A 72,089-nucleotide genomic window follows, 5' to 3' on the forward strand; every position below is an offset into this window, starting at 1 on the left:
ATTGATTTGTAGTGATTAATCAGTAATGTCAAGGAAGACATTACAGGGTGACGATGATATTCTTTATTAGAGGCCTTCCTCTAATGATAATTTCTCCATTAAATCTACTTATGAGCTATTAGGATTCAAAAGGACCAAAATCATTATGATATCTGATCTAAGATGTGGAAGTAGCCTACATATGAAAAAAAATTAAATTTTTCTTTTGAAAAACAGCTTAGGATAAGCTCCAAGCCAATTACACACATACTAATGGAAATAGCCCCAACAATATATTTTCCCTCTTGGTTATGTGTTAACTCCCCTGTCTCTTCTATTCATATCTTACAAGACTGTAAGGAAGCTCATGATCTTTGGGGAAAAAAATTAGTAGCAACAACCTAAGACTCCAATCTAAAATCAACCATTTGAGCACAAGAGATATTAGATATGAAGCTAAATGGAGCTATTTTAAACCTGGATGGTTTGGATTCAATATTGATAATCCAATCAACATCAATGGTACTGTTGCTTATGGAGGCATGATTAAGGGTGACAAGAGTAATTGGATCCAATGATTTTTCATATATCTTGGCTATCACCCAGCACAGCAGCTGAGCTCATGTGGATTTTGGAGGGTCTAAATCTTTGTTGGAATGCTAAGCTCTCTAAATTCAAGGTCTACTCTAATTCTATAGAAGCTTTATTGCTCATCAAGTATAACTACTCCAATAGATACCCACTCTTAAAAATTATCAAGAAAACTATAGACCTCACTATAAAGGATTGTGTGATTACATTTGACCGCAAGTATAGAGAAGTTAATAGACGCACCAATCTACTTGCTTACCATACATCTCGGGATAACTTCAATATTAAGATTTTTGACTATCTGTCAATTGACTGTATAAACCTTATGGTGTTAGATATGATATGATTTCTATCATTTTGCATGGTTTTTTCTTGGCTTTATATTGAAAAAAAATGATAAAATGCAATGCTATAAAAATTATATCAACTAATGAGTTGGATGAGACAATGATTTACATTTCAATAGTAGAATTGTAGTTAAATTAGTTATAAATAAATTAATATATTTTTAAATAATACATGTTTAAAATAAAAATTAAATAATAATCATTAGTAATAAAATTAATATTTAAATTAAAAAATAATACATAGAAATAAGAAAATCAGTTTCCATCAATACTCTCCTTTTTTTATAACCAAGATATATATATATATATATATTTATCTCATAATTTATAATTTATATTTTTGAATATTTATATATCCATCAATACTCCGATTTAATGTTTTATGCTTGGATCCTTATAATTTGAAAGAGAAAAGGTCTCCATCATACCAAGCAAAAAGGTTGAATTGGATATTCAAAGTAGAGATGATGCAAAATTGATGACTTTGAAAATGTAAGCGCTTAGCGATAATTGGTGGAACACTTCTTTTTTCCATTTTCATGCGTTTATTTAAAATTCAATAATATAAATTAGATTTGAATTTCTTTTCTACAAACAAAAAATAGATTTAATATTATCAAGTTTAATTGAGTTGTAGCCCAACGTGTGATTCCCCATTTTCCCTTTTCTTTTCAACATAATATGTGATATTTAATATTATTGGAGTATTATCAGACCTAAACCAGAGTAGCTCGCCGCATTTTTTTTTTTTTTTTGCATGTATGAATTCAGAAACAAGATTTCATGCTTAAATGGTTATAATATATGACCAATGCCTATTATTTAATATATTTTACTCCCTCTTATCTCAAAATATAAAATACTTTTGAAGAGATTAAAAAAAAGTAAAATTATAAAATATATTTAATAAATTTTATTAATATGTGATTTTTTTTAAAAGTTCCTTATAAATTAGGATGGGAGTATTTATGAGATTCAGCTCATTAAACTTATTTAAAAGAAATTACTCCCTCCATTCCTATGTCTTTTTAATTGAATTTTGCATATCAATAAAAGGTTGTTATTTAGTTGAAACCACATTAGATCATAATAATTTTTTAATTTTGCCCCTAATAATTTCAATTAATATTATGGTGGTGGTGGGTGAAGCATGTGATTAATATTTCTTCTCTTTTTTAAAGACAAGAACAAAATTATTTGATTACTCAAAAATATCATGGCATCTCTTATATTTAAGGACACAATAAGTTTTTAAAAAATACTCTATATATACATGGATGGAGGAAGGGGGTGGTACATTCTAATACTATCATATCATAATAGTTAGAGCCCTAATTTGGGACGAACTTGATAAACCAACTTGGATAAGCTCGAAAAAAATTAAAGGATCAAGCTTGAGAGTTTAAAAATTTTCTTTACTTTGTACTCATTTAGGCCTCCCAAATAAACTCGAAAAAATCTAATCCAAACCCGACCTTGAGTTAACTTAGCTAGATACCCAAATTTTTTATTATTGATAAAATAAAAATAGAACTAGATAAAAATTGAAAATATTATTTTTTAAAATAAAAATTGAAATTGACTAAAAATAGAAAATAATAAAAGAAATAATAATAAACAATTCAAGTACTGAGGCATCCTAAAAACCAGAGATGATGAGGTCAGGTATGACTACATGAATTTTTTATGTTGTCAAGCATTTTAAATATAACCTGAACAAATCTAGCTCAAATTGAACTCAACATGAATAAGATTGACCTGCTTAAATTAATGACTCTAATAATACTTGAGGGGAAAAAGGGAGAATTTAAAAACACACATAATTGCACTTTAGGTTTGAAAAAGTCTAATATTGCTTTGAAGGCCTTGGAGCCTTTATTGCAATTTTTCTTCAGATTAAAAGTATATTTTTGCCCTTTGTTTGATTTAAATTCAGAAAACTTATGCAAAACCATGCATAACACAAAATCCATTATGCATAAAACAACACTCACATATGCTCAACTAAAAGTCTATGCTTTTTAATATTTCAGTAGTTTAGGCTTAATAAAATGGACAAGTTAGGCAGACAATGTACAACACGATTTCCACTATGCGCAAGACAATGCTCATGTATGCTTAACTAAAAGTCCATGCCTTTCTAGTATTTCAATAGTCTAGGTTCAACAAAATAGACAAGTTAGATAGACAATGCATAATATGACATCTATTATGCATAATATAATATTCACGTATGTTCAATTAAAAGTTCATGCCTTTTCATGAAATTTTAGTGGATGTTGTGTGTATAACACAATATACATTATACACAAGACAATGCATAAATACCACGAATTTCACAAACGACCTCGTCAATGATGTCAAGTACAAAGACAAATCCTTATTGAAGGCCCTAATTTTCTTCTTTAACAGGACGTGTAACATCCCAATTTAAATTTTAATAGTTAATTTGGGTTAATAAAAAAATTTAAAAAAAATTTAAAAAAAAATAAAAAAAATATTATTAAATTATTATTATAATAAAAAAAAAGGAAAAGGTTTGAAAAAAAAAAAAGAAGAAGAAGGAAGAAAACGTGCGGCCGCCTCAATAGTAACAATAGTAAAATAATAATAATAAAGAAAGAGAGAAAGAAGAGAGAGAAAAGAATAAAAAAAATGTATGGGACCCACTGAATTTTTATAAAAACTCACCTTCCTTCATTTCCTCATTCATTCCTTCGTGCGTGCTGAGGCAGAGAGAACGCGAGTCACCGGTGCGAAATATCTAAATTTTTAAGGTAAGAGTTTTTAATAGGATATTTAGGATGTGATTTTAAGCTTTTTAAGACTAAGTAAATGTTCTAAAAATTTTTCTTAGTCATCCTTCTTCTTTTGTTTCTGAGTTTGTAGTGGTAGAAAATTTAAGATCTAGAAGAGGGATGAATTTATGTTGAATAAATATGATTTTTGAGGTTGTCAGTAGTATAATAAATGTTATAGAGTATAAATTTGTTAATGATCTTTGAATTTATGGCTTATGGATTAAATTCTAAACTAGATCTGAAAATATATGTTAATTTATTGAGGTTTAGATGATTATTTGGGATGAGAAATGAATTATTATGGCTATAGGATTATGATTCTAAACTAGAAACTCAATTTTTAATTTTTGAGTATTTTATGTGCGAATTTATAAAATAAAAAGAAAATTTTGATAATAGAAATTAGTTTAGAAGTTGATTTTTAGATTATTAATGTTTATTGATAATTAAAAGAGGAGTTAAAATTATACTTAATAGTATTAACTATAGATTTGTATTAAGATTGAGATTAGGAATTATGTTATATTTTTAATTCTATTATTAGAATTATTTTATTAGTTTCAAAAATTAAAACTAATATTTATAAATAATATGTTATTTGTAGATTGTATTACTGGTGAAGATTGTGGTGAGAGAGAAATTTTAAGGAATAATTTATTGAAAAAGCCACAAGGTAACCATGCTTTTAATTTGTGATTAGTGTTACTTCATGTTAATTGGGTGATTATTGAGAAAATTATGAATTTTTTTAAAATTGTATAATTGTGCAATATTTTTATAAATTTGTTTGATTATTGTGGGAGGTGTTGGGAGACTTGCTATTGTTGTTGTATTTATGTGCCACGTGGTACGCCCCTATTGGAGCTCAATAGGTGGCTTGTAAGGGCTCGAGCTAATCTACCTTTGGCCGGGTAATTTAGCACCGAGTGAGGGCTACGGCTCGAGGTTAATGGAGGGATATAAGGATGGTTGTTTGTGTGTATTGTAATATTTCTTATATTTGTTGGAATTATATTATTTTTAATTCTCACTTAGTAAGCACACACTTAACTGTTTGTATACACTATCATAAATTGGCTTTGGTTACTGGGACTTTTGAGTCTCATTATGTGGTTAACAATTTTCAGGAGAAGAGCCAAGAGTGACACGTGGAGGAGTCCCAGAGGCTTAGTGGTATAGATCCACTGTCTCTTTTAGGTATTTAATTTATGATTTATAATGTGTTATATTGCCAATATTAGGGCTTTTTGTTTATTGTCAATTATATGAATATATAAATGTAATCATGTCTTTCAAACTATTTCTATTTTTGGTACAATTTGGATGACTGTAATTTTAATATTTGGTTTACTTTGGATTGGTTAAAATGGCATGATTATAAGGCCAAATAACTGGCTTGTGTTAAAAATTGACTAAATTGCTTATTTTATTTGTTGGGAGTATAAGGATGGATAAATGTAATTTAGTTTACTTGTTGGGAGTATAATGATGGACAAATGTGATTTAGCTTAATGGCATGTGGGAGGTAAAAATTTATCTAAAATATTATAGTGTGTGAGTTGAAGCCAATTATAAAATATTTATATCGAAATTATTGATATAAAAATGTGTTGGGTGGCTGTAACTCAACTATGATTGAGTTAAATTATTAAAAAAAATTTGGTGTGTTACAGGACGATTCAAATGTAGGCCATCAAGCGAGAAATCAATTACAGGTGGGAAAGAAGCAGCACTTTCACAGAGACAAACTAGAAGAGAAAAAGAATATATATGGTTGAGTGTGGATAAGCAAGATAATTGTTATGCGACAGTACAACTTTTTCATTTCGAGAACTCTATTTTGATATAATTTTGGAAATCTTCCATACTTGTACCCTTTTCAATTTCTAAATATGATGTGAAGAGAGAGAAAGAATTATTGTGTGTGAGACAGAGAGCGAGCGCACAAATATGAATTAGAAAGGACAAAATTGTATTTTGATCTTAATAAGAATAGCAATAAGAGCCCCAAGGCTGACAGTGTAATATTAAATTTTTCAGACTTAAAGTGCAATAATATATTTTTAAGGTCTTTAGTGTAATTTTTTTTAAAAAGGGAGAGATTAATTTTGAAAAAACTATGACCTTTCCAATCAAAATGGTTGGCTGGTCAAAAAAAAAAAATCAAAATGTTTGATAAGTCAAATTTATTTGGAAGAAGAAAACAACTTGCCAGCGACTTCAAACCATACTTGCAGACGGCAGCAGTGATGAAAGAGCGATACACGAATCCAAAGAAAAGGATAACCATGGGGCCCATACCTAGATAGTGACTATTGACTGTTCCCTACATAAATAAAAATCACATCTGAAGCGCACATGTTAAGTTCGAATGAGTATGCTATTTCCCACCAACTCCCCCACGGCCCCACCGTTATTGCAAAGAGGGAAAAGACTTTATTTAGATCGAGGGAATGTATTCCTTGTGTTTTTAAAATATAAATAAACTTTAATCAATCCATAGAATACAATTTAAAACGTTCGGTTAATCTTTATAATTATATCTGAAATTAAAGAGTGTTAATCCAAATATCATTGTACTTCATCATTTATTTATTTTTAATTTGATTACACTATCATTTAATTAGGAAAGATGTCATAAATGATTTTTGAAAATTGTTGTTTTGCTTATATATATATAAAGGAATTATATGAAATTTTTGCTGGTGTTGAAATTCCTTCTCAATTATGAACAATTTTAACCACTCACATAATTAAAGAAAGTATGTTAAACCTAATAATTATGTCCATAATTTAAAATTTTGGACTAAAATGTTCTTATGATTAATGAAACAGGTTTGTCTTGAAAAATAAACTTTGATTCCATGAGAGTCAATTTAAAAAAAGATAATAAATGTTCTTGAATTTTGCACTTTCTATTGTAGTAATATAAAACAGTGAAACATACTCCCTTTGTTTTAAGACTTCCTCTGGACTACAATACATGCCATTGACAACTGATTCATATTTTACAAAAAAAAATATTAGTTGAAACTTTATTTTTTTTAAAATGCTCACATATTTACATTTATGCTCTTGAGTTTTCCTATTAACAAGTCCATTATTTTTAAATATAAAGCATTTAAAGACAAGGAATAGAAAAAAAAAAAACAAGGGTGTCAATGGTAAAAAACATAAAATTTAATCAATACCTTATGTTTTGAATCTGTGAAGGTTTTTAAAAAGTGACTCATCTTGTACTGTAGAGGTATTGTAAAAAAAAATAGTCAACTCAAATAATTTAAAAAAGTTAGTTATATATAACAAGTATGCCTAAAAATAAAAAATAGACTAAAATATCCTTGTATTTAATCAAATATGTACGTGTTAATGTTTTGTCTCGTGAATGAAAATTAGAATTTTTAAAGGATAATTTTAAAAAATTATAATAAATAATTTTTGAAATATATAATTTTATTTATTAAAAAACAAAATACCGTATGAAAATTTCTCATATAGTCACAAACAAAAAAGGATATGGCTGTTTCTCTATAATAATAATAAAAAAAACATTTGTGGTGTTATAGGAATGATCATAATCATGCGTTATAATATTTTGAAAAAATTGCATTAAGGGACCAGTATACCACATTCGTCATGAAGAAGGATCAATACATTTTTTTTATTCCCCCTGCATCACGTGACATGTGACCGAAAGATCTTACCTACAGTAAATATAAAATAATTCACTGTTCATGAAACAGTGGATTTAACAGTTCCATGATCCACAATTATTTTTTTAATTCAATTATTTCTATATCAATATTTTACAATTGTTTTTCTATTTAACCCCTTGCGATGCACGGGATATTTTTTGGTTGAATGAGAAAAGGCGAAAGTAATTATACTTGTCATTTTTATTGGTCCAAAATAAAAAAAAATATAATGCTTGTCATTTTTCACTACCGTAATTGTTATTTTTCACACTTATTTTTGTTAAACTATTATCAAAACACCAAATTCTTCCACACTATATCTATTATTAGAAGGAAAAGAAATCAAATTCTTTTTCTTAAAGTTGAGGATAATACTTGGATTTAGGCTTAGAATGATTTGGAAAATATGGCAATCACCCACTTTGACGATCTTTATAAGGATAACATTGGTGTTAAACCCAAGCTTTTTATTGAAAAAAACTTTTCAACCCTATCTTCTATTGAACTTCAATCTCTTCATAGAGAAGTGACGAATGAAGAAATAAAGAATGCCACCTTTGGGATTGGGCCTTTTAAAGCCCTAGGTCCTGATGGTATCAACACTGGCTTCATTCATACTTACTAGGAAGATCTGAAACATAGTATTATCCAGCTTGTCAAAAAGGTCTTCAAAGAACATGATTCTATTAGGATAGTTAATGACACTTTCCTCACTCTTATTCCTAAGATTGACCATCCCATCTCTATGAAAGACCTTTGTCCTATTTTCCTTTGTAATGTAAGCTATAAAATAATCACCAAAATCCTCTCCAATCATCTAAGTGCCTGTATGAACTATCTAAAAGTGCCTGTATGAACCATCTAATTAGTGATAACTAATGTAGTTTCATACAAGGGCATCAAAGTAGTGACGATATCATTATTGCTCAAGAAGTTATCCATATCATGAGAAACAAAACGTATAAAAAATGATTCATGGCTCTTAAGATTGATCTTGAAAAGGCCTTTGACAGATTGTCCTGAAAATTCATTGATAATACTCTTGAATCCAATGGCATAAATAGATACTTCAGGAATTTGATTCAAACTGCTATCTCTACAACTTGCATGCGGATCCTTTAGAATGGACAACCTACTAAAGAGTTCACACCTACCCATGGCATTCATAAGGGGAACCCTCTTTTTCCTTATCTCTTTATCCTTTGTATTGAATGTTTAAGCCACTGCATTAACAGTAGTATTGAAAAAAAATGAATGGAGACTAATTAGATTAACTACTAACAGTCCCCCTATTATTTATTTATTTTTTATTGATGATCTTTTGCTTTTTGCAAAATATTATCTTACTCAAGCTATTATCATTCAACAATGCCTTTTTGAATTCTACAATGCCTCTGGATAGAACATAAACTCTAATAAGTCTAAGCTCTTCTGTTCAAAAAATGCCAATATCAACAGAGCTACACAATTTAGTGGCAAACTAGGGATTCCTCTCTCTGTCAATCTAGGAAAATATCTTGGAATTCCTATTATTCATGAAAAATTGTCTAAAGTCACTTTTTCCCCTCTTCTTGATAAGATGAACTCTAGCTTGGCTAACTGGAAGAGTATATATCTAAACATGGCAAGGAAATTTGTACTTATCAAATCCGTTCTTTCAGCTCATCCCAGCTATATTATGCAGACTATGCTCTTACCTAATAATGTTTTGTTAGATCTAGAAAAAATCTCTAGAAACTTTCTTTAGGATTTGACTGATAGGAATGAAAAACCTTACCTCCTATCTTAGGATAAAATTACTATGGATAAGAAAGAAGGAGGACTCAGCCTTAAGGAACTGAAGAATCAAAACATTACTTTCATCATCAAGCTTTGTTGGGGCTTAATCAATAAGCCTAATTGTCTCTAGGTTTGAATTTTGCGTGATAAGTACAAATGTGATAAATCCAAAATTCCCATGATTGTCAAACCGCACGACTGTTCTTATACTTGGAGTAGCATTTGCAAAACCTGGAATAAAGTCATACTCTATGTAGGTTGGAAAATTGGAAAAGGAAATCAAATATCTTTTTGATATGACAAATGGTCTCCACTCCCTAACCCTCTTACTAAGCATGCTTTTCCTAATGCTAATACTATTCTATATGCCTGGGGTCTCTGATTTTTGCAAAAGTATAGGAGGATGGAATTTTAATCTATTGAGTCACTATCTCCACTCTAATGTGATCAAACATATATCTCTTGTGCAACCTCCTAACCAACAGGGTGAAGAAGATCTCCTTTTTTGGAGACCTTCCTCTGATGGCAACTTCTCTATCAAATCTGCTTATAAAGCTATAGAGTCACACAAGGAGCAGCACCACTTTGACTTGTAGACTAAGATTTGAAAATGACCTACATATGAAAAATAAAATACTTTTTTTTTTGAAAAGCTGCCTTGAATCGTCTCTAACTCAACCTCGTGCATATAACTAGAAATACTGGCTAGCAACGTACTTGTCCTTTTGGTTGTAACTCTCCTGACTCTTCAATTCATATTCTATGTGACTGTCAAGAAGCTAGAGAGGTTTGAAAAAAATTAGTTAACTATACTAAACTTAACACCTTCTTCTCACTTAATGTGTAGGATTTGATAGTTTGGAATATAAAGATTGAAGCAAGTAGCTTAAAAACAAGAAGAACGCCATGGCAGAGAGTTTTTGCTCAAGCTTGCTGGAATATCTGGAAGAATAGATGTAGGAAGTTATGTTTTGAAGATGATATTGCAAACAGTGACATTGCCTTCTCTAGCACCCAACAAATTAATAATGACTGAAGGCTCCTGTGCAAAACCCTCTGCTTGAATAAGAATGATACTACTAGTGAAGTCAAATAGAGCCCATCGGAGCATGATTGAGTTAGACTCGATACTGATAGCTCAGTCAACATCAATAGAGTTGCAGCTTGGGGAGACATCATCAGAGATGACAAAGGAAATTGGATCAAAGGATTCTCCAAATTCTTTAGATATCAACCTAGCACTTCAGCTGAATTTATGGAAATTTTTGAAGGTCTCAACCTCTGCCAGAATATAAAATTAAACAAAATCAATGACCATACAGACTTCATAGAAGCTCTATCAATCATTAATAGCACATATTTGGAAATCACCCATTATCGGGTGTTATCATAAGGATCAAAGAACTTACTATGAGAGACTGGATTGTTATCTTTGGTCATGTTTACAGAGAAGCTAATAGATGTGTGGATCTCTTGGCCCACTAATCGACACGACACTTTGAAGTTACCATTTTTTATGTTCCCTCGATTGGCTGTACCAACCTTACGATTTTAGATATGACTAGAATATATTCTCTTGCATAGCTTTGCCATGGCCTTGTGATAAAAAAAACAATAATCTCATTTATTAATTTTTACCTCGATATTTGTTAGAACATTATACTCATATTCACCACACTGTTAAAACATTATGATTACTTTTCATTTTTTGTATGTATGCTCAGTGACAAACCCATAAATTTTGAACCATGGGGACATCATATATTTACACATATAAAGACGCAGTAAAAAAAAAATACATCATAATATACTATAAAAATTTGAATATACATCCTAAGTTTTCTCTCTGATTTTTTTTTCTAATGAGCTTTCTTTATGAAGTTTCATATTTTGATAATGTTAAATAATTCATTTTTAATACCATCAAAAATTTCTTTCTCTATGTAAGTAAAGAAAAAATCAATCAATTGTAATCTGTGAGCGATGACAATGCCATGAGGGAGACACAGTTGAGTTGAGTTGAATGGCAAAACTAAATCAAAACATCGACTCATGGTAGAGAATCATTTATAGAAGGGGAAAAGTAGGTTTCAATGAGAAAAAAATAAATAACCACAAATAAAATGATGAGTATAAATGTGTGATATTTTTTATATAGGGCGTGAAAATTATGAGCATAAAAAATAATAAAAAAGTCGAACAACGCAAGAAAGTAATATTATTAATTGTTGGGGGAAATTAATATTTACGAAAAGCGGACATATGATACACATATTACATATATTTACTAAGGAAATTGCAAAATTTTTGTGGGGCACCATATCACACACGAGTCCGTCCCTGTATATACTTGAAAAAAACAATGCACCCATTTGTCATTTCTTATCACCATGTTTGTTAGAATTTCACACTAATTATTTTTCACGCTCGTGCTTGTTAATAGGTTATGGATACTTGTTATTTTTTACATATATACGTGTCAAAATGATACTTTCACTTGTTATTTTCCACTACCATTTTTACTATAACATTACACTTGATATTTTTTTAGGAAGAATGATAAATAAGGACCCTATAAAAAAATTAATACTAAATAAAGACTTTTGAATTATAAATCATAATGTTTCAGTTATAAATTCTTGATGTTTTAGTTGTAAAAGATCCTTGATATTTTTCAAGGATCTTTATTTGTCATTCTCCTTATTTTTCAAATCCGTGCTTGTTAAATTGTTATTGTTATTAGGGTAAAGAGGCAAAAATACTTACAAAATAGTCAGCCGCGGGCATCCAGTATCCTAAAATGACGAAAAGGATAAAAATACTATAACATTATATGGATGGGTACAAAAATAACTAAACCATTTACTTTGATCTAACACTGTTAACTTTGACTGTTAAATGCTGATTGTGCATGCCACGTATTAGTCTTTGCTAACGTAGACTAAAAAAGAGGTAAAAATACCCACGAAATCATCGGCTAGGAGCAAAAATATCCATAGCGTTACCAGAATTGGTGCAATAGTGGCCAATACATTTAATCCCTTAAATGTTGATTGTTTAGTTGATACTTAAGTAAAAGTTGAGTATTTTTTCACTGATGTAAATAAAAAATATTCCTAGATGAAATTCTCTGAAAGTTAATCGGTTATTGTATAAATATCATGTGAGAAAATGTCATTTTAACTGAATATCAAATTAAATTGCTTTTTTTTTAGCAATGGCGAAATTTATTTTAAAAGTTTGAATCTGTCATGAATGCAATTGTTTAAGGTTGTGATAATGTTTTTAAGTTAGATATGCTTAGTCTCAATCTTTGATTTTGAACAACCTATCTCACTACGTTAAATTTAAGTTTTGCCGACAAGAAAAATAAGTGGATAGGGAGAAAAGAAGGGGGCGAGATACGTGGTGATAGAAAGAAACCATATGACATTGATTTTAAAAGATTAGTCACTATTGCACCTATTAAAGTAACATTATGGGTACTCATATAATGATCGATCAATATCCGTAAAAATTTATTTTAAAATATTTTTTATTTACATCAGCAAAAAAAAATAGTCAACTTCTGCTTAGGTGTCAACTAAACAGTCAGCATTTAAGGAATTTGATGTATTGGTCACTTTTGCATCAATTCTGGTAACGTTATGGGTATTTTTGCTCCTGGCCGATGACTTTATGGGTATTTTTACTCCTTTTTTAGTCTAGGTCAACAAAGAGTAACACATGGCATGCACAATCATATTTAATAATCAAAGTTAATGGTGTTAAATTAAAATTAACGATCTGATTACTTTTGCACCAATCCATCTAACGTTATGAGTATTTTATCCTTTTTGTCACTTTAAAATATTAGATGCCCGTGGTTGATTACTTTATGAGTATTTTTATCCATTTACCTTTGTTATTATTTTTCATATGCATGCTTGTAAAAACCATATTTTTACTAGCTGAGATTCAAAAAGGCTTATTTTCGTCTCTTCTCAGTCAATCTATTATTAGAAGTCATGTCAAGGACTTCCTGGCTAATTCAGAAAGATGTTTTGGTCCTTTTTCATAATTAAGGTGCTTCAGCGGTCTTTCAATGCGATTTTCTCAAATATTTTAATCGAATCGAAACCAATGACTGGATGACTAAATAATTCTATCAAAATAATGATAACATTGCTTTAGGAATGAAGGTTTAGTTGGGTTCGCTGCTACGAGATCCTTAGGGCCAAAACATATGCCACATTTAAAAAGTGTTTTTAGAGGTACTTATGTAGTAATAATAGTAATAGCTTATCTACCCTTACCTTTTATTATTATTATTATATCCAAAAAATGTTAATAATAGTGTACTTTAAATAAAAAAATTAATAAGTTAAGTGTAGATAATTTTTATATTTACAAATTGAAAATAAGTGACCTAAAAATTTTAAATTATATGTATTTTTATTTTCATGGATTCCAAGTTATGTGTGAATAAATTTCCAAACATGCAGAGGCGTCTGATTGCCCCAAAAGAAACATGAAGGGGTCAGAGGCGCAAACAAATCCAGTAACCATTCAGAAGACCCCACTTATTGCTCTTCGCAAAAATTTAAAGAAATAATGCACTGTTCAAAATAATAATAGTAATAGTAATAAAATAAAAAAGAAGAAAGAATGATAATAAAGTTTAAAGAAATGAATATATAATAATTAAGTCTTTAACAAAATTCAAAAAAATTAATTATAAATATTTATTCAAATAATCATAAATTCATGAATTTTAATTATAGGTAAATATTTAAATTTTAAATATAACTCTCAGTTTACAGTTAAAATTATTATGTTAAATTAATATTTATAATTTATTTTTTTAATTTTGTCAAGAAATTAACTATCATAAATTTCTTGGTTTAGGACTTTATTCTCATTCTCCCATAATGATGTCCAAAGTAATCAAAGTATTTAAAATCAAATAGATCATTAAATTGATTAGCATAATATCTCAAAAGTCGGTGGCTCAACTGAAGTCAACTTAATCATGATAAATAATAGTATAATTTATTAAAATTACACAAAAAATTATATATAACTATTAAAAGAGTACTAATTAAATAAAAAGCATCCATCTACGATTAAATAAAATAATCATGTATAAAGCACACATGATACAATAAAACAATTACTAAAGCACAAATACGACATGTTTTTTTTTTAATTCAAATCATTGTCATTTTAAACTAGCAATAAGAGGAAAAAAATATAAATCAAATCCAATCGACCCATCCAAAATTCTTGATTTATTAACCAGTTGGTAAACTGGTTCATCAATTCACACTAGTACGATTGATCAATTTGGATTGGATTTTAATAATGTGAGAGTAATTGAATCACTTTTGGCTAATGCAAGTTATCATGGCCCTACATATTGCTCTTTGTATTCCCAATTTCCCACTAATTGGCTACTTTTATGTCATATCAATCATTGTTCCGGCATTCTAAAGCCAATAATTCATAATTAGTCTATTTTTTAATCCATTTGTCTATAACACACACACACACGAAATCAAATTAACCATGGATCGTTAATCAATTATCCAAATAGAATAAACTTTTATTTCCACTCTTATCAGTAACACAATTACATAGAGAACATCGAATCCAACTGCGTATTGCTGGCCCAAAAAAAAAAATCCAGCTGCATGTAATCGAATTTAGACAAAACCCCGCGTTTATTGCTCGTAATATGTAGAAATGATTTTTTTTTAACTGATCTATTAATAATTAATAAAGTTACTAGCAGATAGTGATGCTAGTAGAAGGAGTTATGGTTGTTTAAATACGAGATCTTGAGTTTAAATTTTTGTAAATGTAAAAAAAATTTTTATTAGGACAATCACAAATTGAGCTTGGTAATATTTGAATCTAACTTTGAATGATAAATTATACTCTTTATGTTTAAAAATATATATTATTTTAATCGAATTTTACCCTATAACAAATCAATTAACTGTCTTCAAACTAGTAACATATTTTCATATTTATTTTTATTTAATTGGTTGTTTTACTTAAAAACAAATATAAAGTAATTTATTTATAAAATGAAATTTTTGGAAAAAAAACCACATTAATTATATCTTAAATACTAAAAATATTTTATATTTTTTAACATTCAATCCTTAAAAAATACTTTAAATTTTTCAGAAGGTGTAAAAATCAATAAAATTGGTTAAATTTAGTTGATATTTTAAAATTACTCCGTCTTTCCAATATTATCTTTAATTAATTAAGTTATAAAATATGATAATCCAATCTTACTCATTTCTCTTAATCCATCTCTTCAACGCAAATATCAAGAGCATTGCTGGCGAGAAATTCCATTAGTTTAATATCATACGAGACTTTTAACCAAGTTGCACTTATAATAAATTATTTAATGACATTTAAAATTATATATTTTTTATATGTTTATCTTTGTTTAATAGATTGTATCAATTTAAAAAAATTATTAACTATACCTTTAATGAAGGGATTTATAAAAAATCGTATTACTCATATCTTGAAAAAATTAAAATGTGTTAATATACTTTCTCTATCTCTATAATAGGACATCTTTTAGAAAAGTTTTTAGTTCTTAATATAAGGTATATGAAAGTTTATTTATTACCATTTTTTAATTGTATCCTTGTTGTAAATTTGATTTTATGGATCATCATATATTATGTGTATCTCTCCTCCTATTTTTAACGTGAAAAAAGTTATAAATTTTTTCATTTTAAAACATATTTAAAAAGTTATTAATTCTCACTTCTTAATTGTGATGGATAGTCTTTTGAGCCAAGACAAATGGGGCCACGGCTCTCTAATTTTTTAATTTTTTAATAAAATATAAGAATTATATATTTCCGACACTTAAATTGGCATATTATGACATCATATAATTTTTTTAATTTTACATGTAATCTTTTATATATGTATAGTGTAATTATTTTAATAGTTTGAAAATATAGGAGCTATTTAAAATTATTTTTATTTTATTGTTCTTAGAAACTATTTTTATCTATATAATAGAACATTTTCCAAAAAGGTTTTTTAGTTCTTAATATAAGCATATGAAAGTTTATTTATTATCATTTTTTAATTGTATCCTTGTTGTAAATTTAATTTTATGGATCATCATATATTACGTGCATCCCTCCTCCTATTTTTAAGATGGATAAAGTTATACATTTTGTTCATTTTAAAACATATTTGATAAGTTGTTAATTATCATTTCTTAATTCTAATGGATAGTTTTTTTTGCCAAGACAATTGGGGGCCATGGCCCTTTAACTTTTTAATTTTTTTAATAAAATATAAAGATTATATATTTTCAGCCCTTAAGTTAGTATATTATGACACTATATAAAATTTTCTTTTTAATTCTACATGTAATTTTTTTATGCATGGTAGTGAAATTATTTTTACGCATTTTTTTTGGCCAAAAGCATCTAATGATAGGGATGGGAGAAGGATTTTTTAACATGATAATATTTTTTTTTTAAAAAAAAGTGCCTTTACAATAGTGAATAGAGAGATTTGGGAATATTAATTGCTTCCTAGATTTTGCAAAACAATTATATAAAAAAAACACAACCATGCACAACTTGTAAAAATTGCCGTACAAGAGGAAATGAAGTAGAGAGTACTCTCTCTCTGTTTTTTTTTTTTCCCCGCCCGGAAGAGAGTACTCATATCAAAACTATACTGTTGGCCAAAGAAAAGTAAACAGACAAAACATATATTCTTTTTTGATAAAATAAAAGCCATATATTCTTCAATGATCCAAAAAAGAATAATTTATGCCAACTAATTCCTGTTACTTCCATTAATATATAACAAAATATCTGTAATTTTTCGGCCAAGTCTTAACAAATATTTTCCATAAAAAGTATTAGTGATTAATCTTCATTTAAATATTCTCAAGCTCAAATAATGGTAACGCTATTCATAATTCCTCACAATTTTATTATCATTTGAGGAAAAAAATCAAATTTATTTTTACAGAATTATTTTGTATTTCACATTTCCTTTGTACAAAATTATAAGAAATTTCTAACTTTCAACCTAAAAAAATTAGTTAACCTCATTAAAATACCCCAGCATTTCTGTGTCGCAACCTTCATTTAAAAGGATAACTTTTTACCAATAAATACAAAAATCTTATTAATTTCAAAAGTCCATTAACGGCATATTTGAAAAAATCTCATTGATTGCTTCTAAAAACACAAAACACTTAATATTATTATTTATGATATCTCTCAGAAAATACTCAATAATTTATTATATTATTTTTACCAATCCTCAAGCTTGGTAAAAGAGGACATAATTTATTAAAATTTCGCAATCCCAATAACACAATTTATTATTGGTAAAAAAAATAATAATAATACAATTTATGTTTTTTTTTTTACCAATGTATCACAATTAATGAAAGTGAGAGGAAGAGTTGAATTCTTGAATTGTCTGCTTGCTCTGCTTCCTGCTTCCATTTTAAGTTCCTCCAAAAAAATGTGAGACCCTCTCTCATTGAAGCACATTCCTCAAAATAACTGAATTCTCTCTCTCCCCCTCTCTCTTCCATGGCTTCCTTCTCTGCTTCTTTTGCCAAACCCACCTTGTTGTCTTCTTCTTCTTCACAGTCGAACTCAAAATCCTCTGCTCTTTCCTTCCTCTACAACACCTCTGCTTCCTCCATACCCACCACTTCCCTCAAGCTGTCTCGCCATTCTCGACGCTTCTCTCTCCTTGTCAACAATGTTTTGAGGACGCTTGACCCTTCGAAGTCCTCTGTCTTAACCCCTAACGTCGATCTTGAATCTTCCTCCTTAGATCCCAAACCCACGATCTTGGTCTCTGAGAAGCTCGGAGACTCTGGCCTTCAAGTATTGAGAGAGTTTGGGCGCGTTGAATGTTCGTACAACCTCTCGCTGAAAGAGCTCTGCTCCAAGATCGCATCCTTTGATGCTTTGATTGTTCGGAGCGGCACAAAGGTGACGAGGCAGGTGTTTGAGGCTGCGAAGGGGAAGTTGAAGGTTGTGGGTAGAGCTGGAGTGGGGATTGATAATGTGGATCTGCAAGCTGCGACGGAGTTTGGGTGTCTCGTCGTTAATGCGCCGACGGCAAATACTATTGCTGCGGCAGAGCATGGGATCGCTCTGCTCACTGCCATGGCAAGAAATGTTGCTCAGGCTGACGCCTCCATGAAAGCTGGTAAGAAATCGATTTTGGGTTATGTTTTCGTCGTTGACTTCGTTAAAGAAGCAAGCCTATTCTCTTTTTGCCACTGAAGAAAAGAGTAAATAAATAAAAGAACCCAAAAATAGAAGAGAAAACACAGAACAGAATGATACATATATAGTTCTGAACTTGTTTGCATTTTGGGGGGAATCAAAGGCTGCGATAATTAGATTTGACCATTATATTACCAATTTATCATTTGTGGATCTATCAATGGGTATGTTGAATTTCACAATAAAACTGTGTAAGTATTTGAAATTCGGCAAGATCCCATTCTATGACTTAGCTGTTGATAAAAAATTCTTTACCTTAACTGATGAGGAAATGAAACTAGAAAGTGAAAAGTCTCCGTATCGTCTTTGTAGCTCAATTTTTGGTAAATCCATTGCCGCAAAAGACCAAGAGACTAAAAACCTGGCCGGAAAAGGCGAAAAATAATTATGCTTCAAAATCTTCCTATTCAAACTATACATATATATATATAGAGATGTATTGATAGAGGATGATGACAAGATGCAAAAACTTTACAGGCAAATGGGAAAGAAGCAAATATGTTGGGGTTTCACTGGTGGGGAAGACCATAGCAATAATGGGGTTTGGAAAAGTAGGATCTGAAGTGGCTAGGCGTGCAAAGGGTTTGGGTATGAACGTGATCGCTCATGACCCATATGCTCCAGCAGACAGAGCCAGAGCAATTGGGGTTGATCTGGTATCGTTTGAGCAGGCCATAACCACTGCAGATTTTATCTCCCTCCACATGCCTCTCACCCCCACCACTAACAAGATCTTTAATGACCATACTTTCTCCAATATGAAGAAGGGAGTCCGCGTCATCAATGTCGCTAGAGGTGGAGTTATAGATGAAGATGCATTAGTCAGAGCCCTTGACAGTGGAATTGTCGCTCAGGTATGATGAAAGTGAACAACCTTTTGTTTGTTTGTTTCACCTGTTCGCTCCATTCTTTTCCTGTGTGTATCATATGGTGTCTGGGTTGTGAACTGTGTCATGTCATAAATTTTTGTTATTATATATATTGATATGATGTGGAATAGGCTGCACTTGATGTCTTCACTGAGGAGCCTCCGTCCCCAGACAGTAAGTTGATTCAACATGAGAATGTCACTGTCACGCCTCATCTTGGAGCTAGCACGAAAGAGGCACAGGTTTGTCTTAGTTTACCTTCTGACTTACAGTATTTTGCCTTCAGCTTCCTCTTTCAAAATTCTCTTCTTTAAGGTTGACCAAGTTATCTGCATCAAATTCCGGCTCCCCAGGAGGGTGTAGCCATTGAAGTAGCAGAAGCTGTACTTGGAGCATTGAAAGGAGAACTTTCTGCAACTGCTGTTAATGCTCCCTTGGTTGCTCCTGAGGTAAACAATGTGATTGATCACAGCTTATGACTTAGTATTACTATATTATTGAAGCAACTTAAACATGGGCCCTTTGTCATCAGGTGATGACTGAACTGGCTCCTTTTGTTGAGCTAGCCGAGAAACTAGGCAGGCTAGCTGTGCAATTGGTGTCTGGAGGAAGTGGAATTAAATCTGTGAAGGTGGTTTATCGATCAGCCAGAGATCCAGATAACTTGGACACAAGGCTTCTGCGAGCGATGATCACAAAAGGCATCATCGAACCAATATCAGACTCGATCATTAACCTTGTAAATGCAGATTTATAGCAAAGCAGAAGGGTCTTCGCATCAGTGAGGAAAGGGTGGTGGTTAATTCATCTCCAGAGGTCCCAGTGGACTCAATTCAGGTACTGATATCAAACGTGGAGTCGAAGCTTGCAAGTGCTGTATCTGAGACCAATGGAGTGATAAGCATTGAGGGGAAAGTGAAATCTGGGGTGCCTCATCTCATAAAGGTTGGATTATTTGATGTGGATGTGAGCTTAGAGGGGAACTTAATATTGTGTCGCCAGGTTGATCAACCTGGCATGATTGGCCAAGTTGGGAACATACTGGGTGATCAGAATGTGAATGTGAGCTTCATGAGTGTGGGAAGAACTTCAAGGGGGAAGAAGGCCATTATGGCTATTTGTGTTGACGAAGAACCAAACACTGAGACTCTTAACAAGATAGGGTCTGTGCCTGCCATTGAAGAGTTCGTCTTCCTTAATCTATAGTTCATACAACAAGGTTCAGGACACAAGGTTCTTTAGAGTGGTAGGGAAAGCATTATGTATCATAAGGTGTCTGGTTGTATGAGCTGGGAATAAAGCTTGCTGAACCACAAACAGCCCCTTTCAATGTTTTTCTCTCCTTTTTGTTCTTCTCTCTCTCTTTAAATGATCGTTGTTGTTTTGTCTTGTAAGTTGCGCTATTTTTAATGCTCAGTGAAAAGTTTCAGAGTCTAATTGCATATATTCATTTGCCAAGTAATGCTGCCAAGAAACTTGCCATTGAATTATATAGCTCGTGAAAGAAAATGATTGCATGGTAATCGTTTAAAAAAACAAAAAAAAGAAAGGCAAAGATTTATCAACAAAAAGGGTGAGATACCAGGAGTACAATGCTAAATTTTTTCAAGCGTACCGGAATATGTTTACAGGATGATATTATTGCTATGGTGATGGATACTTATAACAAAAGCTATTTACTAAAGATGACTCAAAAATTGTTTATCATCTTATTCCCATGCGTGAGAGGAGGGCAGAATCTTTCAAGGACTATAAGCCCATTAGCTTTTGAAATGTTGGGTTGTTGTGCTGTCAAAGTGAAATATAGCAAAGCTAATGATGAAGTGTTCCGGAATTTTTACGCAATATATGGGATTCTCACCCCGGCAAATAAGATTATCATAATGCATGACTGTGGTTTCATATCAAATAATTGTGAATGGTGAAATGATTGATATAATTGTTCCTGGCCAAGCCTAGGGCCCCGATAAAATGATTCTCTTTTTTCATATCTTTTAATTAGCTACCGTTGCTAAGTTCTTATCAATAATGATCTACCAAGCAGGAGCTTATAACCTAGAGCATGTTTGATATATGAAAGTGTTTTTTGTTTTTAAATGAGAAATGCATCTATCTCATTTTCTTTATATATATATTGCTTTCTGAAAAAACAATTTTTCATACGAGCATTAGAATTCGATTTCACAGGGGTTGGAGTCAAACATTGCGCCATAAATGTGCTGATGATACGATATTATTTGTTAAAGCAATCAGAGAAGACAGTATTAGAATGAAGATCCTTGCACAATATAGCTCCATGTCTGGTCAGTCAGCATATTAATTTCATTGCATAGATTCTCGTTTTTAGCCCTCTGGTTTGCGTATTGACCTTGCGATAGCCGCTTGAACTGCCGAATGCTCATCCAGGCAGATTCTCGGAGGCTACATATATCAACTTCTATGATGTCATTTTTCGAACTCGGAGATGATCTACGGAAAAAAATCTTGCCAAGTCGAACATTTTATAACATTTGGATGGTAAAAGTATTTTCTAAAGATGAAATGAAAGACATTGACATGTTTATATTATTTTTTTAAGTACATTTTTTCAATTTTTTTTTTGGAAACACTATCGTGTAACAAATATACAGTTAAGGTGTTTTTGATTAGCACAAAATCTTTTTTACACTATTTGGCCAAAAAAATAAAATTCTTTTCTACACTAGCTTCACCTTGCCCCAGAGTTGCAGGTCCCCTCTAGGACATATTCTTGACGGCCCCAAAATGTAGATCATGCTTTAACATATAGTAATAGTTACATTTTAACCAAACATTTGTTCGGTAAAGGCACACCTTTAAAAGGACTTTTGGTGTTTGAATGCGGTATCCAAACACCCACTAAGTGACATTAAATTTTTTTTTGCTTTACTTCAATATCTGTTGCAACTACCAAGGGTCATGATGAAATTCCCCTTCGCATCATCGGGGGAAAACCAAAACAAAAAACAAGAGGTGCAGGAGTATCCACTGGAAATTAGATAAGCATTATGAACTAGAAAACAAACTAGGGTTTACAAAAGCAGAAGTTTGATTAACACATAATTCTTCTACCGAGACACTGAAACATCATCAAATATATCAAAGGCTAGGTTTCAAAGGCATCTCTTTGGTTGACCTCCAAAAATAGACACCCCATACCGTTGATTCACAGTGCTGCTCCGTCATCATTTTCCACTGAACAAAGACAATACAAGGAGTTAGTAGAAAACTAGTTAGCTAAGAAGCCATCAACACACAAATGTGCAAGCAGGAAAGAGAGCATTGCTTACGTGTTCATCATCAGAGTTATGTTGTCCCCTTTTAATAAAATCCTACCTGTAAGTTTCAATTCATAAAATCATCACAGGGAAAAAGATGAAACCATTAAGAAAAATCCATGACAAAAAACAGAACCACGTCCCACTGTCTCACAACTCACCTAGGGATTTTCTGCTCTTCTTCTTAACGTTCACTTCTTCAGCATCGTCCAGAACCAAGTTCATGTATTCATCAAACCCCTGCTCAGCAAATGGAAACTAAAACTTATTTGACCTTCAATCAAAGATAATGAATAGCCACGTTTTTCAACATTTATTAGGTTTAGGACAAAGTAACAGTCCAACAAACACATGATATGCTCACACGAATGAAGTTACAACATAGAGAAAAGTCAGTTAGGGCAAGAAACCACCCAAAATCAAATTTTGATAGTTAAAGAGCTAATAGTAAGTCTGAAGCAGGGCGTTGCAAAAGTGTGGGCATTTATAAAAGGATGATTTGAAATTGCTTGAATTATTTTACCAGCAGCTGCAGCAACAAAAAGAACATATGCAAAACCTACATCCCTAATTGTACCCCATGAAGAAATTTAATTCTGGGTGGTGTGAAAGATGTCTCGTGATCTCCAAGCTAAGGTCAACAATTTTATAAACCACAGCAAACACACTGAAACCTCCAAGACAGTTTAAAGGCTTTGAATTGAGGGTTGGATTAGTAGGAAAATATGCAAATTATGAGGATAAAAAAAACCCCTGCATTCTGGTGTTTGCAACATCTGGTAGTGGAAGCAGCCTACTGTTGCAAGCGTAAAATAAAACAAACTCAGAATCTAGACTCAGCCGGGCTACAATTTCGTTCCCATGAATCATATTCCAACCCCAGAAAAGGAACCAGTTTTTATATTTCCAATTTGACAGACAAATAAAGCTTCAGAAGGAAAATCAGAACATATTATCACAAAGAAAACAGTACCAAGTAATCCTTAGAAAATATGCTAACGCGGAGTAACAGGTTTCAAATTGTGAACATCGCATACAATAGCATGATAATGAAGGCGAACTTACAATTATACGCCCTTCAATTCGCAAATCTTTCTGCTCAAAAAGCCAAATCTGAATGCGAGCTTTCTGCGACACAGAAAATCACAAAAAAAAAAAAACACAATTTACACAAATTTCTCACTTCAGCAGGTGGGGAATCTCAAACACACAGAAAACCTCAGGCCAAAGCACAAACGAGAAATAGACATGGGAATTTCACTTACACTTTGAAGAAACCTGAAGATCAGATTCTGAAGAAAGGGGAAATAAAAAAAGAGGAAATTAGCGGTGAATGAGAAACAAGAATTGAGACAATTTAGTAAACAGAAGAAAAAGAGAAAATGAACTTACGATGGGTTGGGTCATAATCCTCTGGACCTTAGTGCTAGCCATGGTTGCTGTTGCTGCTGGTTTCGGCGCTGAGAAGGTAAAAGAGTTCTTTGGGAGCGAAGTTGAAACCCTCCGGCACCACTGGCACTCAACTCGACAAAAGCCAAGCAAAAACCCTAACCAGCGAGAAACGGAGTGACTGGCTTTGCGCTCAAATTATTATTATTATTTTATTTAAAAATGCGCTCAAATAAACTTAATTTTTCCCCCTCTGTAAAAACTTAATTAAAAGATTAAAAATTTAAAAAAAATACAAAGACACCGTTTGGTTTGATCTTTTGGAGCTCCCAATCTCAGTTAGAGAAGTTAAAGCTAGTTTGAGTTTCATCAACCCATTAAAAAAAAAAAAAAGCTAGTTTGAATTTTTTTCCCCTTCTTTTTATTTTTGGAATTCATTACAATATTTAACACAGTAAAAAATTACACTAATTAAGGTCCCAAAAAAGGCAAAGGGTGTTTGGATTTTAATTGAAAAAAATTGATTAAGAAAAAATTGATTATTAGAATATAATGGTATTTGAATAAAATTTTAAGAATTGATTATGATATTAATTTTTTAAAATAGAATAAAATTTCAATTTATTTTAAATGAAGTTTTGAAAATCAAATGAAATTTGAAAAAATTGGAGTGTTTGAATAAAATTTTTTAAAACCATAATTTTAAATTTAAAATTAATTCTAAAAGGATATCCAAACATGCGCAAACCAGGAAAAGTTCAAGTAAGAAAGAGCATCACAGGCTAGAAAATACACTTTAGAGAAAATCGAAAGGAGTTGCGAAATATCCTCATGTATTATATCTCCGTTCGTTTTACTGACCCCTTGCATGTTCCTTCAAAATACTTTCTGTCTGTAACCAATAATTTCAATCAGTAAATTTTGCATATTCCAGTCTTCCACTACTCCTTTAATCCAGCTTAGAACTGCTCTTAAGAGGACGCTTAACTTTGCACGATCGTTGTGCTTATAGCTTTGAGGATTGGGAAAGGTTTTAATCAGGGAGCCACGGCATCTGACCAAACAGAACCAAGTATTTCTTCCCAAAAATTTTCTCTTCTTCATCCACAGAGTCCAACCTTGTTGGACGACTGTCAAGTTCCATGGTAAGAGAACAGTAATTTGCCTATCGTCCTGCCTTCTATGTTCTGGGTTCTGATTGTTCCTTATTGTGTTGTTAAACAGAATTTTCTCGCGGAGGACATGGATAGGGTAACCTTGTCTGGAGTGATATTTCCTTTGTTATGAATTGCATGATTTCTAGCCTACCAGATTTGATTGATCAAGGTAATAATCTTCTTAATTAGCTCAAGATTCCCATCTGCACGAAGGTCCTTTAAATTTGGATTAGCGTGAGTTGAAAAAGTCATTTATCCCCTGCCCAACACTGCTTGCAGTTGAGTGCCGGTTTGGGCAGGTGCCAGATTCGATTGTATAAACCAAAACCATGGTTTTGATAAAAATCACCCAAACTCTCCCATTTTCATATAATCGATTATTTGTACTAGAACCATGTTTTGTTATAAGCTGAAAAGAATGGCTTATTGGAATCGATTTCAACATGAGTTTCCTTTATCAGTTGCCAAAAATTTTACCTCCTAGGCACACCCCTCTAGCAAATTTCAAATATCCTTTGAGCTTTTAACTGCATTCTAGCTAGCTGCACATCATCATCCTCCCATGCATCTCTAGCGCCGACCTACCTCTTCCATCTTTGGTGAGTTTCAGATCTCCTCTCATCTCTCTATCATCCTCCAACTATCTCTGTTCTTGTCCAATCTGCTCTGATTTGCTCATATCAGCAAGTTTGCTGTCTCTCTTCTTCAATCTGATTGTATCAACGAGTCTGTTGTCTTGTCTCTCTTCTCTGATATGCTCGTCTCCCATCTATAGTTGCTTGTCCTTTGTCGTTGTTGTCGTTGTTGTTTTTTTTTTTAATAAAAAATATACTTATCATGATGAGTGTCATGGGAGTGGGTGTTGCAATCTACCACCGTGTCGCATCCCTGAAGGGTGGAGGGTTTCGAGTATCTCACCAGCTTTCATATTATCATTGATTATTGATGGGTCAAACAACATCTTATTTTGCATATATTGTTTAGTCAATAAATTCACAAAATTTATATTATTATTATTATTGAAATTAACGTTAACATATTTTATTTATTAAATGGAGTTCAGCAAATTTAATAATATTATATACAATTTTATTATTATTTGCATTTAAAAAAATGCCTTTTATAGTAATTTGTATCTCTGAAATTGATTTTGATTAAATCACCCAAATATCTTTAATTTAATCAAAATTAATTTTAGAAAATATGATCTAAATACATCATGTTTAACATAATCAATTTTAATTAAAATTTATTATGTTAATTAATTTTTTATAATTAATTATATCTAATTAAAATTTAAACACATCCTGAAACTATTTTGTTTTGGCTTGTGAGATTGCGTTTGAGTAGAAGTGAATAAAAAAATATTTTTATAAAAAAAAGTAAATATGTCTATCCCATTTTTTTAAAAAATATTCTTCATCTCTTTTTTAAAAATTACTTTTTCATACCGAAAACTTTTTAAAAGTTTTATTTGACAAATAGATATATATATATATATATATAGAGGAGGATATCATGAAAAGCTGATATGCTTTTTAATTATTTTTTTTACTTACAGATTTTTTATTTAAGACAATCACAATTAAGTATTAAATATGGATGCATCTTCTAATACAAATTTGAATTTTGGTTCGTCATTTTGTGAGAGTAGTTTTAAATTATTATATATCTAAAACTATTTTTAAATTATATATCATTCAAAAAATATTAATATGTTAAATTTACTTTTTACAAAGATATTGTTTAAACATAAATCACATTGTAGTAATTAATTTTTTTTATTGTTTATAAGTATTTTCTTATTAGAGACAATTTTGTTTGATATATAGTTGAGTATTAAATGTGAATATCTTTCCTAGCAAATAGTAAGTCCTCAGTTTACTATATTATGAGAGACTAGTCCCTTCTGTTAAACCAAATTCACATTTGTCATTGTAATAATTGATTTTTATCTCAACATTAATTTGTAAATTGTAATTAGTGAAAACTTTACTTTGTAAAATGTTAATCCTAATAATAAAAAAATTAATTTACTAGTGATGTGAACATGGTATTGTCTAGTCTAGTCATTTTGGATTGAGTTGCGTTATAGTCAAAAGCGCTTACAGAATCAAGAGAAAACATACCTATATTAGATTATAAAGTAGTTTGAACTCAAGCTTCAGTCTTTATACTTTCAGTCAACGATGGAAAACTCCCCTTGTTTGAACTCTTGCCATGTTTGTTGACATAAAAAAAATAAATATGAGAATTATTTCCCCAGCCCTATTTATAAGATATTTGGACAATTTTTTCATGTGTTTTAAGAAAATTTATTATGTTATTTTATTTGTTTTTTGCGGACTTTATTTTATTTGTAAACAAGAAATAAACTTTTCAATTATATTTTCATTAAGTAAAATAAGATATAATCATCTTGTTATTTGTGCAAATACTTTCTCAGGTTAAATGGTAATACTGTAAGATTATTTCATCCTTTTATTTTATAGCTTATAATTATAACTACTTTTGTTTTTGTTAAATACCCTCCCGTAGTCATTTTTAACTATCTCATTAGAATTTAAGAAGAGTAGTTAACTCTATATAAAAAAGAGAAAAACACAATATTTAAGAAATCATATAAAAACATTAAATCAAAATTAAATCTTCTTTTTAATACTTGTAATTTTGTATGAGTGAAATTGTACGTTGTTAATTAACAACGCTTTATACAACTTGTATTAGAGACCAAGAAATTTTTTGACAATGCATCTTATAATGGAAGCAAAAAGGAGTACTTTATATTATAAACAAGATCATAATTGCACCTTCTCCTCTCCATTTTATAGGATATTTTTTTAAACTACAAATATCAATAAAGTTAATTAAATACAATTTAAATTTTAAATTTTTTATGAACCTATAAAAATATCCTTTATTTAATAAGAGAGAGAAAAATATGTTTAAGGAGTAAAACAATGAGAAATAATATTGAGATAAATAATCACTAATAAATTCTTATTTTAAAAAATATTTTATATTTTAAAATACTAAATCACCTAAAAAATGTCTTAGGCAATGTTTGATTTAAATTTTAATTGAGGTTTGAGTGGCCCAAACCCCGGTTGGGATTGTTGAAAGCTCATTATAGGTTAAAAATTTTGTTTGGATAAAAAAATGTTGAAAAGAGCTTTTGAGGGAAAAAGCTCGTTTTGGTTGAAGCTGATTCAAGGAGCTTCTCTTCTCAACGCGCATTAGTAAACATCGATGGTAATGCATCTTTAGCTTCTTGTCAAATTTCTCTCTCCAACTGGTAAAGGGTACGGTAGATATATTATTATGATACTTAATCATCCATGACCCCTGGAAACAAATGACGCAGTGTTTTCTTGCATGCAAAAGAAAAAAAAAAAGTGATATTTCGCTTTGTGGCAAATTTTACAATATTTTTCTGAAACTTTTATGGGATAATATATCTACCAATTTATTAATTTAATTTCAATTTTATAATTTAATCTTTTATTATTTATCAATATATTTTAGCTTTTTAGAATTTAACATTTTATTATCTATCAATTTATTTTAAGTATTTTGTAATTTAATATTTTTAATTTATTATTTATTCAATATTTTAATAATTTATAAATAATACTTAATTATATATAATTTTTTATTAAAAACTGTAATTTAAAGGTCAATGTATTTTTTCCAAGAATATCAAATCAGGAAAAAAACTTCTACAATAAACTATAATAAAACTAAATAAAAATAGATTATAATAAGAAATCAAATATCCTTTTTTCTTGATATAGATTTGAATTTTATCTAGTTGAAATTTATTCAAGCCAACCAATCACATGTAAAATTGTAATTTTAATATACTTTTTTAAAAAAATTTGTAATTTTAAGTTTAATATTTTCCTTAAAAATATGAAATTAGTCACAAAAATATATACAAGAAAATTCACATCCATTTTTGTCATTATATATTTGAACTAGCTTTTGAATCAAATCATCCAAACAAATTTCAATTTGTCCAACTTACTTTTAAAAAGAAAAGCATTCAAACATAAATCACGTTATGATCACAAACTTTTATTCTAACCTCAGTTTATTTTAACTTCAGTTGAAAATTTTCTTAATCCAAACACCCACTTATAAAATGAAGGAGAGGTGTTAAAACACATAAGCATACATCCATCACCACATCAGCAAGGGATTCCACATCAAATAACAAAAAGAAGAAAATATCATTAGACATCATGTGATCCTCACACACTATCACAAATTCCAGATCATTCCTTTTGTAAAACGTGTCATCCTCTTATTGATCAGACCACACTATAAATATGTATTCACTATTCATTGTAATTAGTGCACATGGAATAATACTCAGTTTATTCATTTTTCGTTTTTGCTCTATTATGATATCAGAGCAGTGAGATTGTCAAGCATGTCTGGCTCACCTTTATTTAGTTCTTTTATCTCCTCCACTAACCCTCCTCTTCAACCCACCACCAATACCGCCGCTAACTTTTCTCACTTTGTTACCATTAAACTTTCATAAGATAATTATTTTATATGGCGAGGCCAAATTATGCCATACCTCTATGGCCAACAACTTTTTGGCTATATTGATGGTTTAATACTATAACCTCCGGCCAAAACTCTTACCGAACTTTTCAATTGAGATTACCTTCAATGGTTCCAATAAGACCAACTTGTTCTTTCCATTCTCATAGCCTCTATTATTGAAAAACTCATTGAACAAGTTCTCCATCACAAATTTTCTCGAAATCTGTGGCTTGCCCTTGAAACACTATTTTCCTAGCAAACTCAAGCTCGCCTTGTTCACCTTCATCAACAAATCACCACCATCAAAAAGGGTGGTGAAACCATATTTGAGTATTATCGTCGAGCTACCATATTAGCTGACTCTTTAGCTGCCGTAAGCAAACTTGTTCCTGATGATGATTTTACCACTTATTTATTAGCTAGCTTAGGCCTTGAGTTTAACACTATAGTCACATCTGTAACCACTCAACGCTCTATTCTCTCTGTTAAGGAAATCCTCAGTCGTTTACTTTAGTATAAAGCTCGAATGAATCATCATGATTTTGTTCAACTTCTTATTGGAATCACAGCCAATGCTGTATCACGAGCGTCTTACCTTAACATACCATCGTCTGATGGTTGTGGATATGGTCGACAATCGTATCACCCCTCTACTCATGGACGTAGCAACAGGTCCTTCACATTTCGTGGATGCGGCAACAGATTTCATCGAGGAGGAGGAGGACGTTCTTACTTTTTCCAGCCTGACAATGATCCTCCATGTCAACTCTGTGATCGCTATGGCCATATTGCTCACACCTGCAACCAATGGTACAATCAAGCTCTTCAAGCACTACCACCACCACCCACTGCAGCACACTATTTTGATTACTCTGCCGTGCATGATTCTCTGTGGTATCTTGACACTAGGGCCACACATCATATGACCAATGATCTGTCCAACCTTAATCTCTCAGCTACTCCTTATCATGGCTCTAATATTGTCCGTGTTACCGATGGCTCACCAATGACCATTCAACACCAAGGGTCTGGCACCCTCACCACAAATAATGGCAACTTTCTTCTCTCTAATCTTCTCCACACTCTTTCTTCTACAAAAAAATCTTTTAAGTGTTAATAAATTCTGTCGTGATAATAATGTATTCTTTAAATTTTAGTCTGATTTTTTCTTTGTGAAGGACAAGCAAACAATGACCCCACTTCTTCACAGTCCAAGCCATAACAACATGTACCCACTCACTGCATCCTTATCACACCCTCAAGCACACTCTAGCATCCGCACAACCATCAGTTACTGGCATAATCGACTCAGTCATCCAGCCTCACGCATTGTTTATCATGTCATCAAGAAACACAATCTCCCACTTTCCAAGTCATTATCACCAACGTGTCCTACTTGCTACACCTCCAAGAGTCATCGATTACCTTCTCCAACATCTTTAAATTACTCCAGTTTACCTTTTCAACTTATTTTCTGTGATGTATGGGGTCCTTCCCCAATCATTTCCATTACTGGTTTTCGTTACTATGTATCCTTTATTGATGACTACTCTTGTCATATTTGGTTTTATCCTATTCATTCCAAAAGTGAAGTTCGTTCTATTTTTCATCAATTTCGATCACTTGTTCACACTTTTTTTAATTCCACAATACGTTCTTTTCAATCTGATTGGGGTGGAGAATTTCGATCACTGCATAAAGATCTTATTACCTTAAGGATTCACCATCGCATTACCTGTCCACACACACACACATAGAATGGCACAGTGGAAAGGTGTCACTGTACTATTGTTGAGAAAGGTCTCGCTCTTCTTACACACGCATCTGTGCCTCAAACTTATTGGACCTTTACCTTTGCCACTGCCTCCTATCTAATAAACAGACTCCCAAGTCCATCTCTACAAGGCTTAAGCCTATTTGAACTTCTTTTTCTCCAAAAACCAAACTATCATATCTTAAAAACTTTTGGCTCTACATGTTAGCCCAATCTCAAACCTTATGCACCTTATAAATTAGCTCCACAATCACTCTCTTGTGCATTTCTCAACTATGCTTCCAACCATTTAGGCTATCTTTGTCTACATTTACCCACAGGCTGACTTTACACCTCTAGAGATGTCATTTTTTATGAAGCCCAATATCTCTTCTCCTCTTATGTCACTAACAGCCCACCAGCCCCTATTACACCTCACTTAATTTTACCTTACTTCCCAGGCCCAACTACACCAAGCCCAGCACTTACCCCAAACACAATAACTTCCCCATCTTCTCCTAATATTGTCACTTCTCATCAGTCCACCAGCGTCGTCCCATTTCCCTCATCCTCACCTTCTAACACCTCATCATCATCCTCTCCAGCACCGACCCCACCGCCACCTCCTAAATATCCTATGATCACTAGATCCTGTGCTAATATCTTCGAACCTAAAGCTCTACCTGATGCCTTTATCTCTAAGCCGCCACCTTGAGCCCATCACTCCTCGGGTCCTGAACCACCAAACCCCTCTTTGGTCACTTTTACTCTTCGATTTTTAGAATGGTGTTAGGCTCTCTGCTAAGAATTTCATGCTTTACTTTCTACTCACATATGGATCTTGGTTCCCCTCTCCAAATCCATAAATGTTGTGGGATGCAAATGGATATTCTGAAAAATATATCACGCTGATAGTAGTCTTGATCAATGCAAAGCTCACCTTGTGGCCAAAGGTTTTCACCAATAACTGGGCATCAACTTTACCGACACCTTCTCTCCAGTGGTAAAACCTCTCACTGTTCGAATCATCCTTTCAATTGCTGTCTCTCATGGTTGGCCTCTCAAACAAATTGATGTTCAGAATGTGTTTCTGCATGGGTTTCTTTAAGAAAATGTTTACATGCAACAACCTCTTAGGTTTGTCCATCCAGATTATCCTTACTATGTCTGTAAATTAAATCATGCCATCTATGGTCTGAAACAAGCTCCACGAGCTTGGTTTGCTTGGCTAAGTTCCTGACTTCAACAATTGGGTTTTCGCTCCTCCAGGTCTGATTCTTCCTTATTTATTTGCACCAATACCTTCTATACTATGTATGTCCTGGTATATGTTGATGACATAATAATCACTGGCTCCTTTACTACTGCTGTTTAAGACTTGATTTCTGCATTGGGAGAATCTTTTCTTGTTAAAGATCTTGGCAATCTTCATTATTTTTTGGGTGTTGAAGTACTATCTAATCAATCTAGTCTTATTTTATCCCAACGAAAATATATTCAAGATCTCCTTGTCAAGGCCAAAATGTCCAAAGCACGCCCTGTTTCCTCACCAATAGCACCTAATATGCACCTTTCCACTCATGACAATCCTTCATTTCACGACCCCCTGCTCTATCACAGCATTGTTGGTAGTCTTCAATATCTCAATTCCATTCATCCTAATATCATGTTCGCTGCAAATAGAGTTTGTCAATTTATGCATGATCTAAAGGAAACCCACTAGACTGCAGTCAAACGAATCCTTGGTTACTTGCAAGGCACCTCTCATCTTGCTCTGTACATTCGACCTTCAACTTCACGTACCCTCTCTGCATTTTCGGATGTTGACTGGGGTGGAAATTCGGATGATCTACAGTCTATAGGTGCTTTTGCCATTTTTTTTGGTCCAAATCTCATTGCCTAGAGCTCATGCAAGCAACCAACAGTTGCACGATCCAACACAGAAGCCGAATACAAAGCTATCACTACCACTACTAGTGAACTAATCTAGCTTCAAAGTCTCCTGTATGAACTTGGCATTCACTTGCGTCAAGCACACTTTCTCTATTGTGACAACTTGGGTGCCACCTATCTAGTTGCCAATCTTGTCTTCCACTCTCGGGCTAAACACATCTCTCTTGATTATCATTTTGTCTGTGAATGTATGGCAGCCAACCTACTCCACATACTACATGTCTCTTCCAAAGATCAATTAGCGAACATTCTTACCAAACCTCTTCCCTCTTCTCACTTTGCTACTTTAAGATTGAGTCTCATTATTCTTCCATTCCAATTTGATTCGCGAGGGAATGTTGAAACATATAAGCATACATCCATCACCACATCAACAAAGGACTCCACATCAAATAACAAGAAGAAGAAAATATAATTAGGCATCACATGATCCTCACACGCTATCACAAATTCTAGATCATTCTTTTTGTAAAACATGTCATCTTCTTATTGATCAGACCACACTATAAATATGTATTCACTATTCATTGTAATTAGTGTGCATGGAATAATACTCAGTTTATTCATTTTTCATTTTTGCTCTATGAAGAGGGAATATTTGTTTAATGAGAAAATGGCTTCAAACTTGTCAAACGTGTCCAGAACGTTCGTTCACCCACCGTTTACGTTATAAGTGGACTGCGTACAGATTTCACACCAGCCAAGTGCCAAACCTATGCATTAATTAATACAGTTACAAAGACTTGGACATTCATTCATTTATATTAATAATTATATGCGTGTGTGCGTGGCAGTAGAGCAGCACATCAATAACTGAATCACTCTCATTCTTTTTATTTTATGATTATGATTAATCAGCTCCTGACACCACCGCCATTACGACCATTGTAGCTTCTTTCTAGTCCTCCGTTCACACTGCTCCTCTCTGCGTTTTTCTCCTTTCTCTTTCTTCTAATGTTCAAGCCTGTTCCAGTTTCATTCTTCACAAAGAATGTTAATTCCAAGAAACTTCTTCTCGTAAACAGCTGCTATAAGGCAACAAACAAGGCACGTGCTTTCTGTTCCTCGTAACGTAAGCCTTCCAAGTTCCAAGTTCCAAGTTCCAACCTTTGTTGGTGTCTCGTCGAGTCTCTTGTCTTGTTACCAATGAGGTTTCTTTGGGTTCTTCTTCCTCTATGTTTTTCTTCCTTGTTATGCTCAGTTTCTGCTTTGAGCTCTGATGGGGTGACTCTATTGTCACTCTTGAGGCATTGGACTTCTGTGCCTCATCCTGTAAAGTCCACCTGGAATCTCTCAGATTCCACCCCTTGCTCGTGGGTTGGAATCCAGTGCGACCATGCCCACAATGTGATCTCTCTTAACCTCACTGGTTATGGGATTGAGGGTCAATTAGGACCTGAGGTTGGACTTCTGAATCACTTGAAGAGCCTTGTATTGATGAATAATGGGTTCTCTGGAACAATTCTTCCTGAGTTAGGAAATTTTAGCGTGCTAGAATACTTGGAACTTTCTGGAAACAGCTTCAGTGGACAAGTGCCTGATACCTTCAAAAGCTTACAAAATTTGAAGTTTATCAGCCTTTCTTATAATCAACTCACTGGTCAAATCCCAGAATTCATCACTCAAATCCCTCACCTGCAACATGTCGAAATGTCTGATAACTCTCTCAACGGTTCCATTCCTTCAGGTATAGGAAACATGAGTGAGCTTTTAGTCCTGTATCTTCAGAATAATAAGTTGTCTGGGGAAATTCCTTCCCCAATTGGGAATTGTAGTAAATTGCAGGAATTGTTCTTGAATGAGAATCAGTTTCAGGGAACCCTTCCTGAGACTCTTAACAATCTCCATAATATAGTTTATTTGGGCTTTGCTAATAATAATCTTAGGGGCACTATTCCATTGGGTTCTGGCAGTTGTGAAAATCTGCTTTTCTTAGATCTGTCATACAACGCATTTAGTGGAGGAATTCCTTCAAGCTTGGGGAATTGTAGTGGTTTAACCCAATTTGCTGCTGTTAGTAGTGGCCTAACTGGCAATATTCCAGCCTCCATTGGTCTTCTTCACAAGCTTTCCATCTTGAGCCTTCCTGTGAATTATTTGTCCGGAGAAATACCTCCGGAGATCAGAAATTGTAAGTCTTTGACACGGTTGCATTTGTATTCCAATCAACTTGGGGGTGAAATTCCTAGTGAGCTAGGAGAGTTGAGTGAATTACAGGATCTTGAATTGTTTTCCAACCGTTTTACCGGTGAAATTCCTCTTAGTGTCTGGAAGATTCAAAGTCTTGAGCATATTCTTGTGTACAATAATAGCCTTTCTGGGGAACTACCTTTGGAGATGACAGAGCTCAAGCATCTGAAGAATATCTCATTGTTTAACAACCACTTCTCTGGAGTCATACCTCAAACTTTGGGAATCAAAAGCCGTTTAGTACAGTTGGACTTTACGAATAATAAGTTCACTGGAAACATCCCACCAAATCTTTGCTCTGGAAACAAATTAACTGTGCTGAATTTGGGCCTCAATCAGCTTCAAGGCAGAATACCTCCAGATGTAGGAATGTGTACGACTCTTAGAAGGTTGATTCTGAAAGAAAATAATTTTACAGGGCCTTTTCCTGATTTTCAATATAATCCAAATCTCACGTTCATGGATATCAGCAGAAACAATATTAATGGCTCAATCCCACCAAGTTTGGGAAACTGCTCCAATGTCACTGATTTAATTTTGTCAAATAATAACTTTGCGGGGCATATACCACCAGAGCTAGGTCACCTTGCTAGCCTGAAGACTCTTCATCTTGCTCACAACCACTTAGAAGGTCCTTTGCCACCCGAGCTATCAAAGTGTACTAAAATGGATAGTTTTGATGTGGGATACAATTTACTGAATGGTGCATTTCCACCAAGTTTGAGGAGCTGGTCGGTGCTTACCACATTAATTCTATGGGAAAATCATTTTAATGGGGGCATCCCGGATTTCTTGTCAGAATTTAACGAGCTCTCTGAGCTGCAGCTTGGTGGGAATATGTTTGGAGGAAAAATTCCAGGATCAATTGGGGCATTGCAGAATCTGCGCTATGGGTTGAATCTAAGTGCTAATGGACTGATTGGCAAAATCCCTCCAGAGATGGGAAAATTAACAAATCTGCTAAGTCTGGATCTATCTCGAAACAATCTGACTGGAAGCACAAAAGTTCTTGCTGAGCTTTCTTCATTACTTACAGTCAATGTTTCATACAATTTGTTTCATGGTCCTGTACCAAAGATGCTGATGAAGCTGCTTAATTCTTATCCTTCATCGTTTTTGGGAAATCCAGGCCTGTGTGTTAGTTGTTCATCATCAAACAGATTGGATTGCAATCAGAGCATCTATCTAAAGCCATGTGATGATAGAGTGACAAACCAGAAAGGCCTTAGTAAAGTTAAAATAGCAATGATAGCACTTGGATCGTCAATATTTTTTGTTCTTTTGCTGCTGGGAGTAGTCTGTGTGTGTGGCCGAAAATCTAATCAAGAAGTCCAGATCTCTGCCAAAGAAGGTACTTCCTCACTACTTAACAAAGTGATGGAGGCTACTGCTAACCTAAATGACCGATTTATCATTGGTAGAGGAGCTCATGGAGTAGTTTATAAAGCTACTGTAGATCCAGCCCAAGTTTTTGCTGTGAAGAAGCTTGCATTTGCTGGGAACAAAGGCAAGAGCTTAAGCATGGTTAGAGAAATTCAAACCCTTGGAAAGATTAGGCACCGGAATCTGGTCAAATTGGAAGACTTTTGGTTGAGAAAGGACTTTGGTCTGATCTTGTACACCTACATGCCAAATGGAAGCCTTCATGAAGTCTTGCATGAAAAGCATCCACCGCCATCCTTAGAGTGGAATGTCCGATATAAGATAGCCATTGGCATTGCTCATGGACTGGCCTATCTCCATTACGACTGTGATCCTCCCATAGTGCACCGTGACATCAAACCAAGAAACATACTCCTAGATTCTGACATGGAGCCTCACATAGCCGATTTTGGTATTGCCAAGCTTTTGGATCAAGCTTCTGCTTCAACACCATCTATATCTGTCCCTGGCACAGTAGGCTATATTGCACCAGGTACTTCTTCTATTGCTATTATGAATCTGCTTGTTATTTTATTTGCATAAACCTTGTACTGACTAACATGTTTATATTGGCCTATTACAGAGAATGCATATACAACAGCAAATAATAGAGAATCTGATGCATACAGTTATGGGGTAGTTTTGCTTGAGTTAATAACCAGAAAGAAAGCAGTAGATCCATCATTTATGGAGGGCGTTGATATAGTGGGCTGGGTCAGAACTCTCTGGGGTGGAACAGAAGATGTTCACAAGATTGCTGATTCTGGCCTTGCCGGGCAGTTTTTGGATTCAAATGTTCTCGATCAAGCGACCAAAGTGCTTTTGGTGGCTCTGAGATGCACTGAGAATGATCCACGCAGGAGACCCACAATGAGAGATGTTGTCAAGCAATTAGAAGATGCTAATCCGAGGACAAGAAGTAAAAAGCTTCCAAGTTCGAACTCCTTAATCCATAGTTGATTATGCAATGTAAGATTCAGAAGTCTATTGTTTCTTCTCTCAAGCAGCGAAATAGCTCACTTGCACAGCAATTCAAATGTAGATGCCTATTGATGGTTTTTGAACTTCAACTTCAAAATGTGATTTATAGTTTCAAAAATTTTCCCTGGATGTAACTGGAACTGTCAAATTCCTTTCCACGTAAGCAAATTTAGAATGTGAGTAGCTGAAGGCAAACAGAGGGTATGCCTCAAATTTTGCTGGTGTCAACAATTTAGTTGATATTGTGCAGTTTAATCCGACAAATTACAACGTGATTTTTTAAATTTTTGGTTTACAATTTCTCAGAGGTGAGCTAAGCTTTGTTTAAAGTTCAAAACTGATATTTAAAATTTCAATGACATGTTGTAGCCTGTAGGTCCCATTTGCTGGGCATCTATCCAGCCGAAATGCAATATAAGCTGTGTGTGTGTGTCCCTGTGAGCGAGTATGGCAGAGCTACGTTGAGCTGAGTGTGTGCTGATGCCTCAGCTTTCTCAAAACTAGAAGTAAACAAGTGTTGATTTTCATATTCTACACCCCTGAATTGGACCCAAACCCAAATCAGGTGAAAAACGAGGCAGTGAGAGACGCGAGAGAGAGTTGGGGAAGTTTAGATTGAGGTCTTGATAATGTCCGGTAATTAAAGGACTAGATAGAGAGAATAGGTTTGGGATAATGTGGATCAATGCAGATAAAAAAAAAAAAATGAAGGGTCTAAAGTCGAAGAAAGTACAAATGATAGAATCTAAATTCTAGCACACCATAATTCAATCGGCGGACAGTGGAGAGGAGAGTGATTTATAAAGTATACTCAACAATTTGGCGAATCTGAGGCACCATGCAACAGTTTGAAGACGAGGAAGAGCCATGGAAGTTTTCCAGCTGCTGTGCGTCAGAGAGAGTGAGAAAGGAAATATTTCTTTGCACATTGGAAGAATTAATGAATTCACGGTGGGTTTCTGTGTCGGGACAGCGTTCCTCCCTTTCTTTTCCGTCCCTTTTTAGTTTTTCTCCCTTTCCCAATCTCCATCATTCATTTTATTTTATTAAATAAATTTATTTTAATTATAAATTTAACGAATGATGAGAATCAAAAAAAAAAAAAAACTTTTTTCCCGTTTCTGTAAATATAAAAGTAAAACAATAAAATGTCAGTTTAAATTTTAGTTACTTGAATGAAACGATTTATTTTTTAATACTTTTATCAAATAAAAATTAAAAAAATATAACAAAATTCATTCAAATTATATAAATAATAATTTAATCTATTAAAATATTATAATTTCAATGAAGTACTTAAAAATTTTTTTGTTAGTAACTTTTTTTAGTGAAAAGATAATTTTACTCTTAATGAAAATAACAAATTTTAATTATAACTTTTATTTAAAAAATTATAAATTTTATTTTTGTAAATCATAAAAATTGAATAAGAAATTATAACTTGTCTATTGTAATTTTTATTATTGAAAAACAAACATCAATAACAACTTTTACTTAAAAAATAACAACTTTTGTTTTGTGAATCACAAGAGTTAAACAAAAACTCACAATTTATCAAGTATAATTTTTATTAATGCAAAGCAAGTTTTCAAAATAATAAACTCCTTTCACAACTTTAGTTTAAAAAATCACAACTTTTCTTTAAAGAATAGTAAGAATTGAACTAGAAATCACAAATTGTTAAAAAGGGTAAAATAATTTTTTTAATTTAAAATTTATTGATAAAAAAGTCCTAAGGAACTTTATTGAAATTATGACATTTCGAGAGATTAGATTGTCATTTATATAATTCAAAAGAATTTTATTATTATTTTCTCTAAAAAAATTATATTATGTATTTGTTATAAGAAAAAGCTTTTCTTGGGAGAATGAAAGAAATCTCTTTGAAATAGGACAATGATAATTTATTTTCGTGAAATGTGACAATGATAGTGAGATTTTAAGGAACTTCATTGAGATTAAATTTTTGGATGAAATTACTTTAATACCCATCTACAACTAATTTTATATGATTCATAAGTTTAGTATAAATATTTGTAAGTTTGGTTTCCCTAGTGATCGAAATAATTTATAAAATCAAAATTTTCTACCAATAATTTTTTTTTCATTAAGTAAAATTCAACTAATTTTATATAATTTACAAGTATCGTATGAATATTTATAAGTTTGGTTCCATGAATGATTAAAATAATTTAAAAATTACAACTTTCTAAATCACAGAAAAGTATCAAAGTAATTTTACACAAAAGTTTAATCTTAAAAAAGTTTCTTAAAACTTCACTATCATTATCACATTTTATGATATCAAACTGTCATTTTTCTATTTTAGAAAGATTTATTTGTCATTCTTCCAAGTTTTTTAAACGTAGATAACTTTAGTTATGGGAGAATTTTAGTTAAAGATCGTAAAAAAGAGATATTTGTAACACCCTCAAATTTACAAACCGATTTTTTTTTCGCAAATTATTAATTCAACAAATTATTTTTTTTTCATTGAACCCTTATCATACCCTTATCATGGTAGAAAAATTTCTACCATGATACATCCAAGATAATATATCACAGGTCTTAAAATATCTCAAAAAGCAATTAGAACCATGAGGGACAGACAGGATCCTCATGTCATGATATTCAAATCAGATCATAAATCAAGAGGGACAAACATAATCCTCTTGGTCATACAAATACTTTTAATAAAAAGGATTAGAGTTTACATGCTTCACAAAAAAGATATGTCCTAAGTTCGCACAAGATACATTGTATAATCTAAAATAAGAGGCAACGTAAAAGATGGTGTCTCATACATCATAGTTACACCTCTGGTGCTTTCTCAGCCGGACTCGCTCCTGTAAAAATATTAACCACGGGGAATGAGACTTAAAAGTCCCAATAACCAGAAATTAATATGTAATGATGCATGCGGATGTAACTAATCATGCGATTGCTAAGTGGGCACACAAAATATTTAACCGAACAATACTTTCAAACAAACCGAACAAGTATTTAATTTGCATGAATGCACCTTATATCCTCCTTTCGCCATGCTCGGACGCCAAATCACCCGGCCAAAGGTGAGTTGGACCAAGCGACACGCCACTCATTGGGTCCAATGAGGGCTTACCACGTGGTAATAATTAACCGAACAGAAATTCCCATTAATACCATACATTAAAATACCCTGACAAGTCATGCATCATTCAAATATCCAAACAGAAATATATCCGAATAATAATATCTCATCATGATAAACAAAAAATAAATTTTTAACCCACTTGGCAATGATTTCACGAAAGTATATAACAGTATTTATTTTCAATAATTCATAATTTTTCCAAACAACAAAACAACACATAACCATTCACAAACACACCCATCACAAAATATTAATAATGGTTACCTTGTGTCTTGAATAACAAGTTCCTCTTCACAACTCCTTTTTCACCACTATCTTTGTCAATATAATCTACATAATTATTTCACAATACTATATATTAATTTTACATTAAAATAAATAACTCTAATTTAAATAGTTAGAAAGTCTTAGATCTATAATCCATATTAACACTAATTTAAGATTTATGCCTCATTTAACTTCTCAAATTCTTTTCTAAAATTCTTGTACCCTAATAAACTAATTTTTTTATCCTCAAATCACTTCTAGTATCACAATTTCATCCTTCTATATTCTAAAAATTCGTCCAAAAATAAATTAAATTTTAAAATTATCCTGAAACCTCAAATCACCTTTCTATAACCTCAAAAATACTTATTCATACTTAAATAAATATTTAATAATCATAGGTTTATCCCTACATCTCAGATTCCACATAAATTCAATCATATAGATCTAGATTTTAACTCAAAAATTCTTAAACATGAGTTTCAACCTCAAGAAAATATTCTATAATATTTATTATATCCCTAAGAGTTTTAACCTATATTTTTAATCCATCATATCATCAGATTAACTATCCTATAGAAAAATTCTAATCAAAATATTTACTCTATCCTACAAAATAATCATATCACTAGAAAGCTAATATTATTTAGAAAATAATTATAAAATTAATTTTGTAATTAAATAAATTTTTAAATGCTAATCTAAACAGGAAAGTTAGAACATACTTGAAGAAAAAAAAAATAATCCCCCCTTGCGAGAAAACGCCGAGCAACGTGAGAGGAAGAGAGAAAAAATAATATAAAAATGGGATTGTGAGTCCTAAAATTATATTAAAAAAACTATAGGTTTAAATTTAATTATTCAAACCTTTGGGCCAAAAGTTGCAATTTCCTCTAAATTGCATCTTAGCCTCTCATGCTTCCTAATGCACACACCCCATCCTTTTTATACATAAAGGCACCTCTTCTCTTCCCTCATCTAACCAATGTGGGACTTAGAAACAACAACCTTTCACCCCCCTTTTTTTTGTTCCTTCTACCTTCTCTTTTTTTTAACACACAATAAAAAATTATTTATGTATTATATCTTAACTAAATATTGCTTATATAATTTTAAATTTAAATTTTTAAATTTATAATTAAATACCTAACCATAATATTATTTCTAAATAACCTCAAATAATATAAATTCTTATTATTATCATTTTTTTCCTCAAAACCTAAATTCCACAATTTCTTTATTATATAAAAATCAAGATGTTACAATATTTACTTGTGGGTCCTAAAAAAATTTAAAAATTTACTTGTGGGTCCTAAAATTTATGGACTAAATTGAAATAAAATGGTTAGCTGAAAGGATTGAAATACTTTTTTTGCAACAAAAAGAAAAAATGATTGACAATAGATATTAATAAATTAATAAGTAAAGTTAAAGAATTAACAATAATGATTATACATTTAGGCTAAAATGATTAAACTAGTATGATGATTGATAAGTCATGTAATTTATAATTGATATTAATAAATTAACAATTAAAAGTTAGATAATTAACAACTGATATTAGTATAATTATTGATAAGTGAAGTTAAATAATTTATGACTAATATTGATAAATTAATAAGTGAAGTAAAAAAAAACAACTAATGATGGTGTTTTTCAGTTAAGTGAACAAGTTTTGTAAAGGATTTACAAGTTAGGTAATTAACAAGTCATGTTGACAAATTAACAAGTAATGTTTTCAAGATTATAGAGCCACAAAATTAACTAGTTAACTATTTAATAAGTATTGTTAAGGAATTAACAAGTATAAGTAAGTAATTAGCAAGTAATATGTAGTAATCAAATACTTCTTAATTTTGCAGAAGTACATTTTAGTCTTTCTAGCCACCCATTTTATTTCAGTTGAGTTTATAAATTTTGCAAAGAATTTTCAGATTTTTTTTTGGGAACCCACAAGTAAATATTTCTCTTCCATAATCCTTAATTGAAAATTTTCCTTTAATTAATCAAGAAAATCATGGTAATCTAAAATTAGGTTTTGTGCCAATTTAGCAACACCAACCGTGAAAACACACACTCTTTGGTAAAAGATGGAAACAAAATCAATCTCTTGTATCAAGTAAACAAATAGCTTTGGGACTGCCCATATCTTACCATTAACAATTGGAGATACCTATTTACATTATTTGTAAACTCAGACCAACCTAGCTAGATTGATTTGTAAACTGATGAATAGATCACCTAGTCGATTCGATTGATTGAGGAAACTAGTCACATATAACTCGGTTTCAACCTAGACAAACCCGGCTAACTTGGCAGGTTCATGGGTTGATTCGGGTTTGATTTTATTATTTTTATTTTCTTTGCTTTTTCCTTTTTTCTTTTGAATATTGAACCCTAAGTTGAATTTAAATTTCTAAATTAATAATTTTAATGCTACTGTGTTTTATTATTATCAGAAATTGATAATTATTATTTATATAAGACATATATGAGATTTTATGAATAAATTTTTTATTTACTCAAAAATTAAAAACTTTTATTTAAATATTAAAGTCTTTCATATGACTAATTTTACATATTTAATCAAATTATATTATTTTAACCGTGAATTATATATTTAACTATTTATGGTTTCCAAGCATGTCTTTACGTTGGCCTCTCATAGAACTTGGATCCTGAGGGGAAACTTCTTGTTATGGCTAATTTTTATCCATTCATCGGAGACTCCTACTGTAAGATTTTATGTCTTTGGTAAGAGTAGATGAAATGAAATCCTTTTTCCCGCATTGTAAGATACAGGATTACATTGATTTTTTTTTTTTTATATTTCGTGGAGCATAATAGTTTTGGCAGCAGATATAAATGTTTTGGTCATCAATGGGGGATGCCTTTTGATGGTTTTTGAAGATCAACTTCACAATGTAAGCACGTAGCCTTCAATTTGTTAAAAGAAACTCAAATTATCAATTTTATTTGCATTGTCGGAAAGCAGTGTGGATCACTGCACCTTGCAGGGACTGCAGGGGATTCGAACTGGCAAGAGAGTTGGAATGCGGATAGCTGAAGGCAAACAAAGGTTTGCTCCGGCAAATTTGCTGGTCTTACCAAATTCGTGCACTTGTGCTGCTGAAGCTGACAAATTACAACGTGTCTTCAAATTGTAGTTTCAGAAAAGCCTTGCTAATGATATATTGTAACATAACTCTAACATTGTATCTTGAGAAAATGACAATTAAAGATCGCGTAAGATCGTTAATTATAATTAGAGGTCTTGAATTATTAAAATCTTAATAATAAATTATGGTTCTTATTTAAAATTAAAAATATATATGAGTTTATAAAATTGTCCTAACTTGAAAAATAAAAAGGATTAAAGTACATTTTCATCCTTGAACTATTTTTTGAAGAGCGCTGGGCACTTTGTATTGATAAGTAAGGCAATTTTTTTTAAACTATTTTTTAATGAGCAAAAAACCTTTTTTGTTAATCAACGATAACTTTGCCATTCTTTTTCCTAACGTAGCATGTACATGGGCTCCACGCACAGTGATAAGTAAGATTTTTAATCATGTTATTTGGTGCTAATTTGTCATTAAATTCATTTTCTAAGAACCTTAGATACCCTGGAGTCTTGTTAAAATAACATTTAATAAATATTGTTAAAATATTAAATATTTTTATATTTAATAATTTAAATATGATTATTTGCAAATATTCATCCAAAATTACAAATTATTTTTAAATATTTTATAAATAATTTATAAATATTTTTTGAGACAGTGTCCATATTGTTATGCCTTTCATATGGGTGGAAACTTACCTATATTTTTAATATTGATTAAGTTTCTTAAACTTTTAGGTCTTTCTTTGTAATTTTTTTTTTGCTAACTAACAATCTTCCTCCAATATATTATACTATCTAAATTTAATACTCTTTATATGTTGTAGTATTAGGGGTAAAATAAAAAACATGCAAAATCAATTAGGACCAACAATATGCCAACAAAAATATTTAATATTTCTTATCCCATTAATGTGCTACAAAATATGTTACTTTGGAGGTTCATTCTTTTCATTTTTGGAGATTCATTCCTTTTATTTTCAATAAAAATTACAAAATATTAAAAATATTAAAATATTAAATTGGGTGGTGTAATATTTTGGAGGAAAACTATTAGTTCATAAAATTACAAAGAATGACCTAAACAATTTAAGGAACTCAATCATATTGTCAATATGATTGATATATAAAAAAAATATTACAATTCATCCATAAATTTATGAAAAATTAGTTTGAACAATTAATATTTAAAAAATAATTTATAAATTTTGAATGAATATTTATAAATAATAATATTTAAATTATTACCTATTAAAATTTTTAGTATTTTAACAAGATTTATTAAATTTTATTTTAACAAGATTTGAGGATACCCAACGCTTTTAAAAAAAAAGTTTAGAGGTAAATTAACACCATAAGACATAATCAAAGTCTTACCTGTTGCATTGGTAGAAAACAAAAAGAATTAATGGTTAACTAACAAAAAGGGTTTTTTGCTTCTCAGAAAATAGTTTAGGGATAAAATTATCCAATATCAATACATGATGCTCAGTGCTCCTCGAAAAAAGTTCAAGGATAAAATTATATCTTAACCTAAATAAAAAACATGCTATTGAAATAACTATGATTAGTTGAGATTATTGTTAATTTTAGTTGAGAAAACTAGTATTTGCACTTAGGAATGTATTGTTTTCCATTGTGAAACTAAAATTAACTTATAAAACTTTCGAAAGACATTTATGAATATATAATAGTCTTTAAAATTTACCAAAGTCACTTCTGGATATGAAGCTAATTACTTGTGAATTTTTATATTTGTTAATACATAGATAAACTACTTAGAAAATCAAGGAAATAATATATTATTGAAATAACTATTATGAGTTGAGACTATTATTAATGTCAATTGGAGAAACAAGGATTCCAAGTAATATGGGTTGAGACTATTGAATTTACTATTATGGGTTGAGATTATTGTTAATTCCACTTCTAAGTTTGGATTCTGGTTTTTTTAATTGAAATTAACAATAATTCCAATCCATAATAATAATTTCAATACTTGAAATCAATTTTATAAATTCATATATATTTTTAATTTTAAATAAGAAACATATTTTATTATTGGGATTTCAATAATTTGGGTTTTATAATTGTAATCAATGACCTTGTGAGGTCTTTAATTGTCATAATTTCTTATATCTTCTTGGGGACTGAAATTATACCCATTCTGAGTTCTAAAACTCGTATTTGCGGCCTTATATGTCTGCTATGTTTTGCACTTTTCTTGACTTCATGAGAGATATTCAAAGAACCCATTTGGAAAAATAAAGGGTACACTAATAGTTGCTTGAATGGGATGTAATCTGTTATTGTTTATGCTCCTGCAACTGCAAAATTACTACATAAAAGGCCTCGCCTTTGATGAACTCAGGTTTTAAATTACCAAACTAGTTTATTTGTCATGACTAAACTTCCTGAAGTTTTTCATGATGGCAAAATTAGCCTTTGGTTGAAAATCTCGTGCCCTTGTCTGGTTAAAATGTTATATTAGGCTGCCTTTTCAGATTACTATATTAGGATTCTTTGATAGTCGTATAATTATTTTTTCTTTTGTTTGTCATTTTGTTATCATTGTTCAATAAATTTTATTATTTTTAAAGCAAGAATATAAAATATTTTTTATCTTGAATATACTTATTTTATTTTGTCACACTGTAAAATTTATGTTTTCATTTTATATAAAGCATTGTGCATATCCTGTCTTTCTTCTGAAGTTTCATGCTTAATGCAATTATATTTTTGATTTTGTGTCCCGAAAAGTTATAATTAAACAGAAAATTATATTTCCACTGCTTTTCCAAATTTCAATACCTATGAGATATTTGTTTATTTGAATTAGCATCTCCCAAAAAAAAAGTTGGAAAATAATAGTATGGAATGAAGAGACATCAAAAAGGATATTTATTTGATCCACAATAATCGATATTTGAAAGTGAAAGCTTTCTCCTTTTCCATTTCAATCGCTATAATTGCCCAAAACTGTTCCCACTTTTCATCTCATTCAACTTCTCTTTAAATAAAGAGCTAAAAGATGCATTGAAACTTACTTATCTTTTGCCATTGCTAAAGTGAAGAATAGAAAACAAAGAAAAAGAATAGGGGAAGGTGGGTTGCTGGAGTGAAGACAAAGGAAAGAAGTGACGCCCACCAATGTCCACTGCATATTGCATTTGCTTATCCTTCTTTCAAGCTGCAGCAAGGGAAACACTTTTTGGTCCTTTGAATACTTTTTGATATCATTTCCATCCCCTTTTACTTTAAGCTAGCACTTTAGTTTCACTCTCACGGAAACTCCAGTTGTCGATCCCATGCTTCTCTGCTCACTTATACATGGCTTCTGGTTTGAGCTCCAGTGGGTTGACTCTGCTTCATTCTTGAAGTACTGACTCGTGCACCTCTTTTAATCTAAACTTACTGAAATCTGATTCTTCCAGTTTTCCCCGTCCATCCCCCCAAAAAAAGTGTTGAATATTTAATAGTAGTCTCAATGAGAGAGGGCCCAGCTACATCTTCACTCTGAAGCTTCCTCTCCTTCACATTTAATCAGCTTCCTCCTTAACAGTGGGCAAATACCTATACAACACCCTTCTAATTGCTTGCACTTGTTCTAAGTTGCAGCCAGGTGAGCGCTTTTTGCTCCTCTCCAATCTTTCCCATCTTTGTGTCAATAATTTTTCTTTGTTTAAAGAGAATTCCCCTGGCCGAATGAGTCTCCACTTCATCTTATTACGCTTGTTTGCCCCTTTATATGTTGCTTCTGCCTTGAGTTCCGATGGGTTGACTCTATTGTCTCTGCTCATCCACTGGACTTCTGCGCCTCCTTCCTTAAAGTCAAGCTGGAAGTCCTCTGATTCCACCCCTTTCTTATGGACAGGAATGGAATGCGACCGTTACAGCAATGTGGTTTACCTAAACCTCACTGCATACCGGATTTTTGGTCAACTAGGAGCAGAAATTGTTCAGTTGGCTCACTTGCAGAACCTTTTATTGGCCAAAAATGGGTTCTCAGGAAGGATACCGCCTGAGTTAGGCAATTGCAGTTTGCTAAAGTATATAGATCTTTCTGAGAACCATTTTTCTGGAAATATACCTCCAGAAATTGGTAACTGCAAATCTGTGAAGTCGTTACATTTTTATTCCAATCAACTAGAGGGAGCCATTCCAAATGAATTGAGAAGACTGTGCAAACTAGAGGACCTTGAATTGTATTATAATCATTTGACCGGTGAAATTCCACTTACCATTGGGAAGATTCAAAGTCTTAAGCATATCCTTCTTCATAACAATAGCCTTTTTGGGAAATTACCTTCAGAGCTGACAGAGCTTAAGCATATGGAAAATATCTCATTGTTTGACAACCAATTCTTTGGATCAAAACCTCAAGGCTTGGGAATCAATAGCAGTTTGGTGAAGTTGGACTTGATGAATAATAAGTTCACTGGTAACATCCCTCCAAATCTTTGTTTTGGAAAGAAATTACGCCCACTAAATTTAGGTTTTAATAGACTCCAAGGGGGCATACCTCATGATATTGGAAAATGTGCGACTCTTAGGAGGTTGGTTCTCAATGAAAATAATCTTTCTGGATCTATTCCTGAATTTGAAGGCAATCAGAATCTCATATATATGGACATCAGTAAGAACAATATTACTGGAACAATTCCATCAAGTTTAGGGAACTGCACAAATCTCACTGCTTTAATTTTGTCCGCGAACAACATTACTGGGCCTATACCCTCAGAGCTAGGAAACCTTTTCCACCTTCAGGCTTTGAACCTTGCTCACAACAACCTAGAAGGTCCTTTGCCAAGGCAACTATCATACTGTACCAAAATGGAGACATTTGATGTGGGATTCAATCTTCTTAATGGTTCATTCCCGCCAAACTTGAGGAGTTGGGGAAGACTAACCAAATTAACTTTAAGGGAGAATTGCTTTAGTGGCGTTATCCCATCTTTCTTCTCAGAATATGTCCAGCTTCTCGAGCTACAACTGGGAGGAAATATGTTTGGAGGAAAAATTCCAACATCAATGGGATCATTGCAGAATCTCTTGTATGGATTGAATCTGAGTGCTAACAAATTAACAGGTGTGATTCCTTTAGAAATTGGGAAGTTGAAAAAGTTGCAAATTTTGGATATATCCTTGAACAATTTGACAGGAAGCATACATGTTCTTGGTGATCTCTCTTCATTAACAGAAGTCAATATATCACAAAACTCCTTTGTCGGTGCTTTGCCAGAGTGGAAAATGCAACATCTGAATTTGCTGCCATTATCATTCATGGGAAACCCTGGTCTGTGTGTCCGTTGTTCAACCTCAAATGCCTCCACTTGCAAATCTAGCTTCTTCAAACCATGTGTTCCTGAATCAACTGATCACAAAGGCAGTAAACGTTCAATCTTATTTATAGTACTTGGATTTGTAGTGTTTATCATTTGCCTGTTGGTAATACTACTGATTTATGACCACCATTGCGGCCGACGATCTCAGGAGAAGGTCTTTGGCCAAGAACCTGAGGACTTCGATCCTTATTTTCGTGAGCGAGTTTTTTCCATCAACGATGTTGGCCATTGATCTATGTTGGAGGGGAATGCTGATTGTGAAGCGCAAGAGGCTTTGGATTCAAATGACAAAGGAGGATTCAGAATTATTGACCTGATAAATGCTACAGAGTATCTACATGATCGATATATTATTGGTAAAGGCGGGCATGGAATTGTTTATAAAGCCAGACTTGATTTTGGAGTTTTTGCTGTTAAGAATGTTAACTTTCCCAGGGAAAGTAGGAGGAAAAACATGATCAAAGAAATTGAAATGACTAGAAAGACTAGGCATCAAAATGTGGCAAGATGCCCAGGCTTCTTGGAGAATGAGGAGTATGGTCTAACCGTCAGCAGGTGCATGGAAAATGGAAGCCTTCATGATGTTTTGCATGAAAAAAAATCCACAAACATGCTTAGCTTGGACTATCCGCCATAAGATTGCTATTGGAATTGCAAAAGGACTGGCATATCTCCATCACGACTTTGATCCTCCCATATTGCATCGAGATATCAAGCCAAAGAATATACTCCTTGACTCTGATATGCAGCCTTAAATTGCTGATTTTGGTATTTCCATTGCTTTGAATCAGTCCTCTACTGTGACGCGTATGCGGTCAACATATCATCTAGGCACACGAGGGTTTATGGCCCCAGGTAATTGCTTTTGTTCTACACTTGCTCATTCTCCATTTGTGACATGTTAATAAAACTAGGTAGATTTCAGCCTATAGGAAGAACATATCTATCTAGATGATGAACTAGCAGTAAAGGTAAGCGTGCAGGTAGAAGAGGGATAGCCATTTTCCTCCACATTGAGCAATTAATAGTTTCTTATTCTCATAAACAAAAATGAACAGAAGCCAAAGGTATAGTTTCTCTTTCAATTTATATTGTTAATGTTGTCTTGACAGACAGGGACAGATCTGCTTGTATTATAAAGGGGGCAATTGCGCCCACAAGCCCAAAAAAAAAAAAAAAGACACATAATAATTTTAAATATTTTATTTGTCTCCATTCAAAAATTTCAGCTACCCCCTACCCCCTCAAAAAAGAAAAGAAAATTCATGTTGTCTTATAAATTTTTTTAACTAATTTCCTAAAAAGTTTACTTGACCAAGGTCTTATTTATGTGTTTTAACCTTAAATAGAAAGAGTTTTAAAAAGAAGGGAGAAATAGTTTGAAAAATAATATCTCTGATTGTATGTTTAAATTGAAATTTTTTTTTCACAAAAAAAGTATACTATACAAAAGAATTAAATTTTATTGGCATTTAAAAGTTTAGATGCATGCATGAGACAGATCTTAAAAGATCATGAACTAAGTTCTTATCCATTGAACTCACTTTTATTGATCAAAACTCAAGAAATTTAAGTTTTATTAATTAAAATGAAAAGCAAAATTCTAATAGATATAATTTTATATTATTATAATTTTATATTTTATGTATAGTTCTTTAATAGCATTTAATTTTAATAAATTTTATATTCAATATAATTTAATAAAAATTATAATTAATTTAGTGATTGTACTAATATTAACATTTATCTTATGTACAAATTTTACCTCCATAAACTAATTTTTCTGGATCCATCATTGTTGATAGAGATCACCGATGCAATAGTACCAAGTTGTGAGCTTGATATATATAGTTATGAGGTAGTTTTGCTTGAGCTAATAACCAGAAAGGAAGTATTAGGGCCTGTTTGGTAACCTGCTCTGAGAATAGTTTTCTGTTTTTCAGAATAAAAGAACAAAAAAATCTATTTGGTAACATATTTTCAAAAAGTGTTTTAAAGAATAAAAAAAATTGTTCTGAAGAACAGAAAAATAGAAACAACTTTCAAGTATTTTGGAATTATTATTCTAGAGAACAAAAGAGGATGAGAAAAACACCTATTTTCATTAATTTTTTATTCTCAAAATATGTTTTACAAAACACCAAGTTTCAGAACAATAAAATAAAAACAATTTCAAATAGCCCCTTAGATTCCTCATTTATGGAGCAGAAAACCACTTTAGTAGGGTGGTTTAAGTCTGTATGGAGGGGAACAAGAGAACTTGAAGAAATTGTTGATTCAAGCCTTGGCAGGGAGCTTTCAGATGTAAATGTGAAGGCGCAAGTTATCAAAGCACTTTTACTGGCTTTGATATGTATTCAGAAAGATCAGGGAAAGAGACTGAAAATGATAGATGTTGTGGAATTCTTTGAAACACCCACAGAAGTCTGTTAGAGGAGACAGGAGACATTCATAAAATTGTTGATTCAAGCCTCTTAGAGGAGGTTTTGAATTCAAAACCCAATGAACTCCAACAAGTCACCGAATTGTTTTCCCTGGCTCTGAGATGCACAGAGGCAGATCCACGCATGAGACGAACTATGAGAGATGTTATCAAGCAATTTAATTGGTAAAATAATAATCAAGGAAAAGATGGACAGTTGATCCTCACACACACTGGAATTAGTAAGATAGCATTACTTGTATGTATATTGGTTGGGACTTGATATGTCTGCTCTTATGATATGTAATGTATTGATTGTGCTCAGATAATTAGTCTACACACATAATGGCAAACTTGAATCATCTGTATGTGGACCAGATCCGTCAAGTGAGGGCACTCCCATTAGAAGATTGGGATGTCATTGTAGAATTTATGTAAAGGAAAACTAGTGAACAAACATTGACAATGATATTTATTAAGGGCTAGTTTGTCTAAAATTGCAGGAAAAAGTTATTTAACACTTGAGATATTGGAATACATTAAGTTTAAAACAATGTTTTTAGCTTTTTTTTAATATGATATTTCAAATAGTTTATGAAAATAAGCTTCTTTTATTTTTTTGATACATCATTCATTGTGTTTAGCTTACCTCCCTCACAATCTTAACAAATTTTTTCTTGTTTAAAATCACTTCTTCTTCTTCTTCTTCTTCTTCTTCTTCTTTAATAAATCTTAAACAAATTGGCCCTAAATCCACAACAACGAAGTCAACTAGTCAGGACTCCAATGTGAAAGCTTCCACTCTTTTTCCTGACGGGGACCATCTTTGTTAAGCATTGGGTTCTCAATTGCCAACCTCTTCTGATTTTTGACTAAACTCCATACGCTTTAATGATGAAGAATTGACAACTTTGAGGTCGTATAACTTTGTGTGTATATATGTGCATTCCTCCCACGAAACTTCAAGGAAATAGGCTTGACATACTTTGATTGGTAGCTAGAATGATAAGCATCGTATATGGAGCATCTAACAGAAACGAGAAAAGAAGTTGATGTAGAATCTCCCGAAAACAAAGCAATTTTTTTTTTTTTTTTTACAAAAAAGGTGCTGGACGACAGACTGTAATCTCAACGAGAGGAATGCCTCCTCAACGTTTTCACACGGCAACTTCCTGTGCTTCACATTACATCAACTTCATCCATAGCACTGTGCAAATACCTGTACACAACCTTTCAATTACGCACGCTTGTTCTAAGCAGCACCAAAGTAAGCACCCTTTGTTCTTCAACACTTTTTTTTTCTCAGTGTCAACTCTTTTCTTCTCCCAATGAAGCTCCTATTATTTATTCTATGCTTGTCTGCTCCTTTCTACATTGCTTCTACCTTGAATTCGGATGGGCTGATTCTATTGTCACTCCTCAACCACTGGACTTCTGTGCCTCCTTCTTTGAAGTCCAGCTGGAAGTCCTCTGATTCTACTCCTTGTTCTTGGATAGGAATAAAATGCGACCACTACAACAACGTGGTCTTCCTAAACCTCACTGCATCTCAGATTTTTGGACCGCTTGGGCCAGAAATTGGACAGTTGACTCACTTGCAGAACGTTTCGTTGGCAATAAATGGTTTCTCAGGAACAATACCCCCAGAGTTAGGCAATTGTAGTCTGCTTGAGTATATTGATCTTTCTAAGATTCAATTGTCTGGAAAAATGCCTCCAGAAATTAGAAACTGCAAATCTTTGAAGTCGTTACGTTTATATTCCAATCAACTGCAGGGAGCCATTCCAAATGAGTTGCGAAGGCTAACTAAATTGGAGGACCTTGAGTTGTATACCAACCATTTGACAGGTGAAATTCCACTTACCATTTGGAAGATTCAGAGTGTCAAGCATGTCCTTCTTCAGGATAATAACCTCACCGGGAAATTATCTTCTGAGTTGACAGAGCTCAAGCATCTGAAAAATATCTCATTGTCTGACAACCAATTCTTTGGACCAATTCCTCAAGGTTTGGGAATCAGTAGCAGTTTAGTGATGCTGAGATTGATGAATAATACATTCACTGGTAACATCCCGCCAAATCTTTGTTTTGGAAAGCAACTGCGCACTCTGTATTTAGGTCTTAATCAACTTCAAGGGGGCATACCTCAAGATTTGGGAAAGTGTGCAACTCTTACACGGTTGGTTCTCAATGACAATACTCTTTCAGGGTCTATTCCTAAATTTAAAGGCAATTAGAATCTTATAATCATAGATGATAGGGGATGCGGAGGTAGAATCATATTAGTTAGGGACAGAACCCTGAAACACAATAAAAACATAAGAAGAAAAAGAAAGGGACGAAATTTATGACAGAAATAAAAAAAATATGAAGTAAACAATAGGATAATAATCAAGGAGAAGATCTTTTAAAGCACCTGCCTCTAGGAACCTCAACTTTCGAAGACACCACAAGAGTTGATCACACTCTTGATCACGTCTGTTTCTCACACAGGATGCCACCACAAAGCACTAAGGCTCACAAGAGTTATAAACTCTAAAATGAATAATTTCATTCAACTTTTGTTCTCTTTACAAGAGGGAGCATGCCTAATTTATATAGGCTTATAGAAAAGAATATTTCTTAAAATTAAAACCCTAATTTCCTAATACTAAAAGGAGAAATAATATAAAATAATGATAAAATATTCAGCCACATAATTTAGGAGATGTGATCCTAAAATTATGGAATTACAAAATTTAGAAATTAATACTATAATTAATTCTAACTCGACTAGACTCAAAATAGGAAATCAAATCAAAGGACCATTAAAATAGGAAATAATTTAAGAAACAATCAAGGGATCATAAAGGATTTAAAATCACGGCACCCTTGATTTCTTCACTAGGGTTTCATGCCTCCTTACTTGCAAGAGGCTCAACTTGTAGTCTTCCTTGCATTGGGCTAAGGTCTGCATCTCTTGGGCTTGACTCTTCATGAGTTTGGATCTTAGGTGCATTATACAAGTATAGATGCTCTCCTTTGGGCTTGAGAGGAGTGTCCCAATGCTCTCCAAGATCTTGAACTTCTTGCACAAGACTGAACAAGGCTTGCTTCATGGCTTTAATTCGGGCTTTTGTCATTGGACCTCTAATATGTTGTAATGGGTCTTTAGGTACGTTGGATTGGAAATATTGGGCTCCTTCCATGTCACTATGCTCATGATTACCGTCCTCAAGTTTCGTTGTTATTAATGCTATGTCATCCATGCCATGAGGTCCATCAATAGACATTAGCAAGAACAACATCAGTGGAGTAATTCCATCAAGTTTGGGAAACTGTACAAATCTTATTGGTTTAATGTTGTCCATGAATAACATTATAGGTCTTATACCCTCAGAGCTGGAAACCTTGTGAAACTTCAAGCTTTGAATCTTGCTCACAATAACCTAGAAGGTATTTTGCCACCGGAACTGTCATACTGTACTCAAATGTGGACATTTGATGTGGGATATAATTTTCGTAACGGTTCATTCCCATCAAGCATGAGGAGCTGGACTAGGATAAACAGATTGATTTTAAGAGAGAATCATTTCAGTGGGTTTTTCCCATATTTCTTCTCAGGTTATACTCAGCTTCTCGAGCTACAACTTGGTGGAAATATGATCCAAGGAACAATTCCTGCATCAATTGGATCATTGGTTCACTTGTATGAGTTGAATCTAAGCGCTAACAAATTAACAGTTGGGATCCCCGAAGACATTGGGAAGTTGAAAATGCTAGAAAGTCTAGATATATCCCTGAACAGTTTGACAGGGAGCATATAAGTTCTTGGCGAATTTGTTTCATTAACAGAAGTCAATATATCTTACAACTCATTCTTCGGTCCTTTACCAGAATGGAAGATTCAACCACTGAATTTATCTCCATCATCATTCTTGGGCAATCCTGGCCTTTGTGTTAGTTGTTCGACTTCAGATGGCCTGAGTTGCATAAAAACTAGCCATTTGAAGCCATGCGCCACTAATTCAACTGACCAAGAAGGCAACAACCATTCGAATTTAGTAGTACTTGGACTCATAGTGTTTGCCATTTTCTTGTCATCTGCCATTTTCCTGTCATGTGTAATTTACCTATCATTTGTCATTTACATCCGCCAGTTTGGTCAAATATCTTACATGGAGGTCAATGTTAATTGTGAAGAGCAAGAGGCTTTGTTTTCAAATCACGAGGGGGGTTTTAGAATTATTGACCTAATAAATGCTACAGATTTTCTACATGATCGATATATAATTGGTGAAGGAGGGCATGGGATTGTTTATAAAGCTGAACTTGGTGTTGGAGTTTTTGCTGTTAAGAAGGTTAAACTTGCACGGAGCAGTAGGAGGAAATTGAACTTGGTCAGAGAAATTGAAATGACTAAGAACTTCAGGCATGAAAATGTGGCAAGATGCCTAGGCTCTTGGACATGTGAAGAATATAGTCTAACCATCAGCAGGTGCATGGAAAATGGAATCCTTCACGATGTTTTGCATGAAAGCAATCCACAAACATGCTTATCTTGGAATGTCTGCTACAAGATTGCTATTGGAATTGCAAAAGAACTGGCATATCTCCATCATGACTGTGATCCTCCCATATACTCCTTGACTCTGATATGCATCCTTGCATTACTGATTTTGGTATTTCCATTGCTTTGAATCAGTCCTCTACCATGGCACGTATGCGGTCAACGTATCATCTAGGTACCCGTGGGTTTATGGCACCAGGTAAGTCCTCTTTTTCTACAATTGGTAGGTTCCAATAGGTGCAACTAGAGACAAGATGGACTTGAAAGTTTAAGCTCAATCTTGATTTCCTATAACTTGATATTTTGAAAATTTTGGACTAACTTGAAAAAATTATAACTTATTCTATGAAACTCAGATTGAGCTCATTCTAGTCTCTTTTTAAAGTTAAATGAGTCCTCTATATAGGAAAAATTCTAAACTGAACTTTGATTGATCACATTAATACATTTTACTCGTTTAGCTAAATTGCTCTGATTTTCCCTTTACAACATTTCAGAATTCTTACTTTAACTTTGAAAATTCATATCTTCGACCATGCTTATCCAAATCAAGTGATCTAGGACTTATTATAAAGCCTTGGGTGTCCTCTATAAGAGGAAAATATACCATACGACTTTTGCCTCTCCAATTAGTACAGTTTAATGAATATTCATAACTGCTTAGTTCTCATTCATACTGGATCCAGATTTCTAAGTCCTATCTTGCAAAATTCATATATAGAGTTACTGAACTCCAATTGACATGATCTTAGACTCTTCGGAAGCCTCATGACTTTATATAGACAAAAAGATATGAAATGCTCCCTTTGGTCCTATTTGTATGACACCTTTTAGAAGTAATTTTTGGTCTAAAGTGTAGGACATCTTGTAATATTTAAACCATTTTTTAATTTTACCCTTTCTTAATTAACGTGAAGGTATTTAATGTAGTTGTATCATTATTAAAAGTCAAGGGTAAAAAAAGAAGCACATCTCATTTTTTTTATGATATCAAGAAAAAAAAACTAACTTTTTTAAGCTACATGAAACAGTTGAAAGTATCTTATAATAAGGGTCGGAGAGAGTATTTCTTAAGATTTTCCAATTGATATAGTTTATTTAATGTTTATGACTCCCTCATCTGGGCTATGTACTAGATCTAGCTTTTATGCACTAATTTGGAAAATTCATAACTTGGGCTATAGGGACCAATTAATATGGTCTAACCTTTATAGAAATCTTATGCAGTTTTCCATGATTTAAAATTATTAAACAGGACATTGTGTGTCTCAATTGATACATTTTAATTAGTAAAAGAAACTCTGTACATAATGTTGGCGGTACCGACAGAATAGATGTGAATGACAAGCTGCTTGAGTCGTGTCGGGAAGAACATTGTCCTTAAGAACTATTCCAGCACATGGGACGACGGACTAGAAGTTTTTCAGAATTAAACAAGCACTTCTTGCAGGAGCAAGGAACCAAAACAGTAGGAACTAAAAATGAACTCAGATGAACAATACAATAAAAGTTAGAGGGGGGAGAGAATTGCCCCGAAAACTCAAGAGGTTGATGAGTTGCTTTGTCCGCACCCATGACTATATATAGCCCGAAGATGGAGACATGAACATTGGCTCATAATCATCGGATTAAAGGCTCGATTACACTCTCATAAAGCACGTTTGTCTGGATATGTTGGGGGGTTACGCAGACGTAAAACACATTTAAGCTCTTGTATGGAAATGTTGGGGAGACAAATAAGTTTACAAAAATAATCTGGTTAATGGTAAAAAAACATTCATGTTTGATTTTAAACTCCATACAGCCAAAATCTTAACCTAGTGCCTCTTGAACTCGCGCGCAAGGGGGCAAATCGATTGATATCAACTACGATTGCCCTGATTTGGCCTGTTCTCCTCTAAGCTTGTTTTACCAATTCATTTCATTCCTTAGTATTTATACACTAGGAGAGTCCTTCATTTAGTCAATGTGAGACTTTTGACACATACACAATACATATGACTTTTCACTTGCTACAGATTCCCTTCTCTATCTTGTAAAATTCATAACTTAAGTTCTATAATTCCAAGTTCATGCTCGCAACCAGAATTTCAACAATAACTAGCTCATATTGCTGATTTTGGTATTGCCATACTTCTAGATCAACCTTCTTCAACATTATCTTCATCTTCACTCATTCCGAGCACAGTGTGTGCAACACCAGGTACCTCTTTTTCTCTTCTCTCTGTTTTTTTTCCCCTCCTTTTGAAATGATTATGAAAAATAACATGTTTCTGTTGGCTCCTGACAGAGGATACATGTACAACAGCAAATACAAGGGAGTTCGATGTCTACAGTTATGGGATAGTGTTGCTTCAGTTAATAACCAGAAACAAGGCAATGGATCTATCATTTATGGAGGGAACTGAGATAGGAATTTGGGCAAGAATTCTGTGGGAGGAAACAGGAGACATTCAGAAAATTGTTGATTCAAGCCTTGCAGAGGAGGTTAGGAGGAATTCAGATGTACTTGATCAAGTTACCAAAGTGCTTTTGCTGGCTGAGAGTTGCACGGAGAAGAATCCACACATGAGACCCACAATGAGAGATGTTATCAAGCAATTGGAAGATATTCTTAAAATGAAACATTCTTTTTACTACTCTTCTGGGAACTTATGAGATCCAGAATTTTTAAATTTTTATTAGAAAAAAATATTATTTGCTATTAATTTCATTAGTAAGATTATATAATCAATATATATATATATATATATATGTGCGCCCGCTGTATGCAGCTGTGGATATTTCTGTACATGATTTTCAAAAGTCGTCTTGTGTATATTTAAAAAGTCAAAGCCATTTAATGCATTTGCATTTGATTTAGATTAAAAAAGAAAAGCCATCGAAATGGATTTAGATTTTAGAGTTTAAATTTAAATGAGTAAAATAGATGCATGAAGAGCATAAAATTTAAAATTGCTTAAATCCTCGTCATAAAAAGACAATTTGACCATGATACTACAATAAAAAAAATTATTTACCAATATGTTATATTTTTAAAAATATTTTTTTAAATACTACAAATTTTAAAACTTGGCTTCAATGGTACCAAGTTTCAATTCGTTTTTTATGCGCAACAGTACAGAACTTGGCTATAATTTTTTTTTTTCAGAAAAGTATAAAATTTGGCTTCTATCAAGCTAAGTTTTGTACTTATATTTAAATAAAAAATAAAAAATTGATGTGACATGTGTGGTTTATTATATCTACTATGACTCCACCTCAATATATAATTATACTCCATAATTTCTCTTCCCTTCCTCCCTTGTTACTAAAGTCAGTAATTGGGGTCAAGCTCAACAAGTCAACCTGAACTTGCTCAAAAAATTTAGGGCTAGGCTTGAAAAAAATATAGTTTTTTTTTTTATGTTCATGCCTATTAGCCCAAACACCCAAATAAAAAAATTTATTTTTTAAAATATATAAAATATAATTAAATATTAATTAATTTTTTAAGTTTTAGGTTATTTTATACTAAAATATTATATATTTGAGTCCTATACATCATTTAAGTATCAAAAAAATATATTTTATATTTTTTATAAAATAAAAAATATTATTAATTATACTCATAATTAAGAGTATTATTCTATTTCTATTTATAAATCACTCTTAACATTTTCATCCATTTTCATCAAAATTAATAAAAAAAACTTACAAATCTCATTAATTTTAAGATGATTAATTAATATTTAATTATATTTTATTGTTTGGGTATTTGGGCAAAATACCTTAATTATCTTAAATTTTATTGTTTGAGTATTTAATTAATATTTTTTTAGAAAGTCTCAGCTCTCTTTTGGCCTATGCGAGTAATGCTGAATATGAAGGGAAGCCTCAAGTAACTGCAACACCCACATAAACATTAAAAGAAGGCAGTGCAAGACTGAACCACAAGTACCCAAAAATAGAGGAAGCAAATATCTTAATTGTCTTAAAATTAATGAGATTTGTAAGTTTTTTTTTTATTCTGATAAAAATATTAGGAGTGATTTATAAACAAAAATAGAATAATATCCTTAATTATGGGTGTAACTAATAATGTTTTTTTATTTTATAAAAAATATAAAATATTTTTTTTTGATACTTAAGTGATGCATAGAACTCAAATATATAATATTTTAGTATAAAAATAACCTAAAGCTTAAAAAATTAATTAATATTTAATTATATTTTATATATTTTAAAAAATAAATTTTTTAATTTGGGTATTTGGGCTAATAGACACGAACATTAAAAAATTATATTTTTTAAGTTCAGTCCTAAATTTTTTTGGACGGGTTTAGGTTGACTTGTCGGGTTTGACCTAAATTACTGGCTTTAGCGACAATGAAGGAAGGAAAGAGAAATTATAGAGTACAATCATATATTGAAGTGGAGTCATAGCAGACATAATCTGTCACGCATGTCACATCAATTTTTTATTTTTTATTTAAATATAAGTACAAAACTTGGCTTGATAGAAACCAAGTTCTGTACTGTTATGCATAAAAAAAAAATTGAAACTCGGTGCTACTGAAGCCAACTTTTAAAATTTGTAGTATTTAGAAAAATATTTTTAAAAGTATAGCATATTGGTAAATAATTTTTGTTGCTGTAGTATCAAGGTCAAATTGCCTCATAAAAATATTTATCAAATCCTATACAAAATAAACTATGCATAACAAAATATATTTAATGGATTAAGTGTTTTATCTATTAAATGTGAAATATAATTAATTGACAATAAAACCTTGATAAATGATTTCGTAACTCATAAAATGAAATATAAAAATGATATGTAAATTTTACAAGTTACATAATATATGGTAAAAAAAAGAGTTTCAGAAAATATGTCAATAACATGCAAGTGTAGGTATCTTTCGATTTTTATTTTTTTTTTTGGTCAGAAGTATCTTTCGATTTCATGTTATAGAAATGTTACCATTGCAGAGACTCAGACGGCTGTTAATTTGAATTGGCATTTGCAAAGCAGCAAAAATACAACACGAAAAGGAAAATAAAAGGATAATAAAATAGTACTAGCAGCCACAATGATGAAACTTTGAAAATGATATTTTTATTTTTATTTATTAATATAATTGTCTTTTTAGTATAAAAAATTGAAAAAGGTATTTATTTAATCCGCAACGGTCTAGCGGCTTTCTCTTTTCCACTCACAACCGTGTCCCCTCCCCACCTTCCACCTCATACAGCTTCTATGAATATATAAGATGGATTGAATCTTATCTTTTGCTACTTTATTACTAAAGTGAAGATTAGAAAACAAAGAAAAAGAATAGAAAAAGGCTAAAGAATAGTTCGTTCTCTAGGCTCACTACGTGACTGCGTTATGATAGTGATTGTTCTAAAGCATCATGTTTCAGCATCTATTCAACGTATTTTGGTTGTGATTGTGATGAATCCTTACAGTACATTTTCTATTATTGCCCTTTCATTAAAGCCATATTTGGTATGGCTTATGTTCAATTTATTCTCATGCAATCTCTGCTATAAGTTTAACTGGATGATCTCTACATCGAATGCTTTATATTGTGATGATAAGATTTAAGAGCTAGAGCAAATCCTCCTTCACCTCCATTTAATTTGATTCAAGAGAAATCAAGCTTTTCATGGGGTTCTCATATCTTCTTCATCTCAAGTTATTCAAGAATTTCAAGGGCAAATAATTTTTATCCAGGATGCCTGCCAATAGAAAGTCGATTTATTCACATTGGTGCCATCTAATTCTTTGATTGCTAAATTGCCACAAGTAAATGGATCACTTATATTTGGAAACATGTAGATAATTAAGATCATAAAATTTAAACAAAGAAGACCACATGCCTATGAAGCTCAAATCTTGTTCAATGGCGATGAGTTGAGTAGATTCCTCACTAGGAAAGTTTGCTATAAAGATTTTCATACCTTTGGATTTGCATGCTTGAGAGCAATTCTTTATTGGATCTTTAACTTCATGAGAAATCCCGTTCAACCTCATAGTCTGGGCCATGTTATAATTCACACTCACGAGGAAAACTTCAAACCTATAAAGGTTAAAGGTTGATTGTTTTCCTCAAGATATTATTTGGCTACGTAGTTATTTTAATTCTATTTTGATCAAAAGGCAACAGTTGCAGTGATTTGTTGATCCTTTTAACTGTAATTGTCCTTTTATGTTTTCTTTTGAGTTGTGGAACTATGTTTTATGTTTTTAGCTAATATATTCATTTGACCTTATTTCAAAAGAAAAAGCATAGAGGAAGGCGAGTTGTTGAAGTTGGAAAAAGAAAAAAGGAATTGACACCCATCAATTGCATTTTGTATATGCTTATTCATCTTTCAATTATTGATTCAATTTTTAAATTTTGACTCAAAATAATTTAAGTTTTCAATTTATTGAATTAATTAATTATAGTAAAGATTAAATTGTTGCGAGTAAACAAAAACTATAAAGACTAACTTATTCTAATTTAAGAAATCATAAAAATTAGACTGTTTTAAGTTAAAAATTTAAGAATTAAATTAAGGAATGGAAAATTTGATGGACAATAAAAATGGTATGTTTCATCTATGTAACAATATTAATAAATAATTTGTAGCACAAGAAATTTAGATGGTGATAGAAAATGATATCCAACATAAATATATCCTCTAAATTATGGATGAAGGAGATAGAGAGAGAAGTGGAGCAGATAATAATAATATTGCGCAATTAAGTTCTAGTTCTGTCCCCTCCACCTTTTCCCCAATAATTTGAGTTGGATATATATATATATATATATATATATTTTCACTTGGACATATTTCTAGAGTAAGATTTTAGTGCACTTCGTCGTTGATGATATCCTTCGCACTACCACAACAAATTAAAAATTTAGAATAAATATATAAGTGTCCTACATATAATGGACTTTACCCTTTGCGTTATTCTCTAACGCATGCTTAATCAACAAATAAGTGGGAAAATAACTCTCGTACAATGAAAATCTTTTGGATTGAAGTTAACGGTCGACTAATTAATTCAATGATAGGAGATTTATTCTCTATTTTGATTATGCGGGTTCAAACTTGAAGGCTAACAAAAAAAAAAAATCAATCAACATAAATATAATATAATATAAGTATGTCAATAATGCTTACCTCAACTAACGGGTTGAATCTGTTATCTTTGTATATCTCAATTCATATAAACAGGTAAAGTAATGTATACGTATCTGAAAAATTCATGAGTGCTTGAGAAATTTCGATTACCTCGAGTGTAAATAGATACACAACCCATAGATCCCCAGAGCCTTCAGAAAGTTTAGAGATAATAGAGTATAAGAAATGAATCATGTGTCTGCGGTTATCGACTAATCGTCTTATATAGATCAGATATGTAACTGCCTTATTAAATAATTAATAATTATAATATTTATTATATCTGACTCAATCAGTTAAGAGATAGAAAATAACTTACGGCTACTGGGTTGTGGGTTGGGCTTTTGTCCATTAGACTTACTTGTGTGATCCACCTATCACGGTCCACACAAGATCATAAAGACCAATCTATTGGGTTTATTAATTAATGCTAATTCATAAATAATATTCCAATAGAATTTAGTAGAAGGAATTAATCCCTCACAACATGATGGATTTAAATTCAAATTTGTATAGTAGATGTGCTTATATTAACACTCAACAATACCTCAAATAAGATTGTTTATAATATAAAGATATTTGTGAATAATTTTTTATGGTATAACTATAGAAAGATTGTGCACTCTATTTTGAAGATTAGGAAGGACAGCAAAGACACCAAATTCACAGGACACCCAAGTTTGTCCCTCAAGTTTTCCATGTGACTGAAGAGGGACAGTGATAAATAATCATATGCAACTCAAGCTTGCATATGATTATTTATTTGTAGTCCTAAATTGAGGATCAAGTCACTTCCCAAGCTTGTGAGAAAAAAGCTGTTTCTTATTTATCTTTTATGCTCATGTTAATCACTGAGACCATTAGTCACAATGTCTATCAATGGTTTCATTTTTTCAAAATCATGTCATTTATGTGTGCTGAATACATCCATTGGAGATTTGTGACTTTGACTGAAATAATTAAATTAATACATTTTAAATTTCATATATTGATTAGTGTGAGTTGCTGGCACGAAAAAATGGGCAGGTTAAATGAATTGTGTTTTTCATCACTCATAAATAATAGTTTGTTCCGATATTTGAATTAGTTAAGATTAATTTAGGATGACAAATTAAATTTTAAATAAACATCAAATGACGATAGAAAAGCTCGTTGTTAATAATGTAGTAACTAAATGTAATCTTTCATGAAGCAGTGGATTAAATTTTTTTTAAAAAAGTCTCTTTCGAGGGTATTAATGCTGGAGAGTCCCATTGTAGCAGTTATATGTCTTAATGGAAAGTGATGTCACATTTCAATTGGCATTATCTAAACTCTTAGCCTTTCTAATTATTGAATGTGATGTACTATTATATTTACTTGTTTTTAAACACATGTTTTGCCTTCACAGCAGTGTTTCAGGGAGAGGAGCAATAGCATGAGGGATTTAAATTATTTAATCATGCTTGAGTTTAAAAAAAAAATACGTCAGAAAAAAGTAGAGAAAATCAATGAAAAACTTCTAATTATACTCCCCCCCCCAAAAAAAAAAAATAATAATAATAAGCCATGGCCTTCCGGCTGAATTCTAGTTAGGTTGATATTTTCAATTTGCCCCATATCGCGCTCAGGAAAGGAGAATTAAAAAAAAACATATGGGAGTCCCTCCCAAAATTTTAAAATAATAATTTCAGAAACCTTTAAAAAAATAAAATGGTTTACAATAATCAAAATATGATTTGGGAGTTAATTGCGTGTAGAGAAGTTATTAAACACCTCACATCACCTATCTTTGAGAATTGTTATCCTAAGTTAACTGAACAAAATTGATGACCTTAAATGAAATTTAATTACCTTTAATAAAACAATAACAATACAATGAAAATAAGAAGAAAAATTAAATTTAAAAATTAGTATTTATTTATAAGTTAAACTTGATCTATGACAAAAATCTAGAGTTTACGTACTTTTTAAAGGGATCAAAACTCATGTAATTTAAGGGTAAAAATGTGTGTCAATTATTTGGTGACTTTAATTTTAGAAGAATGATTTAGTTTTTAAAAATAATTTCTTCATTAAATCTGTATCTTTTAACTTATAAAAGTGAATTCTTTCATAAGTGACAAACAATTTTAAAAAAAAGAAATTGAGATTAAAATTATTGTAGAGATTCTAAAAATCTTACGTGAAAATTAATTAATTATTCTTACAAAGATTTCAAAACCTCACGTGACATAAAAAATCATTTTTCAACCTTTTTATTTATTTATTTATTTTAAAAAGAAAACCTTTTGATTTTTTTTATTACAAAATGGATTGAAAAATTATATATAGATTAAGAATTTTGACTGGTATACATGTGGCAGCGTATTGCTGCACATGATATACTAATTACGTACTCCCTCTAATTCAAAATATAAACATTTTTTTAGCTAATTTTAATTTAAAATATAAGTAATTTAGTATATGTGAAAAAAAAATCTCACCATTTTATCCTTGTATTTATTAGCCTAGGTATTTGTGTAAGTGTATCTCTTACTCATCATGAAGTACTTTGGTAATTTAAACTAAGGATAAAAAAGAAAAATAATATATATTCTTATGGAAATGGGGACTTTATTGGTATATAGATTTTTTTCTAAAAATTGCTTATATTTTGAATCGGAGGGAGTATATACCAATATTTTCATAACCAAATTGGATATTGAACAAAAAAAAAGCAATTTAAAAGGTTCACATGGTCCAATCAGGTTGGATCAATTGTCAAATTGATGACATAATAATTAAATTAAAAAATTATATATATATATATATAATAACCTAAATATAAGAAATAAATATAAAATTATTACTTAACTTAAAAATAAAAATAAATATTTTAAATTTATCATGATTTAACAAACCACATGATGCAACATAAAATTAAGAAAAAATTGATTACTGGAGGAATTTATTTGCTAACAAGTACCAAATGATTTTGAAATTATGCCGCAGTATCAAGGGACCAAAACATAATTAATTTTTAATGTGAAAAGACAAAATTGCCCCTCAAACTTTTTTTTAAAAAACTCCTCAACCGGTGGCTGGACCACCTTGTCGGACTGACTATTTGAGCTCCGACAGCAATAGTTGGACCACCACTAGAGCTCCAGCGCCAATCACCAGACCAACAAAGGAGGTAGACTATTTTTTTAAGGTGGCCAAAGTGAGGTTTGAACGCACATCCTCTTAGCCACCAAAAGGATTATTAGCCACTAGGCTAACAAATTTTTTTCAATTATATAATGCAAATATATATATATATATATATATTTAACTTTGTTTACACTTTACATGAAACATTTATCAAGAGCTCAATGGTTACTTGTCATTTTACAAATAGCTACTCGTTAAATTATTAATGGGACTTGTCAGCAAAATTTAATATGCACTTATTTTTATAAATGCTTACTTATTTTTATTATTAAAAAAGACAAGTTCTCATTAACAATTTAACAAGTAATCATTTATGAAATAACAAGTCTCGTTACTAGCTTTGAAATTTTTTTTGATAAGTTGATAAGTAAATTTTAGTAAATTAACAAGTTCATATAAGCTTTTAACATGCAAACTTTTGTTAATAAAAATAAGTAAACATTTATAAAAAAAACACCCCATATTAAATTTCTTTGACAAGTCTCCATTGATAATTTAACAAATAACTATTTGTAAAATGACAAACCTTGTTACTAGCTTTGAAAATTTTTTTTGATGACTTCATAAGAAAATTTTAGTAAAATAACAAGTTTCTATGAGCTTTTGATATGTAAAATTTTAATAATAAAAAAAAGTAAACATTTATAAAAACCATTCTATATTAACTTTTTTTAACAAGTCTCCATTAATAATTTCATGAGAAATTATTTGTAAAATGACAAGCTTTGTCACTAGCTTTAAAATTTCTCTTGATAATTTGATAAGAAAATTTTAGCAAAACAGCAAGTTTCTATAAACTTTTGATATGTAAAATTTTAGTAATAAAAATATGTAAACATTTATAAAAACCACTCCATATTAAATTTTTTTAACAAGTCCCATTGATAATTTAATAAGTAATTATTTGTAAAATGATAAGTCTCGTTATATTTTAAAATTTGCTTTTACTTTTCATATCAATACTTATTAAGAACTTAATGGTTACTTGTCTTTTTACAAACCGCAACTTGTTAAATTAATTAACAGAACTTTTCATGATATTAAATTATTAAATTAAATAATAATATGTAAATTATTAAATATTAAATTTTTTAGTATTTTAACTAGATTTATTAAATTTTATTTGAATAAGACTTCAGAATGCCCAATGTTCCTAGAAAAAGAGTTCAGAAATAAATTAGTACCATAAAACATAGTCAAAGTCTTACTATCATTATATGTAGGCCCTATGGACATGTCACAAAGGTAGAAAACAAAAAAATTAATGACTAACTAATAGAAGGGGGTTTTTTGCTTCTCAGAAAATAATTTAGGAATAAAGTTATCCCAATATCAATATAGGGTGCTTAATGTTCTTCGAAAAGAAGTTCAAAGATAAAAATGCATCTTAACCCAAATAAAAAATACATTATTGAAATTACTATGATTAGTTGAGATTATTGTTAATTTTGGTTGGGAAAACTAAAATTTACACTTGGGAATGTATTGTTTCCTGTAACAGCCCTCCTGGGTCACCACTGCCTCTCCAGGGTCTTTTCCCAGGCGCTGGACAACACACATGTCACCACATGATTGCCGGCTTTCCCACTGGTGGTACAGTGGTTATTCCTCACCCCACCCTCACGGGGGTCTTTTGGAACCTCCCCAGACTCGAACCTCCAACCTCTACCACCTTAACGAAGTTGAGGCGAAGTCTGGTACCATTGAGTCAAGTTGACTCAATGGTACCAGACTTCGCCTCAACTTCGTTAAGGTGGTAGAGGTTGGAGGTTCGAGTCTGGGGAGGTTCCAAAAGACCCCCGTGAGGGTGGGGTGAGGAATAACCACTGTACCACCAGTGGAAAAGCCGGCAATCATGTGGTGACATGTGTGTTGTCCAGCGCCTGGGAAAAGACCCTGGAGAGGCAGTGGTGACCCAGGAGGGCTGTTACATAAAAGGATGGTACCAGACTTCGCCTCAACTTCGTTAAGGTGGTAGAGGTTGGAGGTTCGAGTCTGGGGAGGTTCCAAAAGACCCCCGTGAGGGTGGGGTGAGGAATAACCACTGTACCACCAGTGGGAAAGCCGGCAATCATGTGGTGACATGTGTGTTGTCCAGCGCCTGGGAAAAGACCCTGGAGAGGCAGTGGTGACCCAGGATGGCTGTTACATAAAAGGCGCCTTTTATGTAACAGTACGGAGCCACCCCTTGGGCCTCGACTCGGTACTGGACTCTGGCCCATCACTGGACCAAAGCCGACTTTCCCACAGGTGGTACTGCGGTTATTCCTCACCACTGCCTCTCCAGGGTCTTTTGGAACCTCCCCAGACTCGAACCTCCAACCTCTACCACCTTAATGAAGTTGAGGCGAAGTCTGGTACCATTGAGTCACTTGACCCAATGGTACCAGACTTCGCCTCAACTTCATTAAGGTGGTAGAGGTTGGAGGTTCGAGTCTGGGGAGGTTCCAAAAGACCCTGGAGAGGCAGTGGTGAGGAATAACCACAGTACCACCTGTGGGAAAGTCGGCTTTGGTCCAGTGATGGGCCAGAGTCCAGTACCGAGTCGAGGCCCAAGGGGTGGCTCCGTACTGTTACATACTTGACTCAGTGGTACCAGACTTCGCCTCAACTTCATTAAGGTGGTAGAGGTTGGAGGTTCGAGTCTGGGGAGGTTCCAAAAGACCCTGGAGAGGCAGTGGTGAGGAATAACCACAGTACCACCTGTGGAAAAGTCGGCTTTGGTCCAGTGATGGGCCAGAGTCCAGTACCGAGTCGAGGCCCAAGGGGTGGCTCCGTACTGTTACATAAAAGGCGCCTTTTATGTAACAGTACGGAGCCACCCCTTGGGCCTCGACTCGGTACTGGACTCTGGCCCATCACTGGACCAAAGCCGACTTTCCCACAGGTGGTACTGCGGTTATTCCTCACCACTGCCTCTCCAGGGTCTTTTGGAACCTCCCCAGACTCGAACCTCCAACCTCTACCACCTTAACAAAGTTGAGGCTAAGTCTGGTACCCATAGCTTTCTGTAGCGCACCCCAAAAGTTTGAAGTGAACCTTGGGTCACGATCTGACACAATTCTAGAGGGTATACCATGAAGTCTAACTATCTCCTTAATGTATATCTCAGCAAATTTCTCTAATGTAGAGGTAAACTTGATCGCCAAAAAGTGAGCTGATTTGGTGAGTTGGTCTACTATCACCCAAATAGCATCCTTACTCGAGGGTGTTCTTGGCAGTCCAGTGATGAAATCCATGGAAATATCATCCCATTTCCACTTTGGAATATCTAACGGTTGCAGTGTTCCAGCTGGCTTCTGATGTTCTATCTTTATCTTCTGACACGTTAAACATCTAGAAACAAATTCAGTTACATCTTTCTTCATTCCTGGCCACCACCAACCTTGCTTCAAATCATGGTACATTTTAGTTATACCGGGATGAATTGTATATTTGCTCCTATGAGCTTCTTCTAAAAGGATATTCCTCAATCTTGGATCATTAGGTACACAAACTCTACCTTTATACTTCATCACTGTGTCCTCAGAGATGGTAAAATTTGGGGCCTTACCTACCACTATCTCCTTCCTTATATTCCTTAAGTAGTCATCACTCTGCTGTGAGACTCTGAGATCTTCCCAGAATTTGCTCTCAAAGTCTGCTACCTGGAGTGCGGCCATTTGATGTTCAATCACATCTACTGGAACATCATGAAAACTGTTCCACAAATGATATTCATGAACCATCAAATGTGCAGCATGAATAGTCTTTCTACTTAAGGCGTCAGCTACCACGTTAGCCTTACCCGGATGGTAATGTAATTCAAAGTCATAATCCTTCAGAAATTCCATCCATCGTCGCTGCCTCATATTAAGCTCTTTTTGATCAAATAAATACTTCAGGCTCTTATGGTCACTGAAGATTTGAAACTTAGATCCATACAAGTAGTGTCTCCATATCTTCAGAGCAAACACAACTGCAGCTAACTCCAAGTCATGAGTAGGGTAATTTTCCTCGTGTGGTCTCAACTGTCTGGAGGAATAGGCAACCACTCGGTCATTTTGCATCAAAACACATCCTAAACCCTTTAAAGAAGCATCAGTGTACAGAGTGTACGGCACCACAGGGTCAGGAATAGTCAATACTGGAGTAGTGGTTAACGTCTTTTTCAATTCTTGGAAAGCAGCTTCACATTTGTCAGTCCAAATAAATGGGGCATCCTTCTTAGTTAGCTTAGTTAAGGGCATCGCAATTTGCAAAAATCCCTTAATAAAGCGACGATAATAACCTGCTAGACCTAAAAAGCTTCGTATCTCTGTAACAGATTTTGGCTGTTCCCACTTCATCACTGCATCAATCTTGCTAGGATCCACCGCAACTCCATCTCTGGACACAACATGGCCCAAAAACTTTACTTCTTGGAGCCAAAATTCACACTTGCTTAATTTGGCATAAAGCTTATGTTCCCTCAAAACTTGCAAGACGATTCTTAAATGTTCACCATGAGCCTCCTCATCCTTTGAATAAATAAGAATGTCATCAATAAACACTACTACAAACTTATCTAAATAGGGTCGAAAGATCCTATTCATGTAATCCATGAATACCGCAGGAGCATTCGTAAGTCCAAACAGCATCACCATGAATTCATAATGCCCATATCTCGTCCGAAATGCTGTCTTAGGTATATCCTCTGCTCTTACTCTCAATTGGTGGTACCCTGACCTTAAGTCAATCTTTGAGAAAACTGCGGATCCCACAAGCTGATCCAGCAAATCATCGATTCTCGGAAGTGGATATTTGTTCTTGATGGTTACTTTGTTCAATTGTCTATAATCAATGCACAATCGGAGGCTTCTGTCCTTCTTCTT

General features: G+C 32.4%; 3 protein-coding genes and 2 pseudogenes across 3 annotated transcripts; 4 read left to right on the top strand and 1 right to left on the bottom strand.

Annotated features, from left to right (window-relative positions):
• Positions 1 to 17,704: 17,704 nt before the first annotated feature.
• On the top strand, positions 17,705 to 20,800 carry LOC129294997 (D-3-phosphoglycerate dehydrogenase 2, chloroplastic-like; annotated as a pseudogene).
• A 1,445-nt stretch (positions 20,801 to 22,245) lies between these two features.
• On the bottom strand, positions 22,246 to 24,235 carry LOC129295004 (uncharacterized). The gene is made up of 6 exons (XM_054933486.1): positions 24,052 to 24,235; positions 23,925 to 23,951; positions 23,725 to 23,787; positions 22,821 to 22,899; positions 22,672 to 22,717; positions 22,246 to 22,576 (listed from the first exon to the last, which is right to left on the bottom strand). Exons 1-6 carry the CDS (start codon positions 24,091 to 24,093, stop codon positions 22,567 to 22,569), a joined length of 267 nt encoding a protein of 88 aa, XP_054789461.1. The 5' UTR covers positions 24,094 to 24,235; the 3' UTR covers positions 22,246 to 22,566.
• A 7,518-nt stretch (positions 24,236 to 31,753) lies between these two features.
• Positions 31,754 to 38,444, top strand: LOC129295000 (receptor-like protein kinase). Its single transcript, XM_054933484.1, has 2 exons — positions 31,754 to 37,573; positions 37,664 to 38,444. The coding sequence occupies exons 1-2, from the start codon at positions 34,615 to 34,617 to the stop codon at positions 38,038 to 38,040; spliced, it is 3,336 nt and encodes a 1,111-aa protein (XP_054789459.1). The 5' UTR covers positions 31,754 to 34,614; the 3' UTR covers positions 38,041 to 38,444.
• Positions 38,445 to 47,790: 9,346 nt separating this feature from the next.
• LOC129295001 (receptor-like protein kinase) lies at positions 47,791 to 50,170 on the top strand. Its single transcript, XM_054933485.1, has 2 exons — positions 47,791 to 49,674; positions 49,786 to 50,170. The coding sequence occupies exons 1-2, from the start codon at positions 48,291 to 48,293 to the stop codon at positions 50,160 to 50,162; spliced, it is 1,761 nt and encodes a 586-aa protein (XP_054789460.1). The 5' UTR covers positions 47,791 to 48,290; the 3' UTR covers positions 50,163 to 50,170.
• Positions 50,166 to 59,559, top strand: LOC129294998 (receptor-like protein kinase; annotated as a pseudogene).
• Positions 59,560 to 72,089: the final 12,530 nt, after the last annotated feature.

Source organism: Prosopis cineraria, unplaced genomic scaffold (genome assembly GCF_029017545.1).
Source record: "Prosopis cineraria cultivar Desert tree isolate PC_DT_omini unplaced genomic scaffold, ASM2901754v1 PC33, whole genome shotgun sequence".
Lineage (NCBI taxonomy): Eukaryota > Viridiplantae > Streptophyta > Magnoliopsida > Fabales > Fabaceae > Prosopis > Prosopis cineraria.

Coding starts and splice junctions, on each gene's coding strand:
- LOC129295004 (XM_054933486.1), bottom strand. CDS start 24,093: ATGGCTAGCACTAAGGTCCAGAGGATTATGACCCAACCCATC. Junction 22,900..23,724: donor GAATTGAAGGGCGTATAATT/GTAAGTTCGCCT, acceptor TTTGCTGAGCAG/GGGTTTGATGAATACATGAA. Junction 22,718..22,820: donor GAAGAGCAGAAAATCCCTAG/GTGAGTTGTGAG, acceptor TGAAACTTACAG/GTAGGATTTTATTAAAAGGG.
- LOC129295000 (XM_054933484.1), top strand. CDS start 34,615: ATGAGGTTTCTTTGGGTTCTTCTTCCTCTATGTTTTTCTTCCTTGTTA. Junction 37,574..37,663: donor AGTAGGCTATATTGCACCAG/GTACTTCTTCTA, acceptor GGCCTATTACAG/AGAATGCATATACAACAGCA.
- LOC129295001 (XM_054933485.1), top strand. CDS start 48,291: ATGAGTCTCCACTTCATCTTATTACGCTTGTTTGCCCCTTTATATGTT. Junction 49,675..49,785: donor GAGTGCTAACAAATTAACAG/GTGTGATTCCTT, acceptor CTTCATTAACAG/AAGTCAATATATCACAAAAC.